Consider the following 67,299-nt stretch of genomic DNA (forward strand, 5'->3'; position numbering starts at 1 on the left):
CTGAATTACTCATCGAAAAGATAGCAAATGTATGTTTTGTGGCCAACAGAGAGATAAAAGAATTTGAGCTTGAGACCACTCATATCACAAGACTAAGAACTAATTAGTAATTACAATATTTCTCTGTTCCAAATTGGTAAAATCACCAAGGAAAAGTTACAATATTTTAGTACATTAACGACGTCGGCCTTCCAGAAACTTCAGATAGAAACATTAGCCGAAAAAACACAATTATTTGGACCAGGTAAAGGGAACGACACTTTAATTCCACTACTATGCCCTAGTTTTTCCTCTCTCAATATTTACAGTTTTTGCCATACGTTTTAGCCTATATAAACAGCAATATATAACTTTGTGGTGTATATACACTTGAATTGTAGGAAAAAAATGGCACTATCGCAGCTCCCAGCAGGCTCTCAAAGCTCTAATTCGCTATTCAGCGTACTAGAGATCGCCAAAGAGCCCTTAACCTCAGTCCCACAATGTTACGTGCGTTTGGAACAAGAGCCAACTCCATCTGAACTCTCTGATAGTCATAAGGGCACCTTCCCTTCTATCCCTACTATCGATATGACGAAATTTGTTAACGGAGAAACCTCCGACTTTGCAAGTCAACTAGAAAAACTGCACTCAACTTGCAAAGATTGGGGCATTTTTCAGGTCTAATACTGATCTCTCAAATTTATTGAACTCAAATACTTTTTTCCTAATGTAGACACGGATTAGTATACTGCACTTAAATATATCAAATATATATATGTGTGTGTGTGTGTGTGTGTGTGTGTCCTCAAGACAAGCTAGTATTATTTGGAATTACATGAATTTAATATCCGATGAACTAAATAAATATGAAACATTTCAAGTTAAGCATAGCTAGTTAGATATATTGTCTTGTTTTATAGGGCCTTTATCTTTTTTCTTTCTATTATATGTCTACAATTTATCAAAATAAAGTTGGAGAAAAGTAACACATAACCTTGATATTGTTCTTTTTTTATTTATTTACAGTTGGTGAACCATGGAGTTAGCCCTATGCTGTTAGAGAAGCTGAAACATGAGGTTCAAGTTTTCTTTAAGCTTCCCTTGGAAGAGAAAATGAAATATACAATAAGATCAGGTGATTTTGAAGGGTATGGAAACATAGTCAAGACCAAAGACCAAAAGCTTGACTGGGGTGATAGGTTCTATATGATAACCAACCCTGTTCATCGAAGAAATCCGTACCTCTTCGCGGAGCTCCCTTCTTCCCTCAGGTCCTTTCTCTGATAAATCTTAAGCACCTGTTTAATAACCATTTTCAGTTTTCATTTTTTAATTTTCAAAAAAAGTGAAACGAAAGCTGAAAACTAAAATAAAAATGGTTGTGAAACGACCCTAAACTTGTATACAATTGTTTTCTCACGTATTCAAACACATGCGCACCCAGTTTTTATGATTTTTTAAATTGACATGTTTTCTTGGTATATACTAGGAATACCTTGGAGTCATACTTTATGGAATTGGATCAACTTGCTATGAGACTTCTTGGGTTTATGGCGAAGGCTCTGAAAATAGAGATGAGTGAGATAGAGGAGTTGTTTGATAAAGAAGGGATGCAATCAGTGAGGATGACATACTATCCTCCATGTCCACAACCAGAGCTGGTTGTAGGGCTCACACCTCACTCAGATGCAACTGGGATCACCATCCTCAACCAGCTTAATGGAGACGGTCTCCAAATTAAAAAAGACGGGGTTTGGATGCCTGTAAAATTCCATAAAGATGCTTTTGTGGTGAATGTAGGGGACATCTTTGAGGTTCGTCTTATATATTCAATTAATCCTATACTTATCACATTTTTCACATTACATTTGTACCACATCTATAATAAAGGATGTGGTAAAAGTAGCATTTTTGTATATATTCTTCTTTCCTCACCCTTCTTTTCTGCCCTATATATTCAACCAAAAAGTAATAAAAAGATGATAAATGAAAAAGAAAAAGACTACTAAAGCTAACAAACGTGGGATTTTGAATCTCTATACATTCATGTTGGAGTTAACGAAATGAAGTTGTCTATTATTTTAGTATGTACAAGTACTCGGTGCGGTGTACATATTTGGTCTTTGAATTTTATTCAACAACCTAACTTAATGAAGGAGAATTGTCAGATCAAATTCAACAGTTAAATATGTGTATATATTTTGATACTAAAAAACATCGGTGAAACTAGGGCATAAATCAGGATATAAGCCGGCTGAATGAAAAGTTGAGATTTGCATGTACTAGCTTTATCAATATTATTGAATTGGTATGTAGAATGAACAAACCACCGTACGTGGAACATTTTATCAGTGGTTTGAAACTGTTGAGTTCAATCAATTAACAATAAAATAAAAACTTTAATCTATCATATTACTATAGTAGTAGGACAATACTTGGGTTCACGTCATAGCTTAAACCGTTCTTCTTTCGATGGCAACATGTAATCAATGACGGAGCCACTTTAAGGCCATTGTCCTGAATTTTTTTCTTATAAACCTCTACTACCATTGATCAATTTTTTAATACCACTTTTAACTTGAATTTGTTTTGTATTGGTTAGTCAAATTAACTTTATCCAAAAAATATAAAGCCTTAATTTTTAAGAAAACTAATGAAAATGATTTGAAAACTTTGAGTTTTAACGATAAGGTCGAAATAAAGGGTAAAGTAAATAGTACTAGGATTGAATTTTTAGTGTAAAAATGTAGTTTTTCGTTAAACTGAACAGTACCGTGAGCTTTTCGTTAAAACTCCCTTAATTTTTTACATCATGAGTTCAAAACTACAATTCTATAATGATATTAGTTGATCATATTCTCTGTTTTTTGCCTATATAAAATAATTTTCCTTTGCTTGCAGACTATTATTTTGATTAATTTCTCATTTTTCTCTATTATATCATTTATGAAATCAAGAAGAGAAAAAGTTTGTTTATGTCAAAAAAAAAAAGAAAAAAAAAAACCTTCCAAATTCTCTTATGCCTTATGTTTTTACAAAGGAATGCTTGGTCACTCACATTCGAATTTAATATCAAGAATGAACAATAAATGGATGTGCTTTTAATGTTTTATTCTCAACCCTTGATATCAAGTTCAACTGTTGGTCATCAAGTAACTAAAAGAACAAGACTACATTTCTATATGTATTATGCCCATTTTAGTCTGAAGTGTGCCCCCCTTAACAGGAATTTTTGGCTCCACCACTGCATATAATTGTTTCACCGTATAACTGCCACGTTGTTACTGAAGAAGGAATAACTCTTATATGTACTAAGGGGCCAAACTGTTTCTGTTACTTATTCATTTATGTTATCACATGTGCATTTAATTATGTGGTAATAGTATATCTTCAATCATGGAGAAAAAATTTCAGTGTGCCAAAAATATGGCCCGGTAAATCAAGTATTATAATACAAATTGTTTGAATTTTTTTTTTTAAGTATTCAACCATTTGTATTATGAGATTTAGTATACCGAGCTTTGTTCCTGGCACATAGAAAAACATCTCCAAATCATGCTAAGGAAAATGTATATTACATTTGAAGAAAAGAGAGATTAAATTAGCATAGGAATTGTTATTGACACTATCAAAATATCATCAAACACTCCTTACAAGTACATTTTTCTTTCTAAAAATAGAAAGTTTGACGTACACATAAAATTCTTGAAGTGCAAATAATAGTTCCCTTAATTTATTTTAAGTACTATAATTTCTCTTGAACTTGAAATTAAAGGTGTGTAAATGTATGCAGATGCTGAGCAACGGAGTGTACAAAAGCATTGAACACAGGGTAATGGTGAATTCCGAGAAGGAAAGGGTGTCGGTTGCGATGTTCTTCGTCCCTAAATATGAGGCAGAGATTGGGCCACTCAGAAGCTTGGTATCCCCCCAAAACCCACCACTGTTCAAAAGGATTGGGACGGAAAAGTACTTGAACGATTTCTTCTCCCGCCGTAGGCTTGATGGAAAATCGTATTTGGAGCAGATGAAAATCCAAAATGTTTGACTAATGGCTGATCGATCCTATCGATTAGTCATCCATCAAGATATATAGTACTATAAGTTTCCTAAAAAAAAGATATATAGTACTATATGGTGTGACAATAATTAAAGTTGTGCATGTACATTGTATATGCATATGCTTTTCCAAATGAGTGGGGTATTTGATTATATAGTGCCTACATTTCGTATGTTTCAAGCATGCATGCATGTTATAGCTCCTATTTGGTATGTTGTGTAAATATATGCTTTTGTAAAATTGAAAAAGGAAATAAAATGTGTTTTGTTTTTAGTGATGACTATTGTTCATCATACAATAGTAGGAGGCTTGATGGAAAATCGTATTTGGAGCAGATGAAAGTCCAAAATGTTTGACTAATGGCCGATCGATCCTATTGATTAGTCATTCATCAAGATATATAGTACTATATGGTGTGACAATAATTAAAGTTGTGCAATGTATATTGTATATGCATATGCTTTTCCAAATGAGTGGGGTATTTGATTTTATAGTGCCTACATTTCCTATGTTCCAAGCAGTGGCGAAGTTACGTGAGGGCGAGGAGTGGCGGCCGCCACTCCCTTCGCCGGAAAACATGCCTAGGAGCGCTAGTTCAGCCCCTCCGCTCTCGTTGAAATCAAGGGTCAGGTACTGGTTCGGTCGGGATTTGCAGATGAAGGAGTCAGATTTTTAGAGGAAGGGTGATGAGGGAGAAGGTTGGGTGGAGGGAACGAGGGCGTCGGATTTTCAGTAGCTGCGATGTTCTGGCTTTCTACAAACCAGAAGCAGAGAAGAAGACGATAATTTCTATTAAAAAAGCATCCTAAGTCACGTGCTATGTTTTTAAGTAAAATAATAAGCATTGATGTGTTGTACACCACTTAGATCACGTGGGAGGCAAATAGCCTCACCATTTTTTATTTAAAAAACAAAAAGGCTCGACTTTCTAAGAACCACCCCACCCATTAACTCCCTAATCCTCCATTTCCTAAATTCCACTCCACCCAACCGAAGTCCACCATCAGCAGCACACCACCAATTTCTTCCTCAAACTTCACGTACCTATCGACACTTCAAGATCAACTTAATTAGGCATTTCATGATCAATTTGATATTTATATTTATTCTATGTGTTTGAGAAATAACTTTTCTTAATTGCAAGGAATTAATGATCTTATTAAAAAATGATGGAAAAGGGTTACACTAAATTGTTGTTTGTATAAAGATTATGAATAAAAAGTTGTAATTTATTGTTTAATATTTCAATGGTATTTTCATCTATCTTTTTTATAGCTTGAATATTAGAACCACCTAATATTAAAATCATGGATCCGTCACAACTTGGAGGAGAAGGCTGCGATGGGATCGATGAAGGGCTACGAGTTTTTTAGAATCTAATCCTAACCAATTTAAGCTTCTTACATAGCTTTGATATTACAGCTTACAACCGTTTTGGTGAAGAGACAGTTTTCTGTTATGAATATTGACTCAAAACTTTGCGCTCTCCAATGTGAAAGCAACCACTTCGATTGAACCTTGCACTCTTTTGAATTTCGCCCCTCCCCTTGGCAAATCCTGGCTTCGCCACTGGTTCCAAGCATGCACGCATGTTATAGCTCCTATTTGGTATGTTGTGTATAATATATGCTTTTGTAAAATTCATAAAGGAAATAAAATATGTGTTGTTTTTAGCGATGAGTATTATTCATACAACAGAACTAGCACTCAAGCGCCAATTAAGTTGTAACTTAATACGGTGTTATTTACTAGTTTATTCTTGCTTAACAATATTTTTCATCGACCATTAATTTTTAGGTTATCACTAAATGATCATTCTTGCAAAACTTCATTGAAATTAGAAGACGTTTAGTTATCAAATTATGAAATGCTCGTAATAATAACTCAAGGGCTAGATGATTTTCGATTCGAGTGAATATTTGCTGAATGATACATAAATTAATAAAGAACTAAGGAACGGTTTGGATCATGAGATTACTTTATGAAGCTGACTCAAAGAAATGGTTTGGACCGTATTAATTAGTTACTAATCAATTAGCGCTTGACTACCATCTTATAATTTTTTTGATATTTTCTTTTCTAGTATACCTCTTAGTGGGTGTTAGGGGTTTGTAAATTTGTTTTTTAACGTTTACGAGAGGCTCCTCCTCACATAAAACCTTGACTGTCATTGCACATTTTTGTACAAAACGAAACCCACGTAAAGTACAAAACGAAACCCAGCGCGACTTCGACTTCAAGTACATCCACTTCTTCGTGTACGTTAGTTATGTGAAGGTTGTTTGGACTTCAGGATGCAAGCAGAACAATTTGTAGGAGGTAAACAACTCAACGAACTGAGTCATATCGGAATCATCCATCGTACTACATTCACATCTTAAACTGAAAATTTGAAGTCGAGTCTAAAATCTGTAATCATAAACATACGAGGCCGGCAGAGAGCAAACATTAGTCAGAAGTTACTCTGCATGCTAGCATAGATTGCTGTTGTTGCAGTTGGAAAGCATTAAGCACTACCAAGAACAGTACTACACACATCAGGCTATGTATTTATTCTTGGCACCTCTCCCAAGTCTAATCGCATCCTCCTGCAAAAACCGGAGCGCATAGGGTATTATTTATTTATGAGGCCTCCAACTGAACAGGAAACTGAATAGAATAACGAACAATATACGTAAGAAACAACATCCTTACATGAAATACGAACCCAATAGTGTCATTGTAGTCCAGAAACCCCTTCCATTGTTTCCCAATGCTCACCTGCAGCAAGAAAGTGGATGTGAGACATCATTGCAACTTTCTTTACTAGAATGCAACTCACTGCTATAAATACAAATAAGTGCATGTAATTTGACGGCGCCATTTTCTCAAAGAAAGGCCTATTCCCACCCTTCGGTGTTTGGACCAGGCGATAAGTCTGGCTCAACAAATTTAAGTTATGTACAAAATAGATTCCTATAAACTATTTGGCCCAAGTGGCCAAGTAGCTACCTTCTGGCTTTATTGAAAGAGACCTTCTATTTGACTAAAGAGGAGAGCAGTTGAATCGCCAAGGGTCTTGATGGATTAGGGACAGGGAAATTGATCAACATAACGAATAATTCTTTCTTTCTTCCTAAATAGACGGGAAATCTTTCCTTCCGCTAAAGCGACAAACCCAAAATGTGATGCTGTGACGATTCTATCTAATGATACAAAGCTTTTAAAATTTTCAACTTTCATGTATGTAATGTGCCTTCGTGCATTACACAACATACAGGGCGTCAAGCAGCAATTACCTGAGCAGCTTCATTTGTTGCATTCTTGGTCCAAAGAGTTATTTTTTCTTGGCTTTTTCTGACACTGACTACTGCTCCACAGATTTCATCTCCATGATCAAACTGTTCTCCTATCATTGCTAGCAACTGGTACCAGAAAATACAAAACAATTAGAGGCCCCACAAACACACAGATATACATACAGACACACACACACACACACATATATATATATATATCAATTTACCCACCCTCAAATACCACTTTCAGTTTAGACCATACCGTATACAACCAAGGGGTATCAGATTTCCCCTTAGGATTAGTGACAGTCCAGTTTCCTCCATTAGCACACACAGGATCCTCCCACTTTGGCTCAATTTTGTTTTTGAAACAATGGAAATCGGTCCCCACAGTGAACTTGCTCGGATGACGTACATTGTTGTAAATGCTGAATGCAAAACAGATATTATGTGCAAATTTGAGTCACTATCAAGAAAAGAGGAACAGCGGCAGACGACAAGCACAACTGCTGGATAATTCGTGCAGTTCAATACAAGTAATTCTCATTACATACAGCTTTTTTAGATAACAACTTTGGATTTAGGTTTCTTTATGAAAAAGGAACCAAAGAGTTTGTCCACACATACAGTTTATTAGCTCAAAAGAAATACTACCATGCTTGCTTAAATAACATTACTTGGACCGAAAACATCCACACTGATACATATCGAAGCATCCCAAAGATCTAAGGAAACCCCTTCTAGCAATTATTTTGATGTTGTTTGTGAAATCAACACATGGATGCAGAAATAGACACATTCAATTCCCCTAATCAACTAGGAGTGAACCCAATGAAATATGACTCATTATAATGAGTCGTGTCAAATCGGGGAACCTCTAAAATATCAGTAACACGAGATGATTAATAGGACAACAGGAAATCAAGAAACAAATGCAACACCAGATTGAACACAAGATTTTAAAGGCTAACTATTTTGAAATCTCACTAATCCTGGCAGCATTCATTATTGCAAAATCATCAAGGATGCTACAGAAGAGACGCAAGCAGCCGAAATCGACACAAACACCCCAAAACATGTATCTCAAACAGAACCGAGTAACAAATTTACATAACATACAAGAAAAGAAACGAAAACATTGCGGACACTAAGAAAATGTTGGAAAACAATAGAAACCAAAATCCCGTGAGTTTCATAGTTTCCAATTTCTAGGTTTACAATCGATACAAAACCAAATCCATTTCCTTTACCAAAAAATGGCCAAATTTGTTCCATCACAAACTACAGCAAGCACATAACAAACGCAAAAGATTCAATCTTTTCTAAGTTTTCCTACCAACCAAGCAAAATTAAACCCAAAACCACAGGGAATGAAAGAAATTAACCTCCAAAACTCCTCGACGGTAGTGAAGGTGTAGATCGGGCGGATGGAGCTGCCCCAATCCTCCTGCTTGGACTTGGCGGGCTTTGCGGCAGGGCTATCGAACCAGAAGGTCCATGAGTGCTCCAGGGCGTGAGACTGCGGCGCAATTCCCTTCGAAGGCTTCGACGACTCCGAGTCTTGGTCCCCGACGATCTCTCCTTCTTCGGGCTCGTCGTCATCCTCCCTCGGCTTAGCGTTCGCCTCGGTCTTGGCCTGATCTTCTGTAGCTGAAGTCTTGGGTGCGTCTTCGACCACCATTGTTAGGGTTTGCGGAGGAGTTTCTTGCTGTCTCTTCTTTCCCGGCGTTTCTTTTGTGCCAAATGTGAAACGGTTGCGTTTTATTGTTAGAGTGATGCTAGGGCGACGTGGAAGTAGTTAAAGATTGAATTATATTTATACACTTTCTGATACTATTCATTATACTTTTAAAAATAATTCTTCATTAAAAGGAAAAAAAATTTAAACTTTTCGTTAGTTTTTCTTATTAATTAAAAGTTAATTAATGTAAATTAAATTATAATTTAAGCGTGTTTAATTTTTATTGATAATACATTACTTAGTTTACAAATTTAGTCTATTTAATATTATCTGAACATTCGATATATTTTTCTTATCTTATATCTATGTTTTGTTTTGTGACTAAATTTTAATGGTTAACACGTGTTCGATAATTAGATGATCTGCAGCTCGGTTTTCTTTCCAAATTTCTTCTAGAACTAATTTCGTGTACTTTCTTTCCGTCTCCGCGTTTCTGTTTATTTATATTTCTTAATTTTTTTTAATTTAATTAAAAAATAATTAGGTTTGAAATAAAATTATACACAATTTGGACTACCGTCCCACTAGGTCCGTCGAGCCGAGGACACATGGCAGACAGTTGTGGAACCAGAAATTTACCACATTAGAACCATAAAATAGAAGCTTCCAAAAATTGATCATTTGTTTACTTGTACTTGCCAATTTATAATTTTTCTGTAAAAATTTCATTCCAAATCAATTAATCAATACAAAAAACCTAAAAACCCCAATAAACCCCAAGATGAGAAAACTACTATATGGTTGGAGTTCCGTGATACAACCAAGTGCGATGAAGGGTGCATGATCAAACTTGAAAACAAAAGAAGCTTTGAATTAAGAGATATGAAGCCTGGATAAAAAAGGCGTTTGCGTATTTGATAAATCTTCAGCTTGTTTTGAGAATTAGTGTGCAAAACTTTTCATCTAAATGAAACAGAACAAAACTATCGCATAGGCGTAAAACGAAAATGCAAAGGGGGAATATAACATTATTGGGTCAACAGCAGCCACTACCCCATATTGGCTCCGGCACTGCCGAGGGGGGGTGCGCTGGAACTTCTTTGGTCATCCGAACCTAAGAATTTCTCCGAGGCCTAAGAGTTTCTCAGAGTCGTCACAGCCATCATAGTTCAGAGTTAAATATTATACAACTATATATATTATATACTTGTATTCAGTCAACATGTCCACTGCAGGAAAATTATTTACAACGGTCTCTCTTCCCTCTCAAACACTCATACAACACAACGAACTGAGTCATATCGGACTCGTCCATCGTACTACATTCACATCTTAAACTGATAATTTGAAGTCAAAGTTTAAAATCTGTAATTGTAAACATACGACGCCGGAAGAGAGCAAACATTGGTCAGAAGTTACTCTGCAAGCTAGCATAGATTGCTGTTGTTGCAGTTGGAAAGCATTAAGCACTACCAAGAACAGTACTACACACATCAGGCTATGTATTTATTCTTGGCACCTCTCCCAAGTCTAATCGCATCCTCCTGCAAAAACCGGAGCGCATAGGGTATTATTTATTTATGAGGCCTCCAACTTAACAGGAAACTGAATAGAATAACGAACAATATATGTAAGAAACAACATCCTTACATGAAATATGAACCCAATAGTTTCATTGTAGTCCAGAAACCCCTTCCATTGTTTCCCAATGCTCACCTGCAGCAAGAAAGTGGATGTGAGACATCATTGCAACTTTCTTTACTAGAATGCAACTCACTGCTATAAATACAAATAAGTGCATGTAATTTGACTGCGCCATATTCTCAAAGAAAGGCCTGTTTCCACCCTTCGGTGTTTGGACCAGGTGACAAGTCTGGCTCAACAAATTTAAGTTATGTACAAAATGGATTCCCATAAACTGTTTGGCCCTAGTGGCCAAGTAGCTACCTTCTGGCTTTATTGAAAGAGACCTTCTATATGATTAAAGAGGAGAGCAGTTGAATCGCTAAGGGTCTTGACAGATTTAGGGACAGGGAAATTGATCAACTTAACGAATAAGTCTTTCTTTCTTCCTAAATAAACAAGAAATCTTTCCTTCCGCTAAAGCAACAATCCCAAAATGTGATGCTGTGAAAATTCTATCTAATGATACAAAACTTTTAAAATTTTCAACTTTCATGTATGTAACGTGCCTTCGTGCAATACACACCATACAGGGAGTCAAGCAGCAATTACCTGAGCAGCTTCATTTGTTGCATTCTTGGTCCAAAGAGTTATTTTTTCTAGGCTTTTTCTGACACTGACAACTGCTCCACAGATTTCATCTCCATGATCAAACTGTTCTCCTATCATTGCTAGCAACTAGTACCAGAAAATACAAAACAATAAGAGGCCACACACACACACACACATATATATATATCAATTTACCCACCCTCAAATACCACTTTCAGTTTAGACCATACCGTATACAACCAAGAGGTATCAGATTTCCCTTTAGGATAGGTGACAGTCCACTTTCCTCCATTAGCACACACAGGATCCTCCCACTTTGGCTCAATTTTGTATTTGAAACAATGGAAATCCGTCCCCGCATTGAACTTGCTAGGATGACCTATTTTGTTGTAAATGCTGAATGCAAAACAGATATGATAAGCAAATTTGAGTCACTATCAAGAAAAGATGAAGAGCGGCAGACAGCAAGCACAACTGCTGGATAATTCGTGCAGTTCCATGCAAGTAATTCTCATTACATACAGTTTTTTTAGATAACAACTTTGGATTTAGGTTTCTTTATGAAAAAGGAACTAAGGAGTTTGTCCACACATACAGTTTATTAGCTCAAAAGAAATACTACCATGCTTGCTTAAATAACATTACTTGGACCGAAAACATCCACACTGATACATATCGAAGCATCCCAAAGATCTAAGGAAACCCCTTCTAGCAATTATTTTGATGTTGTTTGTGAAATCAACACATGGATGTAGAAAATGTTGGTAAACAATAGAAACCAAAATCTCGAACTTTAACTATGGAGAATGCAAATCATCACTCTAAATCACAGGGCAGTCCCGTGAGTTCCATAGTTTCCAATTTCTAGGTTTGCAATCGATACAAAACCAAATCCATTTCCTTTACCAAAAACTGACCAAATTTGTTCTATCACAAACTACAGCAAGCACGTAACAAACTCAAAAGATTCAATCTTTTCTCAGTTTTCCTACCAACCAAACAAAATTAAACCCAAAACCACAGGAAATGAAAGAAATTAACCTCCAGAACTCCTCGACGGTAGTGAAGGTGTAGATCGGGCGGATGGAGCTGCCCCAATCCTCCTGCTTGGACTTGACGGACTTTGCGGCAGCGCTTTTTAACCAGAAGGTCCAGGAGTGCTCCAGGGCGTGAGACTGCGGCGCAATTCCCTTCGAAGGCTTCGACGACGCCGAGTCTTGGTCGCCAACGATTTCTCCTTCTTCGGGCTCGTCGTCCTCCTCCCTCGGCTTAGCGTTCGCCTCGGTCTTGGCCTGATCTTCTGATGCTGAAGTCTTGGGTGCATCTTCGACCACCATTGTTACGGTTTGCGGAGGAGTTTCTTGCTCTCTTTTCTTTCCCGGCGTTTCTTTTGTGCCCAATGTGAAACAGTTGCCTTTTTTGGTTAGGGCAATGCTAGGGTGACATGAAAGTTGTTTCACTAATTAAGTGTTAATTAATGTAATTTGATTATTATTTAAGTGTTAATTAACGTATTTATTTTTTATTCGTCATATATTATTCAATTTGTAAATTTAATTTACAAATTTAGTCTATCTGATTAACATGGGTATATTTCTCTTATCTTATATTTATGTTTCGTCGCGTGGCTAAGTTTTCGCAGTTAACACATGTTCGATAGTCAGATGATCTGCAGCTCAGTTTTCTTTCCAAAATTCTTCCAGAACTGATTCCGTTACTTTATTTACCTCTACACATTTCTGTTTATTTATATTTCTTAATTTTTTTATATTTAATTCAAAAATAATTAGGTTTGTAATAAAATTGTTCACAATCTGAGCCGGACACAAGTCGGACAGTTGTAGAGCCAAAAACCATAAAATAGAAGCTTCCAAAAATTCATTCCAAATCATCAATCAATACAAAAACCCTAAAAACCTCAATAAATTGATGAGAAAAATACTATATGATTGGAATTCCGTGATACAACCAAGTGTGATGAAGGGTGCATGATTGAACTTGAACACATAATAAGTTTTGAATTAGGAGATATGAAGTTTGAGTGGAAAATATGTTTGCGTATTTGATAAGTATTCAGCTTGTTTGAGAATTACTCTGCTACAATTTTCTTTTCAATGAAACAGAACAGAACCAATGCATATTATCGGGCCAATACTACCAGCTAGGGCACTGCAGAGGGCGGGCGCGGCGGCCTGGGGGGTGGGGGAGGGGGGGGTGTGGAGGAACGGGGTGTGGTTTCATCTGGACTTAAGAATTTTTCCGAGACCTAAGAGTTTCTCTATGGAACACTACTCATTGAACCAACCATTTGGCCTTAAGAACATTACCGGACCAAAACGGGGGAAAGAGAGAGAGAGAGGTGTGCTGGGACCAAGGAAGAAAATATCGGTGATATCGGAAATATCGGTAGTCCGAAAACACGGAAATATCGATGGAAATATCGGTAAAATATCGATATCGATAAAAATTACATGGAAACCACGGAAATTGTAAGAAAAACTTGGAAATTTGTATTGAAACTTTGTAGGATGTTTATTTAGTCAATTATCTATTAGTTTATCACAAAAAATTGGAAGGAAATGCATTGCATGATGGATTTAACATTATCAAGTTGATTATATAGCGATCTGACAAATATTATGAGTGTAGAAAATATGTAGTAATTAATGAAAGAAGTCTAAACACACCATAATCATTTATATATAATGAATTAGTACAATATTTTACACTTTAGTACCACATAGAGTTCCTATGAGGTTCAAATTTGTCACTATCTTCATCATCTCTATGTGTAGAATGAGTGTATTGTGAAGAGTAGTTATCAAATGATAAATCCCCAAAATAGTTTTGCATGTAATTGTTAATATGCCACCCATATGGATCCGAGATTGGTTGAGGTTGTCCATAAGAAAAATCATTTGAAGATTGAGGCTGGGATTGATTCCATGAGTCGCTCGATTCCATCCCAACAGGAATGGGATATGAAGGGTAGGGAAATGGTTGGTTATGAGTATAACCATAGTTACTACTTCCCAATCCAAAAGAGTCTGAAGTTCTAGATAACGAGTCATCTTCTTGACTTGACAAAATCCCTTTGCCTCTTTCTCTGCGAGTATAGTCCTTCCCTATGGCACCAATTCCTGGTCCTGCCCGCCTACTGCCATGGTCATCATCTTGTGTTGCATGCGTGAAGTTTGCCTCACCAGTGAAGGGGCTCATATATCCGGGAGGTGGTGGTCCATAATAGTTTCCATATCCACCACCACTACCTCCAGCTCCACTACCTCCAGCTCCACTATTTCCTTCATCATTCCCACCTCCTGTGGTAGGTGAGTCTCCTGATCTTGTACTAGAGCTATCATTAGTATCAGCACGATGTTGTGGTTGTGTAGGATTGGAAAAAGGTGGAATTCCAGTGTTGCTTGGCATTGGGTGCAAAAGTTCTTCGAAAGAGTCAGCGCTGCTAGATCCCACCTCCTCCTCTAATACTCTTTCTACATTTATCCCTTCATTACGTGCTTCTTCAGCAACTCTGGGAGCTGGGTTGCCTTCATCATCATCTAAATGAAGAGGTCTAATCCATTGAAAAAGTTGGTTACCCTCCGTATCATCATCTTCACCAACAATATCAAACACATCTAGTGGGTCACCACGGTCGACATGATCGATTTCTGCTTCCTTATCTCGAATTTGAAGCTTCATGTTGTAGTAGCAATAAACTAATTTTTCCAAGCTACTATGAGCCAACTTATTTCTTTGCTTTGTATGGATGAGTGCAAATGTGCTCCAATTTCTTTCACAAGCTGATGAGGAAGCTGTTTGTGATAATACTTTTATTGCTAACTTTCTCACAGTTGGTGCATCGGTCCCATACATGATCCACCATTCAGCTACAATGAAAAATAATGTTGATAAGCCTAATAACTCCAACAAATTCTATTATAAACTTATAGTGAAATATGTTTATACTCACTAGGAGACATATTTGTTCGAGCAGCAACTGATGTTGGTTCTCCAAATGTTCTTCTTGCATCTTTAAACCATGTTAGCTGAATACAATAAATTGTGTTAGTTTAATCCAACAAAGTAATTATTATAATTTAAGTAATTGTGTACCTCATTTCCAAATTGGCCAACTGCTGGTGATGCAGGGTCTAATTTAGAGTATACATTATGTACAGCACGTATAAGGGTACCATCATCTCCAACACCGGGTCTGTATTGGTATCGGGGATTCAAATAATATGCTGTTCAAAGAAACACATACTCTAATAAGATAAATAATACTTATGCAACTAAAGAAATGAATTGCAAATTATGACATAATTTATACCTGCTGCATGCAAATCGTGGTATAATGTTTTATACCATCGGTCTTCAATTATTTTTACGACCCACCTTGCACCATGTTTTCTTTCCAATTCATCCTTCACTACACGCATCAACTCATATACAGCCCCCATAGTAGGATACACTTCTGTGTCAACGATCCGTAAAACTTTGTAAAGAGGTTCAAACACTTGACACACATGTTCTGTTTGACTCCAAAAAGCATGATCAAGCACTATACTTTCCACCAAACGACCTGTATTTGAGCGGCTAAAATTGTGGTTGGCCCAATCATCACTGGTGAATAGTTGCTTCAACCCTGCTTTCTTCTTGAGTAGGCTGTTTAATGCAATATAGTTGGTGGCGAATCGAGTGGTAGCTGGACGAATAATTTCTCCTCTGCAAAATTCACACATCTTTGCCAACAACCAACCGTGATTGTAAATATAATTAGTGATCGTTCTAGCTCTTTTGACCACAGTAGCAACATTCTCTCTCTTCCCCATTGCCTCAAACATAAGATCAATACAATGTGCTGCACATGATGTCCAAAACACATTATGATGCTTCATTAACTTTTTTCCAGCTTTGACAAATGCAGAACCGTTGTCGGTCACGACTTGGACAACATTATGCTCTCCCACCTCCATGATTACATCCCTCAATAATTTGTAAATATACTTGTAATTCTTTATATGGTCTGAAGCATCAACAGACTTCAAAAAAATTGTCTTGCCCTTGGAGTATACCATGAAGTTGATGATAGATAATCTGGTCGGGCCGGTCCATCCGTCACACATGATTGTGCAACCATTAGTTTCCCACTTTGACCTCAACTTGTTAACATACTCGCCAATGTCTTTATACTCCATATCCAAATATTTGTTTCTTATCTCATAGGGAGTGGGAGGTTGTACTCCAACACCGGCCTGTTGACATCCCACTACCATATTTTTGAAATGATGTGATGAAGCCTTCGCAGCAGGGACATTTTCATAGATAAAGAACTTGCTAATTAGACGCCTCATTCCCTCCTTCACATTACCTCCCTTGAAATAACTCCAAACACTCTTTTGACGTGCGTTGGATGACTTATATAAACTTGGGGCTATTGGTGGTGTTGGTTGTGATTCTCTAAGACTACCTCCCCGTCTCATTTGTGCACCACCACTTGTCCCGGAACCTTGTCCCCTATTAGGAATTTTATGAAGGTGTTCTATTTCCCATGCTGACTGTTTGGAGGCACGTAATGCTTGTTTCAAACTGCGTCGTTCTTCAGGTCCCATGTCATCATCACATTCGTCCTCATCGTCATCATCATCACTGTCAACCGCTTGGCCATAGACTTCTCCCCGTAGCCCAGCTCGAATATTTTCCATTCCTTGTGTCATCTTTTCCTTCTGCTGTTTTTTATTTTTTTAATAATGTGCTGATGAATGCCTTCACTTCTGGGGGGACATTATCGCATCGTTGGACATTTTTTTATGGATCTAATCCACTAAGATGGTACTTAAGTCGTGTCACTCCACCACTCTTCATTACCCGACCACAATATTTGCAAATTGTGCCATGTTTGTTTCCGTCTATTGGGTCACCATGTTCCCAAGCTGGATCACGTTTACTAGCTCCACTAGACATCTTAAACGTACCTACATTTAATTTGATAAAACCTAATATTAATGAATAATAATCCAATTTGATAAAAAAATAATCACTGATGAATAATAATCCAATTTGATAATAATCCAATTTAATGAATAATCCAATTTGATAATAATAATAAAAAACCTAATATTAATGAATAATAATCCAAATTGATAAAAAAATAATCCTAATATAAAACATAGTGATGAATAATATTCCAATTTGAGAATAAAAAAAAACCTAATATTAATGAATAATAATCCAATTTGATAAAAAAAATTAATCCTAATATAAAACATAGTGATGAATAATAATCTAATATAATGAATAATCCAATTTGATAATAATCCAATTTAATGAATAATCCAATTTGAGAATAATAAAAAACCTAATATTAATGAATAATAATCCAATTTGATAAAAAAAATAATCCTAATATAAAACATAGTGATGAATAATAATCTAATTTAATGAATAATCTAATTTGAGAATAACAATAATATAAATATAAGTTAGGAAGGGCTTAATAAAAAGTTGTACACATGCTTTCTAATCTAACCTCCGACCAGGCTAACTAATATATTTCATATTAAATTCACAAACATGCAACTGAGATCCCCATGTTCTATTTTACTTTTTATTTTATTTTTTTGGTCTTAACTTAATATGAATGAATAATAAAAAACCTAATATTAATGAATAATAATCCAAATTGAAAAAAAATTAATCCTAATATAAAACATAGTGATGAATAATAATCCAATTTGATAATAATCCAATTTAATAATAATCCAATTTAATGAATAGTCCAATTTGATAATAAGTCAATTTAATGAATAATCCAATTTAATGATTAATACTCCAATTTAACAATAATCCAATTTATTTGTTATTGTATAAATTACAATAATATAAATATAAGTTTGTAAACTTACCTTAAATATGGAACCCTTTGTGTTCAAGCTTTGGAATAGATCTGGAATGGCTTTGAAAATGGTAAGGGAAATAAAATAATAAATAACATTAAACACATTAAAATAATCCTAGGGAATAATTATACAACATTACTTAATTACTTAAAAAAAATTAACATGTAATTGTTAACATTACTTAATTACCTACAAAAATTAACATGCAAGTATTAATTAGTTAAAAAAATTAACATACGAGTCCATACAAATTTATTTGTTGTTGTATACATTACAATAATATAAATATAAATTTGTAAACTTACCTTAAATATGGAACCCTTTGTGTTCAAGCTTTGGAATGGATCTGGAATGACTTTGAAAATGGTAAGGGAAGAAGAATAAACGAAATTGCTCTAAGGGAATGCCTCTGATACTCTAACTCTCATAAGGTTTTGCACATCCTCTGAGGGAATATAAGTATATAACAGAGAGTGGAACATGGTTTTGCCTGTGAAAGCATATCACAGACTCACAGTGATACACGATTTCATTATTAAAGTTCTAATATTCGTTGTCCATTGTCTGCAATTGTAAAAAGTGATTGAAAAATTAGTGAGGTGAGTCAGATGGGGTCAATCAACCACAGAGGCACACACACAGACATGCTATTATTCATTGTCCATTGTCTACAAATGTAAAAAGTGATTGAATAATTCATGAGGTGAGTCAGATGGGTCACTCAATCACATAGGCACACACGCACACAGACGTGCCATCACACACGCACACAACACACGCACACATATCACACACGCATACCCTTCTCTCTCTCTCTCTCTCATTCTCGATCCTTCTCTCATCTTCTCTGAGTCGCGCCGGACCTCTCTTCTCCCCCTTCTCCATTCGACCCACACCCACACACATATCTCCCCCTTCTCCATTCGACCCACACCCACTCTCTTCTTCTCTGCCCTCGATCCTTCTCTCTTCTTCCTGCCCTCGATCCTGCCCTCGATCCTTCTCTCTTCTCCCCCTTCTCCATTCGACCCACACCCACTCTCTTCTTCTCTGCCCTCGATCCTTCTCTCTTCTTCCTGCCCTCGATCCTGCCCTCGATCCTTCTCTCTTCTCTCCCTTCTCCATTCGACCCACACCCACTCTCTTCTTCTCTGCCCTCGATCCTTCTCTCTTCTCCCCCTTCTCCATTCGACCCACACACACACAGATCTCCCCCTTCTCCCACTCTCTCGATCCTTCGCTGCCGTTGATCGTGGGTCTGCCGAAGTCGAACATGGCTCAGTCGTCTCAGGTAAGATTCCATTGAAACCCTAACTTAGATGTGTTGAATCGTTGATGCATGCGTTGAAACCCTAACTTAGATGTGTTGAATCGTTGATGCATGCGTGAAATTTGAGGCTTATATGTGAAATTTAAGTTAAATTTCGTGTTTTTGCAAGGTTTTTGGGACGAAATGGGCTCGGGAACAGGCACACCATCTCCGGCGTTCTTCTCCGGCGTTTTTGGGACGAAATCGGAGTCCGATTGCATTGTATTGCCGACATTTCTCGATATTTCCAAAATATCGCGATATTTGGCCGAAAACCCCACGGAAACCGGTTTAAATATCGCCGACCCAAAAAATCGATATTATCGGCGAAATATCGCCGATAATATCGATATTTAAATCTGTGGCTGGGACTTCCTTGGTCATCTGGACCTAAGAATTTTTCCAAGACCTATGGGACTTCCTTGGTCATCCGGACCTAAAACAATATCCGGGACCTAAGAGTTTCTCCGAGTCGCCATAACCATCATTGTGAAAAGTCGAATCGAACTCTGAACTCATGGAACACTACTCATCGAACCAACCATTTGGCCAAGAACATTACCGGACCAAAACGGGGGAAGAGAGAGAGAGACAGAGATACAGAGAGAGAGATGGGGAACAATTTCTTTTCGTTCTTTAAGATAGAGAACTATATATATTATATACTTGTATTCAGTCAACATGTCCACAACTGGAAAATTATTTACAACGGTCTCTCTTCCCTCTCAACACTCATACAACACAAACCCCAGTTGGAAAAATAGCGCACGAACAATTTAGCCGGACTGAGCGAAACCAACGTGTATCAAACAATCTCTCCTTCCTCCCCATCCTCGTACAGCATTGATTCATCATCGTTGTCGTCTCCTGAATATTCAGGCTTTACAAATAGACCTAGCTGCTCCAAAGGTGATGGGGGATGTGATCCACCGAAACCCCCCGACCCACGATTAAAGTTGAGAATAGGAGCAAATACGGATAACCCTGTAAATCTTCCAAGTTCCTCTAGGATCTTCAAGCTTGTCTCAACCTCAACTGTTCGCTTCATCTTGACAAGAGATTATATTAAATTAAGACCACAAAGGCGAAATAAGACACCACATTCATGCAAGAACCCAAAAAAACTTTAAAACAAAGGTCAACCTTCTCTAGTGCATTTCGAGCTTCTTTTCTTTTTCTTTCCCGTTGCTGCTTCAACTCATTCTCGGCTCTCATTCGTGTGGCAGCTTCAGCAGTTCTTATTTCAGCTTCGATCCTTGCTTTCTCTGCATTTATATAGTCAGCTTAAGATCGTCAATTATAGGTAGGTGGCAACAGGTTTAACGAGGAGATATTTTCTACGACTCATGTAGTGTAGCATCTTAAAAAAAAAAAAAGTAACCATATGATTATTACTAACTGAGATGTTAAAATGATTTTCCAAACAGACGGATCATCTACTTAAAACCGAGCACTTTCTCATTGGCTGCATTTGTGTAAAATAAACAATCTCCCAACCCAGAATGATGCAGCCGAATAAAGGAAGAAACAAAACTAGCATTGCTAGAAAATCAAAACTAGATTCTTTTGGCAAAAAACAAGATATTTACCTTCACGCTGCTTCCTCTCCAATCTTGCCCTTTCCTGCTGCATCTTAAGTGGATCACTTCTGTCATCCTGGATGTAAGGAGGAAACACTGGATAAGCAAACCCAAATGCTAAAAAATTATCAAACAACCTAATAAAGTGAAAATGTTCTAACACAAAATCCAACAATCTCTACATGATCTTGCTAAAAAAATGAAGCTTACATGATCTAGGAGTTTCTGCTGTTGAGCTTTCCAAATAGTGTCTGCAAAGCGGCTCTTTAGCATTGCAGCACGGAGAGCCCTTTTGGGTGACATTTGAACATCAAAATGAGAAGTGCTCCATCCTGAAAGAAATGAGAAAGATCACCAATTCAGTAAGTCCAAATATGCCAAGCTAAATAGTCAATGGTCAGACTTAAGTTTTGATATTGCTGGTGAATAAACTGACCTTCTCCAGAAGCAGAATCCAATGCTGGAGTTGTAAGCTGAGGACTGGAACATATGTTTTCCCCATCCAAAGCACTTACATCCCCTTCATATTTGCAACATCAATCTGGATCAGATCACTAAAAATAACTAACTGGTTAAATATCCTAATATAACAAGATGCTGCGTCATCTCACCATCAGATTCTGGATCTGATTTGCTCGTCTGGGATGTTGACAAGCTTTTTGCTTGACAATCCTATAATTGAATAAAAAGCTCCAATTACTGCTAAAACATAAAAGTCCTGATGAATAGTGTCAAGAATAACAGAAACATCGCCATACATACCAGTCTGGATACATTAGAATTAGACCAACCGTGCTCCCTGCCCATTGACCTTTCAGAAGATTTGTCTGAACCAAAAGAATAAAGAAATAAATCCATCGTTCAACTGGATATTATATAGCAGCAAATGAAAAGATCATCTAACCACTTAAGGACGTAAGGGTTGAGTCACTAGAATGCCTGCATTGACATGCAATGTTTCCGCATGAACCACATTTTAAGCAAACCAGGCTTGATGGCTGCTTTGCATTAATGCCTGAAGCTTGTTTATAGCCACTATCGGTGCTTGTATTTAAGTACTTCGATGACAATTTGGGCTTAGAATTCTGAGCTGTTTTAGAAAGCTCCGCCTATAAACAAAATATACATACATTACTCAGGTAGAAAAGGAAAATGCTCTTTAACAGTGTCAGTCAATAAATAATCTAAAAAATAAAAGTGTACACAGCATTCAAGCCACCATCTATTAGCTGACATGCTTAAAACTCCAATTTTATTTGTTTTTTGCAGCAATTCAGTATGCATTATTGTAAACATAAGAAAATCACAATTTCATGACTATCACTTACCTCAGCATCAGTTGCACCAACAGGGACTCTTACCTTCTCTTCGCATGGAATAGACCTCTTGACCACCAACCTATTTTGCAAGGGAGGAGTGTGGCAGGGATTCTGTCTCACACAAGTAACTTTCTTAATTTGCCCACTCGAAGATTTCCCAGATTCAACCTTTGAGCTTCCATGACTCAATTTCTCATCTAAAAGACCCCATCTCATCTCAAAAATCCTATTCAGGTTTTCTGCCATATGATGAAAAGGATTTCCAGGAGGATTATAGAGCATGGCATTAGAAAAAGTCAGCCTGACATCGCCAGCAAACTCTTCAGCGCTGAAGTACAAATCTTTCTGCAGCTTTGCTTTTACCGTGCCCAAATCCATAGGATGAGAGATGATGTGGAAGTAATCAGGGATTCTCAGCTTCACAGGATCAACTGGTTCATTGAAAGGCCAGCTTTCCTTGTTATTCATCAGTGTTTTGAGAATCGTTGAACATTGCACCTTCACTCTACGATCAATCTTCATCTTCTTCTCTTTCTGACCCTCAAGATCCCCCGAGGGTTCACGCTTCTTAAAACCCGGAAGTGAAGATTTTGACATTGAGCTGACCTCCCTGAGTGAGGCTAGGTGCCCATAGTCATGTGAGTGACTCCTAGAATAATTAGAATCAGCTTCTATTTTTTTCCCGGGATCAGCTTCAATTCTTTTGCAGGCAAATTTAATCTTCAGCTTGTTGCTCGACAGCATGGTTTTAGTGGTAATCATGGTAACGAATTGCGTGAACTCAAGATCAACAAAGCCGGAACTTCAAGTTCTTTGACAAAATTGTATGGCCTCCTAATACACAATAACACTAGGAAGACCAGTGCCCTCTCACAATAAAGGCATGAAAATCACCACCATGTGCAGTAAAAAACTGCAGAAAATCAGCGGCGAATAATTTTACGAATGTACAACAAGTGCACAGTAACTAATTATACAGTAAAACTTTGAAGAAAACAGAAACACCTAGTATGTAGATAAACCCCTCCACCTTTTTCCAAAAACTTTCAATTGAAGTCTTCAAAATTATCGAATTCAATAACTATAATTAAGGATTGTATCCAAATACTACATAAAAGTAATTTACAGAACTTCAACATCAAATTAACCAAGCATCAAACCCAAGACAAATCGGTTGACTTCCAAACTAGCCGTGAACGAATAAATCAAGTCATTGACATAATAACGCAATTATGCCCCAAATACAACATAATTACCAAACCCCCAAAAACATAAAACACCAAAAACTCGCACGCAGATTAATCCAGCCGCCGAAAAAAGAAAAACCCAGAAACGAAAAGCAACAAGGAAGAAAACCCAAATCAAAACTACAACTAAAAACGTAAAGAAACATATCGGGAAATCATGAGGCCAGGGATCGAAGAAGAACTCACCGAAATCGAGTCGAAAGCAGAGAGCAAAACAACCGAGAGATCGTGCGCCGCGGCGCGAACGAGAGGGCTTTTCAGCCCCCTCGTGGATTCCGGGATACGATGCGGGACTAGGGTTTAAGAGTGGGAGAGTGAGAGGAGGAGAGAGAAGAGGGGGGAGGGGGGTGGAGAGCGAGTGAGGTGAAATATATCGAGTGTGAGGGGTTAGGGTTTCTCTTCTCACTCGATCTCCCAAATCTCAATACAGCTAGGATTTTTATTTTTATTTTTAATTTTAAATACGCGTAGACTTGGGTTGATGGGAATCATGGGATCTTTCTGCGCGATATTTACTAGATTCACCCTTGCCATTTGGTGAAATTACCTATTTACCATTGGACTTCCCTTGTTTCGGGTGGAAAAAATTTCCGAAAATTCCGAACCGAACAAAAAAAATCTCAATCCCAAACCAAAAATTTCCCAAACCGAAATTTCTGAAATTTTCGAGATGCTATCCCGAACCGATCCTGAAATTTTGGTATGGAATTCGAGATTGGCTTCTCAATATTTCGGAAATCTCATACTGAACCGAAAATATATAATATTAATTATTATATATATATTTATACATATATATTATATATATATTTATACATATATTATATATATTACTTTTATAATTGATGCTAGTAGTTTCTAATTCATGCTCCGCAACCTGGAATGCCCTACACCTTGTATATTTTTCATGTTCTATTTGATATTCTTTTGAATTTTATTATTAATGCTGTCATGGCTGATGATTTCAGAAGACTTGATTATTTTGTCTCTCAACAGATTGCAAAAAGGGTTTAATTAATTTGAATTTTGACTCTGATAAAAACAGTCAGGCATGCTAGTTTTAGATTAAATGGTAGTGTGAATGAAATGACATTCCTAGTTCATGAATGTGTTCTTGAATTATATATTTGAACAACAATTCAAAATTTCATATTTAAATTTGGGATTCCCGATTTGTCAGGAAATCCCAAAAATATTTCGGGATTCCCGAAATTTGAATTCCCGAAAATTTGGTTTGGAATTGGTCTTCAAATTCTCGTCCCTAAAAATTTCGGTTTGGAATTCAGGATACTAGTTTCGGCATGGTATCCCATACCGAACCACCCCTAGTTTCTCATGAGTTCATACTAGGGATGAAATTTTTTGTCAAATTACCGTACCAACCGAATTGCCAACTGTATTATACTTATTTTGTGTCAATCGGTAATGGTACGGTATTGTACCAAACCAAAAATTTTTGGTACAATATTGGTATTTGATACCATTATCATAGTATTACCATACCATACTGAAAAATATAATAATATATAACTATATATATCTAATATTTCACTTTTTGAAGTTCAATGCCTCAATCTTTTACAAGTTCAATGTCTCCAAATACTTCTACATCTCAAGTTTGAAAATTTGATAAATGAATTACACTTTTTGAAGTTTGGTTCCAATTTTCAGTTGGTTTGAAACTTTAACTTTTTTTTGGATTGTGAGCTTAATTTTCATCATAAATATTGATCGCATCATTTGACTTAATATGTGTGTAAATTGTGAATAATAAATGATAGATGATTTTAGACTACAATGTATAAGATAAAGGCACCAAAAAAAAACATCAAACCCAAAAAGTGGCCCAAAACAAAGTGACAGTTACTTGCCTACCGAACTTCGGTATACCGAAAGTTTTGTAAGGTAATAGTAATAAATTTTATCAAACCAAAAGTTTGGTATAGTAATTAGTGTCAGCAGTTGTGATCGGGTGTAAATAAATTTTATCGAACCATCAGCATGACGACACATGTTTTCAAGTATTTCCAAATGACGTCAAATGATTGATTCGGTCGTTTCATGCAAGTCTTCCTCGTCAATAACATCTCAAACTCCCAATCAGAAAACCTTCCCTGCTAACAAAATAACTTGAAACAGAAAAGCAACTGCTAGAAAGATGCAAATTGAAACGTAAAAATAAGATCAAAGGTGAAGGCTCCAAGTTTAACATAAATCTAACAAAAACTTGAAACAAGAAATTCTTCCATATTTGCTTAAAAGCTCCAACAACAAAAGTAACATAACAGTACAGCCAAAACAATGCATTTAAAACAGAGATGTTCCCTTCCCCTTCTTGTCTCCACCGATTTCAAAGTGCTTGCACCTCTGCAGAAAGAAACCAGTGCAACGTTAGACATTATCGAAAATCTAGAGTATAAACAAAACGAAGCAATTTGCACCATAACACTAACCTTGATCGGGTGCTGAGATACATGTTTGCATCCCTGGCACTGGAGCCTCAACACAATCTTCTTTGTAGTCTTTGCCTGTTTATCAATGTCAAAGTTATCAAATTTAAATTCAAATAACCAGACAGTAGACAAATCAATATCCCAAAACGACAACCACCGACGAATTAATCTGATTGGGAGCAAAATCAAATGTATACCTTCTTGTGGAAGACTGGCTTTGTCTGTCCACCATAACCAGACTGCTTGCGATCGTAACGACGCTTTCCCTGAGCAGCAAGACTATCCTTGCCCTTCTTGTATTGTGTAACCTTGTGCAAGGTGTGCTTCTTGCACTCCTTGCTCTTGCAGTAGGTCTTCTTGGTCTTGGGAACGTTCACCTGAAAATTTGAATACGGGTTAAGATCCATATGCCAACGAATCAAACCGAAAAGCAAAATACAAAGTCAATTATGAAATCTGACCAAAACCAGCTTCTGTATGCTTTCAAACAAATCAAACAGAAAATGAAATATGTAATCTTTCGAGCACACAGTTACCGTAAACTTTTAAAAGAAATCGAACAAAACATCGGTATAGATAATCGATTACAAATCTGATTAAAACCCAGTTCCAGTAAGGTTTCTAACAAATCAAACACCAAAACAAAATTGAAAACAAACTAACAATCTAATGAAAACCCAGGTATTGTAATCATCATAAAAGATAAATTACTAACAAAACGGATTTATGCAATCTGATAAGAACCCAAATTGCAGTATGAAGCATACGAACAAAATTAGCAAACACTAGCAAAGCCCTAAACTATCAACGAAACCAGATTAAACCCATACATTTAAACCGAAAATGAATCATTAAAGCTCGTTTAAGCTAAAGACACCCAGAAAATAAAATGAAATTACTACAACCCCTTCCAATCAAATTCACGATTAAATTTCTCAGGAATTATTGCATAAACAGATCCGAAACAAAAACTACGAGAACTAAGCTGAAAGTATATCTGCGTTAGAGAAGAAGAAGAGTGAGAAAGAGAGAGAGAGAGAGAGACATACCATGGTGGATGCCGCGGCGTCGGTACAGAAATGAGCAGCTGAAGTTTGTTACAAGAACCCTAGAGGGCTTCGGACTGGTTTGAGTTGGATTTTATACTTGATGGGATGGGCTTTTGTTCGGCTACAATTTTTCTCATTTTTTAAACGGGCTGGGCTGCCTTTAGTGTTTTATTAAATTGGGCTTTTAATGAAATGTTTGAACTGTTATCATATATATATCATCACTAAAACACACGATTTTCTTATGTTAAGCCTCATTTGGTTTTAGAGTCGCCACTAATATTGCTGTCTGGTATTCCTGGAGATTTTAAGTTTGATTTTCGTGAATGTTGTGTCTTTGTTTTATAGCTTCTTAGATGTATTTGTTGGTACAAGGTTTTGTTGGTGTATAGTACAAAGCCGTTGATTCAATCCAAATTTTCTAATTGGAATGTTAGTAGTTCTAGGCCTTAATTTTCGTGTTTAACAAAACGAGCTCGAACCTAAGCGCTTTGAGTTTTGAGGTCTTAGTTTGGATCTGATTGTCTTTGTTTGGTAATTTGGATTTTGTATTACTAAATATTATAGTTAATAAGAAAACCCGCTCGCAATGGAAAAGAAAACCTCCTAAACCATCCATATGTTATATTCTAATTGATTCTGAGTTACAAAAGCCTTTTCCCAATGCAAGGTAAGAAGGGCGTTTTTCTAAAAGGATTTGGCTGTGAAAAGCCCTAAAAGTATAAAAGAAAAGTGACGAAAAGTTCAAAAAAAAATTCCTTTTAATGAAAAACTTTTTTTAATTGTATAATGAATAGTACCAGAAAAATATATAAATGTGATTTTTCGTTAAAAATGAATAGTACCGAGAGTGTTTTGTTAAAACTCCCAAAGTATAATGCTAGAGTTTGTTCAAATATAAGTAGAATTAGTTATTATCATTTAGTACTAAGGTCTGATGATATTCCATTTCACTTTGAAGTGAGAGATTTTAAGTTCGAATCTCGTGGATAACGAATTCGATACCAAATTAGGCTGCTCATTGGGTGGCAAAGTTAAATGTAGCTTGGGAGGCTTTGAATTCACTTGCACAAAAGTATGGAGAACGTCAAAGTTCTAACATGCGTTGCAGGCAATTCTTCTGGAGCTGGGTTTGCTCTCCAATTGGGGATGGAATTAGCCAAACAAGAAATATACGTGGAAACTCATGCATTCAATCCACCATGTGTTTCGCTACCAAGATCACCAGCGAGCTGTTTTGAGGAAACAAATCATTTTCCTCCTATACCAATTTTATCAGGCCTCGATAATCTTGGTGTAGGTTTTGGACGATGGGTGCCTAACATTTATTCAAACAAGAGTGACTCTTTGTGCTGCTCTTGTGCCGACCATTCTAAAGAAATGGAAGGAAGCAATGCCTGTCAGGAGAATGTGCATTTTCCAACACCTCTAATATTTGGCAAAGTAGGCGTGAGGATGTTTGAGACATCAGAGGAAAACCAAAATTTTATGGTAGCTCACCTGTTAGCACAGTGGTGGATGGATGATTTGGAACTTCAAACTTTCTCCCCTGAGATCATCAGCAGGAAGTTGACACCCGTCGCCTAAGATCATTAGATCTCCAAAGTCTGAGTGACTCTAAACAAAACTTTCTGCAAATTTGAGATGCTATTTTGTATATTTTAGCTAGGAGTTTGCTATTACGGCGAAGAAGTTTATATAGATGCACTGATGTAGAAAAAAATCAATGCCTTTCCGATTAAATTACAAATCCGGAAGGCAATCTTTCCTCTTGGCAGCTGAAAGAAAACATTTTTTCACTTGATTTTACTGTATTTGAGTATTAAGGATGCCAATCCGTTCGTCAGGCGTACGAAACTATCAACGGTTCTCTTAAGGCATCTCCAGATACATTGTTGTAGTAGGAGTACAGAGCCAATTGGACAAGCCCTAAAATTGTTCCAATACCATTTGGGATCTGCATCCAAAGTATAATTTGAAGAGGATCAACACAAGTTCCGAAATTCGTATTTAAAATGTAAACATCTTGATGCAGAAAACATAACACTTACATAGAGGAAAAGGGTCTTTCTTGAACACTCCATATGCAGAGAAAGAGAGACTCATCAGAAAAGTCGCGAGAGAAAGATTGAATGGCATGAACTCAACACTCCTTGTTTTGATCACCAGTTTCTGAAAAAAGGTACACGCGAAACCATATGAGCGAGGATAAATTGCACTGTCCAAAACCTACGAGCGAGAAATTGCAAGTGCAAACCTACTATGATAAACAGCGGCGAAGCAAACATTGAGATGAGCGAAGCAACACTCAAGTATCTGACAAACGTTTGCCTCTCATCGTAGTCTAAAAGTCCCAAGCTCACAAAGACAACGAACGCGAACACAACAAAAATTGCCGCTATCAATCCCATCATCCTCAGCTGCAAAATAATTAACATTTTCAAGAACAGTCATGCAAAGTTGTAAAAGCGATTTGATATCGATAAGAGCAGGTAGAATTGGGAGAAAATATCACCTTAATCGCTCTTTCAGTGTATCTAATGAACATGCTCAAGTAGACTAACTGGAAAACCGCCACGACTGAATTGACTGTAGCCACCAGTATAATACCAGTCTTGACTACAGGCAAGCCATACCAGGAGCATATCAAGCAGTTCAAAAGTGCATATATGTAAGGCAATCCAGAAAATTGTTCTGTTGACTTGGTTATGACAATTCTCTTAAATGTTGGTCTGGAAAACAAACTATCGTGATACGATCATAATCAAGACCAATATTTCATGAATTTTCACTTTTTCTTCATAAATTTTTTAAGCAACTTACATTGGTGACAGAAACAACACAAAGGCAAAGACATTCCCTGCAGTTGACAAGGATAGGTGTTAGAATGGAAAATAAATTTGGCAATCTGAGACATTCTTGTCCTTTGTCTAGATGCATAGCCATGCATTGCCAGCTGATTTTTATGCATCTTTTTTTTTAAAATCCGATATTCTAAATTAACTCTAATTTATAGGAAAAGAAGATTTGAACTCGGATGTAAGTAGCAGGCATATCGCCCTAGTTAACTAGCCTAACCCCATATATGCATCTTAAGCATATGCATTTTCTTCACAAATCAACATTTCAAAAACATTCAATCACCACAACAGTATCTTATAAAGTCATTCAACAGAATTCATAGTTTTGCTTCCTCAAAAAACATAAAATTATGAATTTACCCCTGCACCGAAGTCCCGATTTCAATTTCCCTTTCCTCCTGTATCGCTTGTATAAAAAAAATGGAAGAAGTATAATATGGTGTTTAGATGAAGAATGGTACCTGCAATGCCGGTAGCAGTACTCTAACCTAAATAAACAGAAGACAATCCAGTCAGCAACATCAATCTATATGAATTATCAAAAACACTGCTCAGAAAATGTATGTCTACTCCACACAACACAGAAGCTATTTCTCTCTCTTCTCCTTCTCTCTCTCCTCTTTATCTATCTTGTAACTTTGTATATTAATGGTCCAAAAGGGAAGGCTTTTTCTTAATGTATATACTACTACTTACAGAGGAACCCAGAGAACCTGCACCATCTATTATTTACTACCAACTTTTTGAGACTTTTTGAACGAGCCACGGAAAGCTTTTGTTGAACTAAGAATATCCGATTATGTTTGTTGATGCAAAAAATCCGGAGGATCTTGAACCAACGTAAATCCGATCATGAATCACACAAACGCTCAAGAACACAAAGATGTATCGTGGTTCACCCCAAAATTTGGGCTACGTCCACACTGATGTTGATTATGTATGTATGTATGGATTACAATAGATCGGCAAGGGAACTCTCTGTGGATGCAGCCCTTGCCATTTTGCTCTCTGTTTGGCTGAGAGGGTACTGCCCTCTATTGTTGTGAGGATTGAGTGTGAGATTGTTTCCTCCGAAGGTGAGGCTTTTCTAATGAGGGTGATAGAGAGTCCATTTTATAGGATAAGGGCTCCCTCCCCTTTTACATTTGTCATGGGCTTAAGGATGAGGCCCAAAGACGAGGCCTAATATATGGTACCAACAGGAGTCCCCCAAGTCTTCAGTCAAAAGAGTATTTTGGCTGGAGACTTTAATCCAATCCATGTCCAGGCCGAAGTGGCTAGATGTCTTGAACCAGTACTTAACCTAAGGCAATGCTCAACATAAAACAATATTCAGCTAGATGTATCACACGTTACGAGATTGCTCGGTTGGAGGCGATGCTCATTGCGAGGCTGCTCGGCTAGAGGCTATGCTCGCGGCAAGGCGGTTGCTCGATTAGAGGCGATGCTCGTTGCGAGGCTGCTCGGCTAGAGGCTATGCTCGCTATGAGGCGGCTCGGCTCGTGGTATTCCTCATTGCAAGTATTTACTTTATGTCGACATGCACTCAGTATGAGTTAATTCTCGACATGACTCGGATCCACTTGTTGGGTTAGACAAGAGATCACTATTCGAACTAAATATTTGTCACCATAAGCATGTGGCCCATCAGTCTATAAGTTGGTAGACTTCTTTAATCAGCAACAGTGTTGATCAATGGATCTGATTGCTCAATAATTCCTGACAATAAATGACAGTATAAGCATGACCGTATAATGAATAAATCAAATTGACAAAGTTTGTCAAGGCAAAATATTGTACCATGTGCCTTCTGTAAATAAATAATTTATTCGATCGTGTGGTAAATCACATGTTGTATAAGTGACATAGTTTAATGACAATCACAATACTCTAGGTCAATAAATATTGTATAATAAAGTTTTATCCTACCACTTTAAATAATGAAGTCATGAATGATTAAAGATGCAATAATAAAATATTAATTAATAAAATAATTGTAAGGAAGATTGCAGACTAGCGTTTGTAAAGCATATGCCCATTGTAAAGCAAATCAAACTAGGAACGTACTATATAGGTGTGATAGAAATGATGTGGCCTCATTATGCATATTGTAAAGCATCAACCAACACAAAATAATAATAAACTATTAAATAAACAAATGATAATTTTAAACAAATCAACCCAAAGTTAAAGTGTTTATGTTTTTCCACGTTGGTGGTCAACAGTTGCAGATTGTTGGTGCGCATTACGCCTACTTGAGAGTTTTACTTTTTCCTTTCTCTTTATTTTTCTTTCTTTTGGCAGATGGCAAACAATAATAAAATAATTAATAATAAAAAACTTATCTTCTTCGTTGCAACCCAATCAGGTTGGGAAGAGGACCACTGCAGATCTAAGCATCATTGTCGTGACGCCATGTTGTACTGATGCACAGTCAATATGTCTGTAGCCATTCTTGACTTCAGCAATGACAGCTTGACCGACCACACTTGGTTCATCATTTCCATGTTTTAAGACCAACATATGGGATCTTAGCTCTCGTATTCATATCAAAATACAAAGTTTCATATTTGTTTTCGCCCATCTTCTTCATCCTTTAGGCATAAACCATTGCCCTGTGGTAGTGCTCCTTCATTCTCAACCCTAGGTTGGGAATCCTCTCAAAGAGCTCAAATGCCACCTTGGCATTCATTGTGGGACCCAGGAGCATCAGGGAGCCTTGGTGTAGATCCATCATTGAGTTCACCAGGCTTGTAGGTCTGCACACAACACCTGCAATAATATCAGCACCGCCGCTAATAAACTTGGAAATGCTGTCAACAATAACATCAGCACCAAGTTTCACCGGAGAGAGAATTATGAGAGAAAACGTGTTGTCCACCACAACCGTGACCCCCTTTTCGTGGCCGATACGGCTGAGCTCCGGTATGTTGGCGACGGTGAGAGTTGGGTTCGACATGCCTTCGAAATAGAGTACCTTGGTCTTCTCGACCTCAATAGTATTCCTCATTATGTTCATGTCGTTGATGTCCACAAACGTCGTCGTTATGTTGCATGCCCTGGGGAATAAGTGGGACATAACGGCGTGGGTCCCTCCGTAAACGGTTTTTGAGGCTACGATGTGTTCCCCGTTGCTGTCAAGCTGGAGCAGGACGAAGGATATGGTTGACATCCTTGAGGACGTGCAGTAGGCGGCCTCTATGCCCTCGAGGACTGCCATATGGGGACTGAGATTGAGCACGGTAGGGTTAAAGTGGCGGCTGTAAATGAAGAAGTCGCGGTCGGCACCCAGCTCGTCGAAGAACATTTTGCGAAGAGTCTTGGGATCCATCACGGTGAACGTGGCGGAGGCCTCAATCGACATGTTGACACCACCGTGTTCACCAAACTCATGGCGAGCATTGGCTAATGCCGCAGCTGGGTCTTCCCAGGCTGCAGCTGCAGCCGATGACAACAACATGGACTTTTTGACGGAGTTGTTTGTGCTTTGGGTTTGGGTTTTTGCAGATTCACAGTGGCTATTGTGGTGAGGTTTCACAATAGTGAGATGAAAAAATGAAAGATAACCGACATAGCTTTTCGTGTCGTTTCCCACAGACGGCGCCAAATGTTGATGCACAAAATCCGGATGATCTTGGACCAACGTAAATCCGGTCGTGAATCACATAAACACTCAAGAACACAAAGATGTATTGTAGTTCACCCCCAATGTTTGGACTACGTCCACACTGATGTTGATTATGTATGTATGTATGGATTACAATAGATCGGCAATGGAGCTCTCTGTGGATGCAGCCCTTGCCATTTTGCTCTCTGTTTGGCTGAGAGGGTACTGCCCTCTATTGTTGTGAGGATTGAGTGTGAGACTGTTTCCTCCGAATGTGAGGCTTTTCTAATGATGGTGAGGGAGAGTCCATTTTATAGGATAAGGGCTCCCTCCCCTTTTACATTTGTCATTAGCTTAGGGATGAGACCCAAAAACGAGGCCCAATATATGGTACCAACAATGTTAAACTTCTAAGTTCTAATTAAGCCAATATAGCGTTCCAAATGATGGGAAATTGGGAACCGTTAGTACTCCAAGTTAGCCAAATGCAACTATAATGCATACATTTATATACTGAACAAACGACGTGGTATTTTCAAAAAACGTATGACAGTTCAACCACACAAAAGAGCTATAATATTCAATGTCATTCAGGTTTAAGGGTCGAACCTTACAATATGTTTTAGTCCAATAATTTTTCACTCCCTTTTGACAAGAATAAAAAAACTTAAGTGATAGATTCGATAGCCTCCACTCGTGTCTTAACGTCACTGATAGTCAATTAAAAACACTGATTGCGACATCACATTGGTAGCCTTTACTCGTATCCTAGCTTGTCTGAGAGCTAAATTTGCCTTAATTATCTGTCTCTTGCCTTTAGCTTTCCTCAAATTAGTGTCTGCCATTTCAAGAGTTTGTTGAATTTCTTGTGGATCAATGTCTCTATCCTTCTCTGCATCATTTACTAAAAACCCGTAATCTCATTATTGCGTATTCTAGCAAAACCACTCATCGGAGCCATTGTTGACAATTGATCGTTAAAGCGTATTTTCAAATACCCATACCTACAGCTGTGGCAATATATATATCCTTCGGCTATATAAAAATATGAAGACTCATCCCACGCCATCACTCATCAATTGGTTGATATTTTTATGTGTTTGTTTGTCACTTGTATATACGTTGTATTGGTTGTAATCACGTGTCGTATAATATATATATATATATATATATATATATATATATATATATATATATATATATATATATATATATATATATATAGCCGAAGGATTCATGGTACCATATTTTTATACAATTTTTTCATATATGATTTTAGGGATCCATTACGTTATGTATTTTAGTGATCTGAATAGTTTATCGTTTATATTTTCTCTCAAATATCATGTCTACCAAAATCATGCAAATTTGAAATCATATAACCGTTAGATTAAGAGTTTAGGATTTCTTTGTAAAACCGTATTCGTTCATTTCCTTCAATACAAAAGAATGTTTTAACGATTTTGAATTTGTCTAATTTTTTGCAATGATGGTTTATGAATGATGTTTTAAAAGATAAACTTCGAATCGTATTATTAAAATAACATAAAAATTAGAACCCACAAAAATGTGTATAAAAAAATAATGTCACGAATCTGTCCCATATTTTTATTCTCATCTCATCTTTTAAATTAATGAATATTCGGTCGAATATTGGAATATGCAGAAGGGTTTCTTATTGTCAATAATTTTGCTTTTTTCGGTAGGTTAATTAATTTGATTGGGACAACAAACAATAGAATGGATGTCTTGATCAACTTTTATTTTTTATAATTTTATACATAGCTCCAATCAGATTAAGTGTTCACACTTGAAACTTATGTATATGAAAACAAAAATGAACCTCAGAACCTTCCTCGTCCTCATGTTAATTGGTACCTGAACATATTTTTACAAGAGAAAAAGAGGGTGCTAGTTGTACTTTTGCAACTAATTACAAGTAACAATGGTTCGAAACCTCATGTGAAAGAATTGGGTATGCAAGTTGTGAAAATGGCATGCAAGATTCACACTCTCAACACGCTTTTTACGTGTGACAAATTTTTAAGTCTAATACGACCATAAAACCAATTGGGAAAGTCATTTATTTCTTCAAATTGAATTGGTCAAACCACTATGAAACTTGTGTTCTTCTGTGTTTGCTTTTGCTTGGTGTTTTGGTATTTTCTTTGTGGTTGGTTTGATTATTTGCTCATCATAGTTCATTAATAACAAAATCCACAAAGGCATTCGTACACCGTTCATATATATATATATATATATATATATATATGTCACATCCCGGTCCAGGTCTACACCACATTATCCGGGCTCCCACCACATCCCGAGCTCGACTCCGCCGTAGCACGATATTGTTCGCTTTGGGCCCCGACCACGCCCTCACGGTTTTGTTTATGGGAACTCACACGAGAACTTCTCAGTGGGTCATCTATCATGGGAATGCTCTCGCGCGAACTCGTTTAATTTCAGAGTTCCTACGTAACCCAAAGTCAGTGAGCTCCCAAACAGAGGCGGAGCCACAATGGGGTCAATGGGGTCGCACGACCCCTTGGAAGCCATGGAAATAACCTTAGAGGTCCCTTGGAGTTGCTGGTTCGACCCCTTGGAGCTATTGGTGCGACCTCTTGGAGCTGCACACCACTTGTTCGATGGAATGTTTGAAAGAAGAAATAAGGCAGCCTTGCAGGTTGAAGAAGAAGGAGCCCACGCGGGCCTTTTTTTTTTTAAACAACCTGGGCAAAACGACATCGTTTTGGGCCAGGTCTGAAAAGAAAAAAAAAAGGCAGCTCTCTTCTTCTTTCACAGATCCGACTCCCCCATTCCAAAACCCTCAATTTTCTTTTGTTTTCTCCTCCTCCAACCCTAAGTTCCAAACTCAGTCCCCCCCCCCCCAAACCCTCAACTCCATCTCCTCCCTTGATGCCGCCATTGAGGTGCCGCGCTGTGGTGGTGGTGGTGCCGCGCCAGCTCTCTTTATATTTGCTCATTGACATTGTTATTGTGAAATTTCACAATTCAAGTAAGTTCTAAACCCTATGTATAATGTATGATATATTTAATTTAATTGAAACCTAATTCATATTTATTTTGATTATATTGGTGATTTGATTATATTGTGAGTTTTTATTTTCATTATTTTGTATATGTAGAATATATTTAATTTAATTGAAATTCAATTCATATTTATTTTGATTATATTGATGGTTTGTTTATATTGTGAGTTTTTATTTTCATTATTTTGTATATGTAGAATATCTTTAATTTAATTGAAATCCAATTCATATTTATTTTGATTATGTTGATGGTTTGTGTATATTGTGAGTTTTTATTTTCATTATTTTGTATATGTAGAATATATTTAATTTAATTGAAATCCAATTCATATTTATTTTGATTATGTTGATGGTTTGTTTATATTGTGAGTATTTATTTTAAATATTTTGTATATGTAGAATTATTATGGAACGGTTTTTTAAGAGAAAATCATCATCGGGTTCGGGTAGTTCGAATAATGTTGAGAGTTCAAATGCTGTTGGTAGTTCAAGAACTCCAAGTTCAAGACAAAGTCAGTTAGATGATGTTTTGGGTAATCTTCAAGCGGATCCTAGATTAAGAATTCAAATGATAGATTATGATGCTAATATGAGAGATGAGGTCCGAAGATCATATCTACATAAAGGACCTTGTCAACCTAGAGGTCATAATTTCCCAATAACTAATATGTCGGGAATTAATCGACACTTCATTCCCCAATGGTTTGATGAGTTTGATTGGTTGGAGTATAGTATATCTAAAGATGCGGCATTTTGTCTATATTGCTATCTCTTTAAAACCAATTTTGAACAAGTGGGTAGTGAAGCTTTCACTAGATATGGATTTAAGACTTGGAAGAAAGAGAGAGAAATATTTAAGATGCATGTTGGACCGGTTGGGAGTGTTCATAATAAGGCTAGAGAAGCTACTACAAATTTGATGAATCAAGCTACACATATTGAAACAGCAGTGAGCAAACACTCCGACCAAGCTCGTAAGGCTTATCGCACATGCTTGAATGCATCAATCAAGTGCACTAAGTTTTTATTGCGACAAGGTCTTGCTTTTCGTGGTCATGATGAAAGTGCCACTTCAAGCAATAGGGGAAATTACTTGGAGCTATTGCAATTTTTTGCAGATAATGATGATAAAGTTAGAGAAGTTGTGATGGAAAATGCTCCGGGGAATCTCAAATTACTAGCTCCTTCCATTCAAAAAGAAATTGTGAATTCATGTGCCCTTGAAACACTTGATGCTATCATGGATGGTCTAAAAGATAGATTCTTTTCAATAAGTGGATGAAGCACGTGATGTGTCGGTGAAAGAGCAAATGGCTATGATGTTGCGTTATGTGGATGACAACGGGCATGTAATTGAAAGATTTGTGGGTATCCAACATGTTACCGACACTACTTCAAGTTCACTAAAGGATGCTATTAACACATTCTTTTCTCGCAACGGTTTGAGCATTTCCAAGTTACGAGGACAAGGTTATGATGGTGCTAGCAATATGAGAGGTGAGTTGAATGACCTTAAAACAAAGATATTGAGAAAACAACATTGTGCATATTATGTTCATTGCTTTGCACACCAACTTCAACTAGCTCTTATTGCCGTGGCAAAGAAGAATATAGACATTGCCTCTTTTTTTGTAACGGCTAATAGTGTGGTTAATCATGTTGGAGCATCTTGTAAGCGGCGTGATTTACTTAGACAACAACTTCAAGAAGAGCTTGTGATAGCTTTTGAAAATGATTGTCTTATAACGGGACGAGGCTTAAATCAAGAAACAAGTCTCAAACGTGCCGGTGACACACGATGAAACTCACACTATGGTACCTTGATTAGCATCATTTCCATGTTTTCATCCGTGGTTCATGTGCTTCAAATGATTATTGATGATAATCCCAATGAAAGTGCGGGTGAAGCAAATAAGTTAATGAGAGACATACGTACTTTTGAGTTTGTGTTTCACCTTTTCTTGATGAAAGTCATATTGGGACTCACAAATGATTTGTCACAAGCATTGCAAAGGAAAGATCAAGAAATTGTGAATGCAATGGCTTTAGTGAAATCATGCAGGGAAAAGCTACATTGGATGAAGAATAATGGGTTCGATGCATTGGTTGATGAAGTATCTTCTTTTTGTGAAAAACAACATATTGATGTTCCTAACATGGAAGAGGCATTTATACTTCCAGGGAGGTCAAGGCGTAATGCTCCAATAAAGACAAATCGTCATCATTATCGTGTAGAGCTCTTCATTTATGTCATTGATGAGCAAATTACGGAGTTAGATGATCGCTTTAATGAGGTAAATACTGAGTTGCTTATTTGTTTAGCATGTTTGAGTCCGAAAGATTCATTTGTAGCTTTTGATAAACCAAAGTTACTTCGTCTTGCTCAATTTTATCCTCAAGACTTTTCGGATGAAGATCTATTGGCACTTGAAGATCAACTTGAGATTTATATTCATTATGTGTGTTCCAGTAGTGATTTCTCTCAATTGGAAGGGATTGGTGATCTTGCAAAAAAAATGGTGGAGACAAGGATGCATCAAGTATTCAATTATGTATATTTGCTCATTACATTGTCTTTAGTTTTACCAGTTGCAACTGCTTCAATGGAGAGAGTATTTTCTGTCATGAATATTGTTAAGGGTCCACTTAGGAACAAAATGGAAGATCAATGGTTGAGTGATAGCTTGCTTGTTTATATTGAGAGAGATATTTTTGCTTGTATTGAAAATGAAGCTATAATGCTTCGTTTTCAAAATATGAAACCTCGTCGTGGACAATTATAGCTTGTAATATTGTTTCCGTTATGAATTATGAATGAAAGTACTATGATTTCATTTTCAATATGTTTTTCCATCCTAAATTTTTATTTGGACTTTTACACTAAGACTCCTTGTGGTAAGATTTCTGGCTCCGCCACTGCTCCCAAAAGGTCTCGTGCTAGGTAGAGATGAGAATATACATATAAGGCTTACATGATCCTCACCCCTGGACGATGTGAGATCTTACAATATATGTATCTAAGATTATAAAGAAATCTAAACGGCTTGGAATGCAATACAAGTTTACAAATAATACATCAGATTCACTCTTAGAATGTATGAAAGATACATTTACCTAATAGACCAGTGTTACACAAGATTTACTTCCCTGATAGATCTCTGTACATGACCTATTCTTACTAATGTCTCTCAAGGAGAACCCTCACTTTCCAGTTCCAGTTAGCTTCTAAGGAAATGTTTCTCGGACAAAAAGGTAGTAACTTAAAGTATAAATTGAACAATATTTTACACCAAAAATAAAAGGATTTGCACACTTAAATGAGAAATTTTTCCTCAAAATCTGATACAGTTCTCTAACTGTAACATTTTATACACAACGACGTATAGTTAGAAGAAACTGATGACATTTCTCCAAAATAAATTTTGTGCTGAAGGCCATGCATTTCTCCAAAGGAAATTCGGTCACGGATATTCAGCTATCAATGGTTCTTCTTCTTCGTCCGTGTCTTCTTTAGATGAATTGTTGTAGTGGCAGTACAGAATCAACTGTACAAATGCTAAAAGTGTGCCAATACCATTTGGCATCTGCATCCAAAATTGAAGAAATAAACAAAATGTTATGTAATGCAAGTGTGATGTGGTTGATTGCGAAGGAGATTAAACCACGTTTTAGGATGCGATTTGGACCAGGAAATGAGAATGTCGAGTAGGTGCTACAATGAGCAAGATTATATCTGTTGAAATTTTGGATTGAAGGAAACATAGTACTTACGTAGAGAAAAGGGTCCATCTTGAACACTCCGTATGTAGTGAATGAGAAACTCACTAAGAAAGTTGCAAAAGAAAGATTAAATGGCATGAACTCAACGCTTTTTGTTTTGATCACCAAATTCTGAAAAAGGTACATGTGAAACCACATCAGTGAGAACAAATTCAACCGTCTAAGAGCAATCTGAGTGAGGATCATTCAACACAAACTTACAATGACAATCAATGGCGAACCATACATGAAAATTAGTGAAGCAATACTCAAGTATCCGACGAATAATTGCCTTCCATTGTAGTCGAAACAACTTAAGCTGACAAAGACAATGGATGCAAATATAACAAAAACTGCAATTAACAATGCCAACATCCTTATCTGCGATAAACATTTTAAAGAACAACACATAGTCAGCAATGCAGAGTTGTAAAAGGCATTTTAATAAGAAGAGACAAGTGATTACCTTAACCGCTCTTTCGGCGTAAGAAATGAAAATGCTCAAGTAGACTAACTGGAAAACAGTCCCAACTGAATTGACTGTAGCCACCAGTATAATGCCACTCTTCACTATAGGCATTCCATACCAACAACATATCAAGCAATTCAAAAGGCCATATATGTAAGGCATTCCAGAAAACTGTTCTGTTGACCTGTTTCTGATAATTCTGTTAAATGTTGACCTGCAATTAGAACATCAAAGATTCAACAATTAGTGGGGAAGTGTACAATCTTGCATATTAATTCTGTGCGGGAAGCGAAGATTTTCATAAATCTCCATTTGTGGCAAAAATCTGTCGAGCAACTTACATTGGTGACAGATACAATCCAAAGGCAAAGAGATTCCCTGCAGTTGACAGAGATTGGTGTTAGAATGTTTCTTGCACATCTACTCTTATTTGTGAATGGCTGAAACTTTCCTGGGTGTAGTAATCCATATTTGATTCGTTAAGCTAACTCGTTATATGATTTGGATCGTGAACAGATTTTTATCGGATTAAGAAAACAAGTCCATATTCTAATAATTACACGGGATTCAGATCAAAATCCGATTCATTGAAAGGTCTACATAAAAGGCATCTTCAACAGCTTGTAAATATATCCTGCAATCTGAAACATCTATGTTGTGCATAATATATGAATTTCTATTCAGATTCCAAATATACTAAGCAAAGCCAGACAACATATGAACTTTTCACCTTAAACTAAGAATTCGATCAAGGTAAAGTTATTGATCCAAAAGAATATAATATAAAGTCATTCAAAAAAGAATTCATAGTTGTGCTTTATGAAACGCAGAAACCTGCATCTAACTAAAGCATATAATGGAAGAAGTACAAAGACACAGATTATATGGTGCAGAAACAAAGAAGGTTACCGAGAACGCCGGCGGCATCAGTGAAAGTTTGATAAACAGAAGACAGTTCAGTTGACAACATCGATCTATCAATTATCAATACCACCGCTTGTATATATTCAGACTTTGCAAACTAATACAATACCAAGAAAGCAGAAGCTCCCCCTCTTCTCTCTGTTTCTATTTTGTAGCTTTGTACATTATGGACCAAAAGGGAGACTTTTATTTATATACTCAAAAGATCTGGGACCATGTGTTATTTTAGTTACCACTGTTGAGAGTACTATCAATCCGATTTGTGTTGTCCTACGTGTGAAATCTAATGGATACACGTGTTTCACATCATTTGACTTGTGTTGTTCACGTGTTAGGCTTGAAAATTCGCTACATGTGAGAGGACATGTTGAGAGTATCAATCTCAAATTGGAAAAATGAGGAACCTTGCATGTGCAGCGTGCTTATAAACAGTTGGACTATATTTCATATTACCATTTAACTTTACAGTGAAATTTCAACTTTTTTCAACTATCAACCCTTTGAGATTTTTTAATTCTTTACAAAAAAAATTCTTCAATAGCCAATAGGCCAGCACGCCCAGAACGCCACAACAAAACCATGTAGCCACCAAAACAAGCCTAGTCATAACCAATCATCCAACTAATTACAAAAATATAAAGTCCTCTCATTCAATTACATGTTAAACTTGTAAGTTTCTAAGCCAAGATGGAATTTCAAATATGGTAAAGATTAAAAGTTAGTATTCCAATTTAGAATAATGCAAAGGCCTTATAATAAGAGTACTTGAGCGTTAATCAGTAAGTTAATAAATGAAGCTTCATTATGTCCAAAAAAATCAGTAAGTTAATAAATTTTGACCACTCATTTGGATCACCCCACGACGTCAACTGATGATTCAAATTTTTAAGTTGCGTTATAAAAAAATTAGCCAAATCATACATTTAGACTTCTACCTATGATCAAACAAATACAATACTTCCCTCAAATAATAATAAAAATTTCACAAAAACAATCAATTAATGAAACGTTTTCAATTGCTATAGGTGTATAAAGCCTTGTAAAAGCTCACTTATTTGTTTAAGGAGAACCAGAAACTTCACGACGTAAAAAAATAACAATTCGAACAAACGCAAACAAATGATTAGTCGTCAAATTCTACTTCAAACGTTTCGACCATTGGTTCTTTCACTACCCTTTGCTAGAACTTTCATCACTTTCAGGCAGCTGTTATATATATTCTGAATCTGTGACCCTATCAAATTGAGTACCGGATATAATATTGGAATGTGCACAAGTGCCTTTTTGTGGTCGGGTAAATTGAGTAGGACAACAAGAAGCACATGGAATCTTGATCAAATTTTCTTGGCCAGTAGTATCATTAATATATACACCTAATAAAATGTGGCCCCCAAGACCTCCTTCGTCCTCTCAATAAGTTAGTCAGTCGAGTTAACGTGAGAGAAAAAGACTGCTAAGAAAGTGTCCGACTCATATTATTGATCAAAGTAGGGTCCAAGGGGAACCAAGTGGTCTAAATATTGATCATGATTCATAATCATTTCAGGACCATTATTTAAGTTCAATGATTGCTTCTCTTTGCCGTCTCCAATAGTTCATTCTCTATGCAAAAACACAAATGCTAAGAGACACTCTGAACGTGAATTTTTTTTATAGATTTATTGTCATTCTACAATTTAACGTTTTTTTTTTATCAACATTATATAAGATTTGTGCTAAAAATACAAAGTGACAGAATTCATACCGAGTCTTATTTTTTAGAGAGTCTCTTTAGCATTTTTCTTGCAAAAATGAATATAGTGTGTGTTTCAAGTGGTAGTTTCATGCTAGTTCCCTAGTCACGTCCTTATTCTTCTTCCGGTCCTTCTTCCTAGTTCTTTAGACCATCTCCAAAATCTCCAAGGGAGATGTTAAATTTTGAACATAACATTTAAATTTTGACATCTTATGTGGCACTTTGACATCTTTTAAAGTTTTGATGTCCAACCTATGTCAAATTAAATTATTATTTTATATTTTGTAAAATAAATTATTAAACTAATTAAATTTAATAAATGATATTTAAAGTTTAATCAGTAATCTGTTAACTTTTCTTGATTAAAAAGAAGAAAAAAGTAGGATAATTGCATCGGTCAACTCAACATTAATTATAATAAATGATTAAACTAAGTAAAAATTAATAAAATACATTTAATAATTAATAATAATAAAACATTTGAAGCTGTTGTCAAATTTGACATCAACCTTTTTTGCTACCAATCCATGTCATCGCCACATAGGATTTGGCATTTCGGTTGGAGAATATTAGTGTGGTCTTTACTGTTATAACTGATATGTACATTTTGACATCTCCTTTGGAGATGCTCTTAGGGCTGGTTTGGTATTGTTGTGCTTTGAAAAAAAAGCTGTTGTGAGAATAAGCGGTTGTGAAATAAATTAGCAGAGTGTTTGGTAAACTTTTTTGTAAAAGTGCTTTTGGAAAAAAAAAACAGTCTGATAGTGAGTCTTTTCATTAAAGAAGTACTTTAGCTCTGTGTGCTTTGAAAAAAAGTCAGTTTTCCAAAGCTGCAAATAGCTGCTTCAGCTTTTCATTTGATTTTAGCTTATTCTCACAGCAGCTTCCAAAATAAGCCATTTTTTTTAAGTTTACCAAATACATAAAACCCTCACAGCTTTTTTTCATGGGTGTTTTTTTTAAGCACCTCACTCCCAAACCACCATTTAGTCTTCTTGTTTATTCTCCTTAAACATGGTTTATTAAGAAACATAGGCACGCGTCGATTCTGTACTCTTCTTCCTTCTTCTCCAATTTCATTTTTTGCTTCTTCCTTATTCTTCGGGAATACATAAAAAATTACATTAGTTTTACTTAAAGCTAATGTTTCTTTAGATATATTATTAGATGTAATACATGACCAACTTTCCAACTTCATTTGGTTTTTCGTGCTTTATACATGTGTATATATGCGTATATGACCTAACCAAAGCTATGTTCAAAAAGTTTAAAATGAAAGAAAGAACTTGAATTTGTAACTTTGCAAATACTCTTAACCAATTGAGTTACCAATTCTTTAATAATTTTAGTGTTTATTGGCAAGTTGTGTTTGAAAATTTTGTTATAATAATTAAGTTTAACTAGTGTTCGAATAGAAAAAGTAAGATGAGATGTTAGCATTGCTTTACATGCTAAACATTTTTTTTTTTTTGTGAATTTGATTATTGTATTAGAAAAAAATAAAGGATTACAATTAAGAGGGATAAAACTTAGCTCATGTTATAAGGATTGGTCGACCTAGATTATACAATACGACCTGGACTATGGCTGTGTTAGAATATGAATTTAAATATTGTATTTTGGTTGGGATTCCTTTCCTGGGAGTTACTAGATTAATTATGGCTAGGGTTGTACAACTAAATATATATATAGGGAACTATTATTAGCACTTCAAAAATCTCATTTAGCACTCCAAACTTTTTATAATTAGAAAGAAAAATATGTGGATGCAAATTTCTTCCTCCTTGATCTTGGACAAAATTACACCTACAAAACAATTAACACCTTAGGTCAAGGCCAAGAGCCTTAAGCGCCCACGATGAATGGGGGGGGGGCTTTGGCCAAAGAACCTCATATGCCAAAGTTAGAATTTTGAGATAAAAGTGTTTGAGAGCTTTGGAGGATTTTAGCAAGAGTGAGGACCTAGGTTTTTTGTGAGAATGAGAGCCTATTCATAGGGATAGGGTTCTTGATTTAGGTTGAATTTAGGAATTATGGGAATAATTGACTAATTAATTTAGCAAATAAAATTATTGCCAAATTAACTAGCTAATTAATGTGATAAAATAGGTGAATATGATGAGATCAACAAGGGTGGCCGGCCATTTGGGATTTTTGGGTAATGGGTTATGTAATGGGGGATTAATTGGCATAATGGGTCATTTAATTGGTGATTTAATTGATTAATTAGGAAATAAATCCATTAATTCACCAATTAATCTAATTTAAATGGAATGTTTGGAATGGTTACCTTGTGGAGTATATGGATGAAATAACTTTTATTTGTTACCTTCTTTGGGCATTTTTGACTTGGTTAACGGATGATTACCCGCTGCTTGTGCGTAGGAATCCCGATATGCCTCAAAGGGTATTTTTGTCCTCTTTTATCCAAAAATCCACGTGTCGCCTTATGAATATTTTTGGCTCCACAAAATACACTTGTGAGGAGTGTATCATGAGATTTTTTTAGTGCTAATAACAGTTCCTTATATATATATATATATATATATATATATATATATATATATATCTTTTAAGAGAAGGGTTTCTCATTTTTTTAATGGGGATTAGTTGTGGGCTCACACCACATTAAACTTCAATAATTTGAACCGTCAATTTTTTAAGTTGTACCTCATAAATTATTATTGCAAAATATTAGTCAAATCATAAATATTTTAGACATCTAAATAAGTTCAAGGAAATTAACGAACATTTTGTTCTATAAGAAACAATGAAATTTCATTGTGATATTAATTAGACAAATGAATTCGGATTGAATTGAATTGTTGCAAGAGACTACAAAATAGGAATCATTGAAAGTAGATGTGAAGTGAGTCCCACAACTAATTCCCATTTTTTTTTTTTTTAAATAGAGATCCCTTTACATAAGGGCCTATATATATATAACAAGATTTGCAAGGAAACAAATATATAAACACATGAGTCCATGACACTCTGAATCTCAAAAAAGTAGACAACGACTCAACAAGTATACATATACATCCAGTGCACATGTTGTTGGTGGATACGTACGTCAACAATGGAGTCCACAAGCATGCACACACACACACACAAGGGCGTCCATGGTAACATTCATTCATTCATTCATTATCAAGTAGGGCAACAAGTCCGGAGACCCCATAAGAGGCAGAAGGCCCAGAAAACACCATCTAACTCATTGATCAAATCAAATATTTGCATAGAAATTAGAGAGGTTTATGAATCATGCCCACATCATGCATTTGTGTCTTTTGCAAGAAAGAGGGCTAGACTGAACACCAAATATAACATCTTCAATTACCAATTTAGGGTCATAACTTAAAAACTTTCTAGTCATTGTTCACATTCAAAATTTTCGATTGTTCCGTAATTGGTTCTGTGTAAAAGAAATTTCACTCAGGAAAAGTAATTAAATTTAATGACTTACAACAATTTCTTAAAAACAGATACATAAGATATTGATTCATAAGTATTAAGTACGACTATAATAACCTTTGAGCTACCACATAATTGCTCAAAAGATATTTGACTTCACTAGTTAGGTACTACTCATGTAGTTTTTGAGACACATCTCGTGCTACGAGGAGGAAATTCTCTTTGAGGTACATCGGACGACGATTGGTTCGGGGGTCTCGTAGACTGCTCCGATAAACAGTAGGCTAATCAGTGGACTGATTGGTGGGCTGATCGGCAGTGAGTTGATCGGCGAACTGATTGACAGTAAGTTGGTCGGCGAACCAACCAGCAATGGGTATTTTGGGAACCGATTCATCCACTTCACTCGTTTGACGTTCACCACTTAATCCAAATTTTCACCATTTGTTTTCAATTCCATAATCAAGCGTCTGGGGAACTCCGTTTACAAGAGCAAATCCATAATCAAGTGTTTGTACTTCAATTCTTGTCTCCCCCTAAAGTGGAGGCTCGTTGGCAAAGTCCGTGGTGGATTCGTGGAAGACCACATCCAGGGCACATACATCTTTTGTGTACGAGATGATAACACCAGTAGCCTTTCTGGTTAGCGGCATAACCTAAAAAGACACATCGAAGAGTTTGAGATTCAAGTTTGTTTCGTTGATGCTGATAAAGGTGAATAAATGCAGTACAACCAAACACATGCAGAGAAAGATCAGTTGTGGTTGGCGCTTGAACATGATTAGTGTGAGAACTTGAAGAGGCGTTCAAAATTCAAATGTGCTAGAGGGACCTCTGTTATCAAATAGCTATACACTTGGTTAGCACTTGTTATTCACTTGGGAATATTAGAGATCAACATTGACAAGGTTGTGAGCTGATAAGGAACATGTATATTAGGATTCATTAGCTTGAACACTCATGATATTACTAGAAGTCTTTCTAGCTGTTATGAATAAGGGAATTCACGGTGATAAGGTTAAGATCAAACAAGATTATTCAATGGGAAGAGTCCTAGCTGATTACCACAGTGTATGGTATGTATATTAGGGTCCCTGCACTCTCTCTAATCATGCAAGCTTACAGAAACACAAACCCCATTCTTGAGGCCTTGCATACTGAAGAGGAGAGCTGCAGAAGAACTCTAATCCCAACAAGCATGTCATCGTCTTCAGGTAAGTGGTTAACTTGGTACTGTGATATAATATTCAGAATTCATATTCATATACAATATATGTTTTACAATATGTTTTACAATAGGCAGTGGACGCAACGGCTTCCCTCAATACTTCACGGATGCATGACTCCCCAACAGAGAAGCTCGAACAACCTCAGGAAGATGCCGATTCTTCTGTTTTTTTTTTTTTTTTTCAAAGTTGATTCTTCTACTCGGCCACCCCATTCTGCTGGGGTGTGTGGGGACATGTTGTATGGTGAACGATACCACAATCGGTTAAGTACTTTTACAGTTCTGCACTCAAATACTCACCTCCATTAGCATTTTGAAGCACCTGTATTTGAGCCTTGTAGTGACACTGAGTCCATTTGTGAAACTGTTGGAACAGTTCAGTTACTTCACCTTTGGATTTCATAAGACAAATCCACGCCATTCAGGTACAATCGTACAATCAACGATGAATGTAACAAACCAGCGGGCACCCCCCAAACTAGTGTACTTAAAAGAAACTCAAACGTCATAATGAATAAACTAAACTTTCATTCAGACTCAGGATAATACAGAATACGATGACTTTTATCTAATTCACAAATACCACACTAAAAACTGGACACAACAAACTTCGAAAACAAATTAAAAAAATAATTTCTGCGAATAACCAAAGGAAGCATATGCCCCAAACGACGATGTTATAGCCAAATTTTAGATTTTTCTTCTCCCCCTCTGATGCATCCACAGACAAAGCTTGAGTCAACTGCCTTGTGCTATCAAACACCAAATTCAGGTAGTAAAACTGTCGTCTAACCCCATAACCAATCGTCTTTTTTGTTCGAATATCCTTAAACACACAATAGTGAGGCTAGAAATCACAATACAATGAAGAGCGAGAGTTATACAAGCAACAAATAACAAATTATAATTTAGAGATGAGACAACTAGAACGGAATTCAAATTAAGGTTATCGGTGAGTACAATTGAACCCTTTCTAGTGATTGGGGCGAGAGTTCCATCAGCAGTGGATATATTAGTTTTGGTGGAAGGCTCTAATTTGTGGACCTGTCTAGAATCGAGAGTCATGATTTATAGCACCGGAATCAATTATCCATGCATAATTATTAGCAATATTATTATTACTTGTTGTGCCTGCTAAAATAGAGTCTTGATCGACATTATACAGAGGTTCCTCAATAATACCAGCATCTTCAGTTGGTTGATGACATGAATTTCATTTTCTGGAATCCACGTATGATCCCATCATTCTGGATAGCCCACAGTCTCATAGCAACGAGATTTGGAGTGGCCAGGTTTGCCACAATGATCACATGTTCGGTGAGGATGATTTCGAGTTGCCAGTGCAACAACATCGGGTTGCGTTTCGATGAATTTCTCTCGTCTTCCATGGTGACAAATTTTTCGAAGGAGTTCAGTTAGGATTTTGAACTTTGAGAGCAGCGACGACAGAGAGCAATGACGTAGGTTGTCGGTGGAAGTCGGCTGAACGGCGGCTTGACGACAAGTTTTTATTTTTCTTTTCTAATTTCTAACCTAGGCTCGTGATACCAACTTAAAATTCGTGAATGCTTCAATATTATTTTTCTCACTAAGAGGATATGTGTGTGTGTAGGCCCTTATGGAAAGGGATTTCTATTTTTTGAAAAAAAAAAAGGGGGATTAGTTGTGGAATTCACTCCACATCAACTTTCAATGATCTGAACCTACTTTGTACGTCTTGATTCATAGATTATCTTTGCAAAAATTCAATTCAATCCGAAACCATTTGCCTATTTAATTATCACGATGAAATTTCATTATTTCTTATAGAACAAAGTGTTTGTTAATTTCTTTAAACTTATTTAGATGTCTTAAATATTTGCACTTGGCTAATATTTTGTAAGGATGATCTATGAGGTGTACTTTAAAAAATAGACGGTTTGGATTATTGAAATTTGATGTAATATGAGCCCCACAACTAATCTTCAATGTTTTAGAAAAAGGAAGATCCTTTCTCTTAAAGGATTTCGTTTCCTTTGAATGATGCAGCCATATACTTTCGAATATTCCGAAGTGATCATATGTAAGTTGCCAACCGATCGCATCGGATATTGTCAAACTGTAGGCAATGATAATGCTGTGGCAAAATTGTGTAATAAAACTTTTCTGAGCACATGCATTCATTTTCGACATGACCTCTCTCCCAAGATATAGTTTGGCCTCTCCAAGGAAATAAGGCAAAATATATCAAGCGCTAACACAAAAGGCCAGTTTGGCCACTCCAAACTTGGGAAGAAAAAAAAGGTTCAGGGAGTTCACACAATTACACCAAACTCTTTGAGGTTGTGTGGGTTTTGACCTTATAATAGTTGAGCAAAATGTGTCATGAAGAAGTCTTTCTAACTTCATTTTTTGTTTTGAAGAAAAAGTTAGTGTTTGGAAAGATTGGTCAAAGAATATGACAACTACTTATTCGTAAAGGCAAATTTTATGGAATTTTGCCATTTTTATTTTAATATTCATATTTTTACCCAATAAAAAGGTGAATTTTTGCCCCAAATCATTTTAGTTTTGACGATGACTGTGACTTTGAGTTGTGACAAAAGACAACAGAAATTGGTATTGACCTTAATCAAGCCAATAGATCCAAATATTATTAGAGATTTAATTAGAAAGTAAGTTGATAATTGAAAGGAATGAGAAAAAAGCCAAACTTAATGAATTAATCATCAAGTGTGAGAACTTAACCTAGTTGATTGGATATTATAGGTTGAATAGACAAACTGGTTAGACATGGGTTTGCAAATAAGTTTTTTTTCTTATTTACTATTGCAAATAAGTTAAGACAACTATACATTTCATCATGAGAACCAAAATAAAACACGAACTATAATATAATAGGATGGGAGATGTAAAATTCGCATTGTTTGAGTTTATACTAATGGTGATTAATTCAAGATCATTGTATAACCACTACAGATAAATCTGATAAGTCTCTTCAAGTACTCTTATAGGTTCAGGTCTAAATACACCTGTCTACATACATCTCTTGTGCACATGTATTTCAAATTCTTCTTAATTTTGTAATTCAGGTGGAGGATTGTTGAAAAATTAAATTGTAATTTATTTAATGGTATTATAATATTAGATGAAAAATGGGTTGAAAGAGCTAATTTACATGAAAACTTGGTGTTATTCAATAATTAGTTATCAGGTTATAACTCTACTTACTAGTAGTTTTTCTATCCCTTGTCTAACACAGCACATGCAGGTAGCGCCAATGCACATATGTAAGAATTAGCGGGACAAAGTTCACGGTAGGGGTGGTAAATCAACTTATTGAGTTGTTAGGTACCTGTTAAGACCCGTTTAATTCGATATCACCATAATATAAAGTGAGATTGGTAGTGGTGATAATGGTGAAATTAAGGTGAAATCAAACTAAAATGGATCTTAGTAAGTGACATTTTACCATAATGGTGGAAAGGAGTTGAGCCCTTGCATGACTGTGTGGATTTGAATCCGTCGGTGGCTATAATAATCTAACAAAATCTATTGTTTCATTAAAAAAAAACATAAAAAAAAAAAACTAATATGGATCTCAATGGGTTAACAACCCAATAGATTAATTTGCTACCGTTAGTTGACAGTGGTAAAGATATTTTATAAATTCAACATCAACTCGACGTAAACTGAATAATGAATTACAAGGCTAGGCTACAGAGGGTGACAACCCTAGACTCCTTAGGAAAATACTAAAAGTACAATAATAAATGGAAATATTACAACATTTTCCTAATTAAGTAAATAATTAACAACTAAGAGAAGATATGAGAAGATAAACAGTGCTAATTGCGGAAATAATCCAAAAGTTGACCTAGGGCTAATATGACCCTCTTGTGATCTTGTTTATTGATAGACGCGTGAGATGCTTCTGTGCATCACGTAGCAACTCCAAACCCTTCATAATCTCTTGATATTGTTCTCACTATCACAATTTATGACCTAGGGCTTTGATTTTACTGCATTGAGTTTTAACTAGTCCAGTAAGTTCGTTCACGCACGCATCCGAAATCAAGCAAGCAGTGGTTCTCTTGAGTCATCATCTCCAGACATTTTGCTATAGTAGGAGTACAGAACCAACTGGACAAACCCTAAAATTGTACCGAGACCGTTTGGGATCTGCATGAAAAATAATAAATACAAGTTAATAAGTTATATAAGTGTGATGTTGTTGCTGTTTAGGGTGATAATATAACTGCTGAAATTCGTCCAAGGAAAAAGAATACTTACATAGACAAAAGGGTCGCCCTGCAACGCTCCGTATGCACAGAAAGAGAAACTCACCAAGAAAGTTGCAAGAGAAAGATTAAATGGCATGAACTCAACACTTCTTGTTTTGATCACCAAATTCTGAAAAAGGGTATATGTGAAACGAAATCAGCGAGAAGAAATTTCACAATCTGAAAGCAATCTGAGTGAGAATTATTCCACACGAACTTACGATGATAAACAACGGCGAAGCATACACTGAAACTACTGAAAAAGCACATAGATATCCAACGAACAGTTCCCTCTCATGGGCTACAAGTCTTAAGCTCACAAGTACAACAGCCGCAAAAAGAACAGAAACTGCTGCGAGCAATCCCGATATCCTCAGCTGCAATGAACATTTTGAAGAACAACACGTAGTCAGTCATGCAGAGTTGTAAAAGGGACTTGATCTTAAGAAGAGTAGGTAGATTTTGGGATTTATAATTACCTTAATTGATTTTTCGGCGTAAGTAATGAAAATGATCAAGTAGACTAACTGGAAAACAGCTCCGATTGAATTGACTGTAGCCACCATTATAATACCACTCTTCACTATAGGCAGGCCATACCATGTGCATATCAAGCAATTTAAAAGACCATATATGTAAGGCAATCCTGAGAATTGTTCTGTTGACTTGTTTGTGATAATTCTTTTAAATGTTGGCCTGAAAGAACATAAAAGATTCAAAAGTGAGTGGGAAGTGCATAAATCATTGGGGTAAGCGAAAATTTTAATGAATTCCCTTTTTTAAAGGATGCTAGTGAGACTAAATTTTAGAAATTAAAAGATATGGAAGTTGATAATTAGTTTATTACTTGAGTATTGATAAACGTGCTCATTCTTATTGATAACACATCATTTAGTTTGTAAATTTTGTCTCCTTAGTATTACCCTTTTTTTTAAAACTTACATTGGTGACACATACAACGAAATTGCACAGATATTGCCTGCAGTTGACAGAGATGGGTGTTAGAATGTTTCTTGCATATCTAATCATTTTTGGGTCAAACTTGCATATCTCCCCGATCACTCTTGTTATACATACTTTCATTGATCAGCCAAAGGTTTTTTTTTTTTTTGTTTTTTTTTTTGTATTTTTATATATATATTTTTTTACCAATAATATACTTTAATTTTCATACAAGAAGTTGAACAATGATTATATTTTCACAGGTAATTTTTTGTCAAAGTATAAAAGTTTCCAAAAAGTAGAATAAATGGTTTTAACTTGTAAAACAATTCTTTCGTATAATTAAGGACAATAAAAGTTTCAATTTGGTTGCTAGTTGTAAGGCCTTGATCAATGGTGATAGATGCCAGATTATTCAACATATTTTTAGGGAAGGAAAATTTGCGCCTGATAAACTTGCTGAGATTGGTTTGGATTTGGGTTTAGCCTGACTATTGTAGCAAAAAAAGAACTCCTATCATATGACAGTTATATACAGTAAATAAAACAAATAATTGACATATTATACATACTAGCTTTAAAAATTATTATCACATCGGATTAGCTCTAATCCGCAACGGTACTATGATATGAAGTCATTAAAAAAATTCATGCATGGTTGTGCTTCATGAACCAGAAACCTGTATTTAAAGCATATGAATGCATAGAAGAAGTTCTAAGCAAATATATATATATATATATATATATAAAGATGCATTGTGTAAAAATGAAGAAGGTATACCAGCAATGCCGGCTGCAGTACTGAACCATAGATAAACAGAAGACAATCCAATTGGCAACATATCGAACTATCGATTATCAAAACTTCTGCTTAAGAAAATGTATGTATTCACCAAGCAGAAGCTTTCTCTCTCTTTTCTATTGTAGCTGTGGACATTAACAATCCAAAGGGGAAGCTATTTATAGATGTATTTCTTGTTACATATAACAGGGAGTATGTGTTATTTACCACCAACTTTTTTTAATATTTTTTATGTGTTCATTTATGGTTTGTGTTTGTGTTTTTACAACTGACAGGATGTTTATAAAGATGATATTTTGCAACAGCCAATATACCCGCAAAAAAGGGACGTCACGTACTAAACAGGGCAAACTACTACAACTGTGAATCAAACTCGTACAAATCAATCTTTTGTGAAGCTAATGATATCCAACTACATGCTAAACTTAAATATTTATGGAAAAGATAATTCCATTTTTAGGTTTTTACTTTTATTGTTTGTGCTATAGATAGAGAGAAAGTGTGTGAGAGATAGGATGGATAGATAGTCTTAAAGAAGGGTGGAGGAATAATGGTGGAAGAAGAGTGAAAGAAATTTATATGGTATATATTCCCTTCATTTCTTCTTCCTCCCTCAATCATTATTCGTTCATATTTTCGCCCTTATATTTTCTCTACGTCTCTAATTCAAATAAATAATAATAAATAAAATGGGACCTATAAAAATTGGAAACCGATTGTTCTCAATGCATGTTACTGCAAATTATACTGAACTTTGCAATCATTAGTTCTTTCACTGCCCTTTGGCAGAACTTTCGTCACTTAAAATGATTGGTTCTTTCCACCTTGCAGCCACACATAAGCACAATATGGAGAAATTTGTTAGTGTCTCGGGAGTATAATCCACTGCATCAAGTAATTGAAAATTTTCATTTTTAAGTATCCAATTACTTGTATTATGACACTTGATGTATGAGTTGTGTTCCCGGCACACTACTGAAAACTTTCTTCACAACATGCACGTGTGTTTTGGTTTATCAGACTCATATTTGTTCCATCTTCAGCCGCCTTACAGCTTAGTAGTGAGTGGTAGCACAACCCCGACCACGTACTGGCACCTTACTCGAGATTCTTTCTACATATATGGAGACGCGAGTGATACAACTAGGAAATGTCAATCATCGTTGGTTCAGATCTTTATAGAATTTTCAGAGCCAACGGAAACTTCTAGTAGTGTTGCCTATTGGCTGCTTGTCACTTGCATACAAATGTATGCCTTGCGGTGACTGTGCCCTCATGCATTTTATCTATTTTAATTCTGAACGTTTGAGATTTTAAATTGAATAATGTTAGGAAGATGCAAATTTTAAATTAAAATTTGCAAATCAAATTATGTAGATGTTGATAATTGAATTATTAGTTAAGTGTTAATTAACGTGCTTCTTTCCTATTGATGACACATCATTTCGTTTGTAAATTTAATTTAAATTTTGATTTCCCCTAACATTACCCTTTTAAATTAAACATCCGAAAGAATATTGGAATATGCAGAAGTGTTCTTTTATGGTCGGCAAACATTGAGTAGGACAACAAACTACAGTACATGTGATCTTCATCAAATTTTTATCTCCAATGTACACTTCATCAAGTCTTCAAAATGGATCTTTCATACCTAATTCGTCCTGGAGTTGGTCCCTGAACATATTTTACATGAGAGAATAAGTGTCGGCTGGTTAAATAGAAAAAGTTGAAAGAGGGTTGACCAGGTTACCTGTGCAACCACTTGCATAAAATGATAATTAACCTTCTATGTTAAGAGTGTTATTATCCGACCCATGTTGGTTCCGCTATGATGCAAAGGTCGCCATTTCTTATAAGAGCGGCACGCCACATGTACTACCTATTTTCATCTTCACAAAATAAACTATATTTCTATAACAATCACCAAAATAGATTGGAAAATGATATTTGTTCTCCTTACACTCATCTCATTTTCTCTGATTGTAAAACTGAATAAATTAAAAGAGAACTATAAAATATAAATGAAGTGATGCAAAAGGAAGAAAAAAAAAACAAGAGTGCAAAAATTCATTTATCATAAGAATCTGAAATGCTCATAAAAATTTCTTAGTGAAAGTTCAGATTAAGGAAGGGTCCAAAGGAGTATAAGTGTGCTCGTTATCGATCATGGCTTGATCGAAATCTTTATAGGATCCATCATGTTCAAGATTTAAATTTTTTTTTTTTTTTTATGAAATATAAGGATCTATTATTTCCTATAATTTCTCATATGAATTTAAGATGCTCGTAAAATTTTCAAGGTGCAAGCTAAGATTAATGAAGGGTCCAAAGGATGAGAATTTTTTTTAGTAAGCCGGGAAAAAGGCGCGATACACCAAATGCAATAATAATTGGTTGAATTTTTATTTTATTTTATTTCCAACCAATGTATTTCTACACTTTGTGTACTGGGCTATGTTCACGAGTGTACTCGTCATTGATCATGGTTTGATTTGAAATCAATCATGAATGATAGGATCCACCATTTGAGGATTTTTTTTTTCTTCATTTATTTTATACACTAGAAGGATCAATTATTTCATTTAATTTCAATTATTGCTTCTCTTTGGCGTTCTTATTTGCACCTCTCACATGTTTCAATTCTAGCTAGTTTTGTTGTTTTTGTAAAAACCTATGATTTCATATTTATATTAAACGAATATTGCATATGTGGTGAATCATTGCATCGGACATGAACATACACATGGACACAACAAAGCAATGATGCAGGTTTCATTCGGCCATGCTTCCTCGGCATGTTTTACTTGTTGGCATCGATCCCATGTTCTTATTTCATCCTTTGTTTAAGACAAGACATATGATTTTCATTAACAATTGGCTATCGAACAATATAGCAAAGGTGTATAATGTTGTCGTTCATGTGCTTGTTTCTTACCATTAATTAAACTAATAAAGTTAATTAATTTAGAGAATTGTTATTGGCATTCCAAAAATATCATTTTGCACTCCAAAAGTTCTATGATTAGAATTTTTTTTTATAGTTTTGAGAAGTGCAAAATAAGATTATTTTTTGGAAAAATTAGTATTCGGTCCCTAGTTTTCACTGTTCATTGACTAGGACCTTATTAGTTCTCAAATTTTGATTCAAGTCCCTAGCATTAATGTGATTATGAATTTACATGTTTATTATACAATTTTTTAATATAAAAATTAGTAATTAATTTAGGGTTTAATACTCACACCTCTATTAAACTTCTAATTAATTTTCAATTCAAATATTTCTAAAATAATAAAAAATTAAATTAAATTAAGTTTGTACCTATTAGTTTTTTTTTATATATATAAAAAGATTCTCAATTTTTTTAATCTTAAATGTACCCATTCTCAAATATATCAATTTGTTATATGTAAAATGTAACCTTTTTTAAATATAAAATCCATTCAAATTTTTTAATCTATGTTTAAACTTATATGAGTACCTTCTTTTTCGTTGATTTGAGAATGTATCCATGTTTTGGTTAATGTACCCATACATATATGTACACACACACACAATATAATAGAGAGTATAATTTATATTTTATTATTTTTAATCCCATAAATTATGGGTTTTATTTAAAATCTCATTAATATAAACAATTACAAATTTCAATTTTTAGTTTTTAATTAAAAAAATATAGTAACTTACATTATTACATTAATGTCAGAGACCTCAATCAAAAACTAAAAACTAACAAGGTTTCAATCAAATAATATTGATAGCTAGGGACCGCATCTAAAGTGTCCCTTATTTTTTTTTATGCTAATAATAGTTTTCTTAATTTATTGTACTTTATTTCATAAAACTAAGAGCAAAAATTTAGCAATGCTTTTGAGTTGTAGGCCTTGTTTTATTTTGAATTTCAATTTCGCCATGAGTTCTTAAAAAATTTGTAGCAATATTCTCCTTTCCGACCCCCCCCCCCCCTCCTTCTGAACGTTAGTCAAATTGAGCGTAGTTTTGTTCATTTTGTGAACTATTGCATGTTAAGTTTTTATTACTAATTGTATTTTTTTCTTTCTCATATCTCAATTATAGAGTTTCAAGTATTTACTAATTCTCTTTGTGAAGTTAGCATTTTATTGATGCATATGCTCTTAAAAGTTGGTCAAGTGCATTACATGTAAGAAATTAACAGAAAAATGAAAGAGTTATTATTGGCACTCCAACTAAGTAATTACACATTTCTCACTAATGAATTAGATGAGGAAGAGAAGAGATGGGTACATGATAATTTTGTTTAGTTCTATTAAAATGAATTATTCCCACACAAGTGATTTCAAACACATTCTCATGCGACATTATTTTTTATTTTTTGCCATTAAATGGAATAAATCAAACGAGAGTCAAGGACTCAAGATACATAAATAAAGTAATTCAATGTGCAGAAAGAGAAAATGAGTACGTGAAAATCATTTTCTAATATAAAATACAATTTTTTAATCTTTTGGGAGTTGAAAACACCGGGTGATTGCTCTTGGGTACGGAGGAAGATACTCAAACTTAGAAGCATAGCCGTGGGAAGATCAAGTACCTAGTAGGAGACGGCTCAACCATTTAACTATGGTATGACAATTGGAAGCCTGGATTTGCTCTATCAAAAAAATAGTTGGAGATGCCAGATGTTTATCGGATGTGCTCGCGTTGTGTCAATAAAGATAGCTAAGTTCGATTACCGCTAGAGGGCTTGCTCTGCCACACAATCGATGAAGACTCAAACCAAACTCGCTTTGGGCACAAGTACGCGAGAACCTGACTTTGTGGGATCAGATCAGATCAGATGAGGGGTCTAGAAGAGGGGCAAGCACTACTCTCTAAGGGTCTTTTAGAACTATTATAGCAGGTATCCAGGAAGGTGCTAACATTTTTTTGTATCACATTTTTAGCTCCAGTGTAATGTGGTATACAAAACACGGTAAAAGTGTAATGTTTTTTTTAAAATAAAACTAATGAAAAGAGCTTAAAAACTTTGAGTTTTAATAAAAAGGACAAAAAGATGTTGTCAGTGAATAGTACCAGGAGTAACTTTTTAGAGTAAAAATATAATTTTCGTTAAAAGTGAACAGTACAGAAATGTTTCGTCAAAACTTAATTTTTTTTTTTAAGGAAAACTAATGAAAAGGGCTTGCAAACTTTGAGTTTTAACGATAAGGACAAAATAAAGGGTAAAGTGAATAGTATCAGGATTGACTTTTTAGTGTAAAAATATGATTTTTTGTTAAAGTAAACAGTACCCGGAGCTTTTCGTTAAAGTTTTTTTTTTTTAATCAATAATGCGCATTACAGGCTGCTGGTATCTATTTGGACTACAACATTGGGCTGCTATTCAAATATTCAATAAATCTGGGCTACAATATTGGGCTGCTATACCATTTTTGTATTGGTCAACAACGCTGACCTTTGCCATTTAAAATACTAAAACAGAAAACTCCTCCCCCGCCAAACACAACATTTCCCGTAAGGTTTCCCGCCATGTTCTTTTTCCTAACCCTTGGTCTTCCCAATAAACCCTCCCTCTCTCTCTAATTAGTAGATGAAGCCATTTTGAACAGATCATAGCGTGCGACATTGAGAAGAAAGAAGATGGGGATTCAAGGGCTACTGCCGCTACTTAAATCGATAATGGCGCCAATCCACATTAAGGACTTGGAGGGCACCTGCGTGGCGGTGGATACCTACTCTTGGCTTCACAAAGGCGCCTTGTCCTGCAGCAAAGACCTCTGCAAAGGCATACCCACCTCCAGGTTTCTCATTTTTTTCATCGCATTTGTCGGATTGGGATTTTGGGTTTTTGTTTGCTGGTCGTTCTGACATGAATTAGCTGCAAATTTCGATGCTTTTACGAAAATGTGATGATGGGTTCTTCTTGTTTTGACCATTTTGATGCAAATTCGATGATGGGTCGTCTTGGTTCGAGCATTCCGATGTGTTTTTTCATGAATAATGATCGGTCTTTTGCGGAGCTGTTTCTGGTGTTCAGTAGATGAAATTATTGTTATTTGTGTTTCACCAATTTTAAGAATTTGAGATAAAAGAACCAGAATTTGGCAGTGAGCTTATAGGAAAGGACAAAATGGGTTTTTAAAGTGATCCCTTTCCCTCTTTTGCTTTCAGATTACTTGCATTTGTTGGGTGCTTTTCACCATTACGGTATTATCTCACTTTTTCAGTCATTGTTCTCGCTTCTAAGTAAATTGACAAAAAAACACTAATTTTGGTAAATCAACTACTTATTGAACAGTATGTACACGAAGAATTGAAATCACTTCCGTCCTATGAAGTTCACTGATAAGAAGCTACCTGCATTTTCTTTGTAGTCAGTGATTTTATGGATCCAAAAGTACTAATTTCAAAAAGTAGGATTCAAAGATGAAATAATTTATTATCTCAAAGCTTCTTTGAAGTTTAGCGCGGTTGATTATATAAGTAGATTTTCTGTTATATATGATTCGTTTGCATTTCATTCCCATTTTAGGCACATTGACTATTGTATGCATCGAGTAAACCTGCTGCGGCATTATGGTGTTAAACCCATTCTTGTATTTGATGGCGGACTTCTACCAATGAAGATTGAACAGGAGAACAAACGTGGAAGGTATGGTGGCATCTCTTTTATTCTAATTCAACTTGGTTGTAATCCATATTATATTTGCTCTTTGTTTTGGAGTAGGTTGCATAAATCCTTGATGACATTTAATTTTTCAATAGTGTCAGATATGTAACGAATTGACTAATTAATATTAGCTTAGGTTTGATCCACTATTTAGGATGTCTAAATCCTTGATAAACTTTTGAATGCTTATGCTGATGGATGTTTGGACACCCTTAGAGATAAACTGAAACCATTAGTGCATAAGTTTGTGTTTGTAGCCAATGGATTATATGGGCAGATATATCCAACTCAACCTCTTAATATTTTTTCTTTCGCTTCCCTTGTATGGGGATTGGATTTCTCAACTCAAACCTTTCATTAAAAGACCACCCTGTCTATGTCATTTCTACTACATTTGGCAAGCTTCCGATCTTTAACGCATGATTGGTTTGTCTCTGCAACATGAGGCTGAGCTACTGATCCTTCTCTTCTAACCTTATTAATTGATAGATCTAATACATAAGAGACTGGTGTTTGCCTCTTAAGGTTTATGTGTGGTTCATGGATAACTCAATTTAGGAACTGTTTTGTGTTCTCCTTACACAGGGCGAGAAAGGAAAATCTTGCACGTGCCATTGAGCATGAGTCCAACGGAAATTCTGCTGCTGCTTATGATTGCTACCAAAAAGCTGTTGACATTTCACCTTCAATTGCACGTGAGCTAATCCAGGTAAAAAAGTCGCTTTTGGGTTAAAGATCACTAGCTACTTAGAGTATCAGATCTTCGTAGGGATTTATGTTTATCGTTAGCTCTACAGAATTTTATCTCCTCTCTTGTTGATACTGTTGCTCCTTGAAGGTGTTAAAGCAAGAGAATGTATGTTATGTGGTGGCTCCTTACGAGGCAGATGCTCAAATGACGTTCTTGGCTGTCAGCAAGCAGGTAGAAGCCGTAATCACCGAGGACTCAGATCTGATACCATTCGGATGCCCCAGGGTTAGCTATCTGTATAGCACAGACCACTTTTCTTTTCTTTACTATTAGAAATTTCTCTGTGTGATATGATAATTCTTTTTGTAATCCAGATTATCTTTAAAATGGATAAATTTGGGCAAGGAGTTGAGTTTCAGTATTCCATGCTACATCGGAACAAGGACTTGAGTTTTTCTGGATTCACAAAACAGATGCTTCTGGAGATGTGTATTCTGAGTGGTTGTGACTATTTACAGTCGTTGCCTGGAATGGGACTGAAAAGGGCACACGCCCTCATAAAAAAGTTCACAAGTTATGATAAGGTGAAGTTTATTATTCATCCATTCTTTAAATTTCGGAAAACAGACCGGCATCATTTGAATAATTTTGTTTTAAAGTAACTGTAACTGATGACTGTCCGATTTCAGGTAATTAAGCACCTAAAGTACAGTACTGCTTCAGTTCCTCCCCTATATGAAGAATCATTCAAGAAGGCAATATTGACCTTCCAGCATCAACGGGTTTATGATCCCGTTTCTCAAGATATTGTATACTTGTCTGAAATGTCTGATCATGTTGTGGATGATTTTGACTTCTTAGGACCATATCCTTTATACTATTCATCTCAGTCAACCATCTTATTACTTTCTTTTATTGTTTCATTACTTCCATCTATTCTTTTCAATGCATAAGATTACGCCTTAACCTGAAATACATCGATATCACAGCATATAGCTAAAGGTATAGCAGAAGGTGATATTGATCCATTTACTAAAATGCCATTCCAGGTATCCTCTGTGCGATTTCCATAAGGTTTTTTTTTTTTCCGATTGATTTTCTTCAATTGTCTGTGTGTTAGTTTAGTCGTAATGAGACTAAAGTAGGTTTTCTTCTTTTCTCTTTGCGGGATCAGGAAATGAACGTTAGTGCCGACAGAACTTACCAACCTAAAAATGTCAATCTTGGAAGGATAAATAAAAGGCTGGATTTGCCTGTGCAGAATAACCTCCTGACTAAATATTTTTGTATCCTTTGAATCCCTTTTTTCTTAAGCTTGATTAGATTATCTAGGTTTTAATTCAGTATATTGTGCTAAAGAATCAGTATAAAAATAATGTTCACAGTATTGCATTTTTGTAGCTTATATTGTGCTTGGGCTCAAGTTCTGCAGTTTTTCTTTGACAACTAAAGGCTTTGCCTCTCTTGAAGCAAAGAGAAAATTCACGGCTCCACGGAACTCACCTGATTCTCCAAGTCCGGTTGATGACTCTTCTCTCAGTCCCAATGAAATTGCCTCTGCGGATGATGTTTCGTATAAAACAAACTGCTCAGAGTCATCCCTTGTTAACTCTGACAACATGGGAAATGAACCTCCCAGTGATTCAGTGAGTTTCATAAATGGGTGTGATATGATAATTGTTATTCGAAGATCACTTATTAATCAACTGTCGTTACTCCTTATAAATTATCTTGTCTTTTCTAGGATCACTTATTAATCAACTGTCGTTACACTTCATAATTTATCTGTCTTTTCTAGGTAGAAGATGAATTCGACACTGATGTCCCTGATTCAATAGAATCTCAAAATCATGGTAAGGATATAGTTTCCCCCTTGATAACTTCATGGATCCATTTTTAGTTTTCTGGTTACTAGTAGTTACAACTCACTTGAATTTGTGTTCCTGACATTGAAAGACATGGTGCGCGTGAGACGAAGTCCAGAAAATACATTGTTGCAATTGCCCAGACATTCTATCCATAAGCCTTGTGTAACGCTGCATAGGGAGCGTGAATGTAAGAATGCCCCAGACACAGTTGAGGGTGGTAAGACAAGAACGGAGCACAGAAAGGTCATTGTTAGGAGTTCTTATTTCAAGGATAAGTCAATCAGTGAACACAATCAGGAAAAGCGATTGCTGAAGGATGATCTTGCTATTGATATGCACAAGGATGCAGTTCCTGAGAGTACTCATTTTGAGAACAGCTATTTTAATGGAAAAGTCGCTAAAAGGAGAACCTCCCCACATGACAATGTTCAAGTGGTAGGTGTTTTTCTCTCCTCTGATTTTATGCTTAGAATGTTTTTGTTTATGATTATTTTTCTTATAAAAACACTATTGTTTAACTGCTTCAGGAGAATGTGAAACCCAAACCACTGTGTATCAGTGCGTCCCTTCCTGATGATGGTAAGTGTTAGTCGAAACTCAAAAAAATAGTTGAGCACCCTAATTTCGAAATCAAGTTATTCGATATGCTTTTTATTAACTGTTCAAGATAAGCTTCTCTTGTTCACTTACAGATCCATGCTAATGCCAAGCTTATTAATATTATAACGTATTGAATCTTTCATCAGAGCAAATATTTTGTTTTGTTTCTTCAATGTAGGTCCCTGTGCATCTAGCCTGAACAAGGCAGTTACAGACACAAATGAAGAAGGAAAATTCGCATCCAATATTTCCCATTTAGGCCGTTATTCAGATATAGCAGAGAAATCAGTGGAAAATTTTGTATCAGTAATATCATCATTTAGATTTTCCTCGTCTGGTTCTCGTGCAAGTGGTCTTCGTGCTCCTTTGAAAGATGTCCAAAACACCAGTACCAATAGGTAATCCCTGTTGTGTATGGACGATCCAATCTTAATGTTCATTGCGCTAAAATGAATGACTTGATCTTTGTTTATTGCAGACCAACTGTTGTTGACTTCAGCAAATTTGAATATATACCAAGTATTCAGAAAACTTCCGCAGCATCACGCAAACGCTGTTTTAGACCTGTTTAAGCAAAACAGTGAGGCTGTGAGCATCCATGTGATCCATTTTTCAGTTATAGTAATTGCTCTGAAGACAATTTTTCCAGGTGAGTGGGGAGGGATTTTCAACTTGGCTTTCGTTTGTTTATCTGCAATTTTGTTATGTGGTAGCAATCACAGATTCTTCGAATGCTAATTTTGGACTTGCGGGTGCATTAGGTTAATCTTCCATCAGCGTCGTTCTTCGTTGTTTGTTGTTTGTTGTTCTTGTAATGTCATTTATAAGCTCTTTCGGATTGAATGGAATACAATTATACACAATGTTGTAACTGTTGTTCACAATGTTGCAATATTGATTCGTTAAACTTGTTATAGCTACATACCTTCAAAAGTTGTATTATTTTTTGGCTAATTTTGTGCAAACATTCTGAAGATATTGACCGCATAAATCGAAATTTTTTCCAAAGCAATCAATTAAATATATCTTGGGAGCAGCCTCTCTATAAATGGGGGTAAGGCTAGCCAACATTCACCTCTCCCAGACCCTGCGTAAAGCGGGAGCATTGTGCATTGGGTACGACCTTTTAATCAATTAAATATATCTTCATATAAACTGATTCCCCCGTTGATCAAAACACAAGCTCTGAACAATTAACAACTTTTCCAAGGCTTTTATTGGACCACAGTTAATCAGCTAATAATCTGAAAAGAACCCTAGCAGTTAACATAGCACCGGCAGCCATGAAGTTTCACCTTATCAGGCCGCCCCAAGTGCGGCTTATCAACCATCTGCAGCCATAAGGGTTTTGATGGCGGCTCAGGCTCACTGACTGGCGCAATTGGCGTTGGGTACTGGCCAACTGAAAATTGGAGCCTCTTTGGTCGCTCTGGGCCAGCTCCCACAATTGGCACTCCATCTTGGCACACGGGACGGTCCCTGTGACTAGTCAGCAGCCACCGAGCCATGCAATGTCTATGATAAAGGTGTGAGCAGGGCAAGCAAAGAATTAGCTTTTGATCGTGACGATCATCCAAGCTATCACTTATGTCAGAAAAATTCTCCAAACAAATAGCACAAGACATCTTCTGTTCCGTAGCGGGCAAGCTATCAAGTCTCACTTGCTTCAGACCAAGAATCAACAGTTTAAATGATCGCAGAGTGACATCGTGTATGACCACATCAATAAGCAGGTTGGGGACAGCCTCTTGATCAATCACCTTGAATATTTTCGCAATTATAGGTGGCTGCTCATTGCCCGGGACATCCAAATAAAAAGAAAGAGCAGCAGCAATATCTTCTGTCTGTCGTTCCCTTTCGTCTAATGTCCTGATCTCGGAGAAATTGGTATTGTACGGAAAAAATCTGTCAGTTAAAAGGATAGGCTCTTCATAAGTAACGTCTCTCTGATCGGAACAACATCATCTTCATGTGTACTGTTAATATTAATCCAACCGGTTACTACGAAGTACCAAATCCTCAACAGAAGCCGGTCACCCTTTCTTATGTCGGGATCCTCTTCGAAGGGTTCGCTCGTGCCAAGCATCGCTGACAATGTACTGAGTTCTCTTGGAATTTGACATGCTCACTACGACTTCATTGGAATAATCAAATTCCAAGAAAAACTCTTACTGTCAAGAATTCTGGAATATAATTGACAAAAAGGGAATACGATACAATACAAGAGTATGTGTTTGGGCCCAAAATAGCAGTTTGGGCCGAGGGAGGAATCACTCTCGGCCCGGGAAGCCGTACGGCGAAAGGGTCATGGAGCGTTCAGCTCATGGGCTTCCAAGCCTAGGTCGGTTAAATCAGAATGCAAGTCGAGTCCTAATACAATAGGGACTCTCGACGAGATCAGTAAAACTAGAAAGCGAATCCGGCTCAGTTAAGGACTAGATTCGTAGTCCTAGCAGAGATAGGACTGATCGAGGTAATGTTAATCCGGAGAAGGAAACCTAGTTCGAATAGATTGGAATTCGGGCTCGGTGTTCTGCTACTATAAATACAACACATTCACACAAATCAGGGGCTGCAAATCAATACAAAATTGCCCTGCGCAAACTCTCACAACTTGTGATTTTTCTTTTTCCTTTTTCGCTGACACATCTTCCGTTGGCATCAACAGCACTGTGGAAGCAACCGGTGATATCTTAAGTCGGCATAGATAGCTCTGTCACCATAGAGTCAGTCGGTCTCGCAGTATCTTCCGTTGGCATCAACAGCACTGCGGCGAGAACGATTGATTACCTATCCAAGTCTCGGTCGAGAAGGGTTTCTAAATCCTTATTGGTCGAGGTCATCTCATCAGCCTTCTCGGCGAAGTGAGGTGTTACAGTTATTACGTTCGGCACATTGAAAGCCGAATTTGATATTGAACTTCGTAAGAATAGTAACCTTGTCTTCAGGTTCGAGAGCCCAAGAGGCCGAGACGTGTTCCTTTCTCGGCCGCAATCGCAAGACGCAGAAGTCAGTAGGGCGACCCAACGCAACATCAACAAATTTACTCCTCGGCCGAGCTCGGCCGACGAGTTGGCACGCCCCGCATTCACCGAAGGACGTAGTTAGCTCATTAATTACTCGACCTGCGCGCCACGTAGGCTTTGTAGTTTCTAGGGTCAACATTTTGGCACGCCCGGTGGGACCCAGTGCTAAACTACGAAGTTCATGCCAATTGAAACACGATCGATAAAAAAGAAAACCACTATGGGAAAGTCGACAGCCGATTTGCCGAATCAAAGCACGGGACAAAGTGTGCCACAGGCGCAGAATCCCCTTAGCGCCGTGACACCTGAG

General features: G+C 36.2%; 13 protein-coding genes, 1 long non-coding RNA gene and 1 pseudogene across 17 annotated transcripts; 5 read left to right on the forward strand and 10 right to left on the reverse strand.

The window, feature by feature from the left end:
• The first annotated feature begins 357 nt into the window (after nt 1-357).
• On the forward strand, nt 358-4,340 carry LOC103429659 (protein SRG1-like). Its single transcript, XM_008367791.4, has 4 exons — nt 358-660; nt 1,009-1,253; nt 1,472-1,796; nt 3,776-4,340. The coding sequence occupies exons 1-4, from the start codon at nt 388-390 to the stop codon at nt 4,028-4,030; spliced, it is 1,098 nt and encodes a 365-aa protein (XP_008366013.4). The 5' UTR covers nt 358-387; the 3' UTR covers nt 4,031-4,340.
• Nucleotides 4,341-6,351: 2,011 nt separating this feature from the next.
• LOC103429657 (eukaryotic translation initiation factor 4E-1-like) lies at nt 6,352-9,141 on the reverse strand. The gene is made up of 5 exons (XM_008367790.4): nt 8,706-9,141; nt 7,583-7,748; nt 7,321-7,446; nt 6,737-6,802; nt 6,352-6,630 (listed from the first exon to the last, which is right to left on the reverse strand). Exons 1-5 carry the CDS (start codon nt 8,999-9,001, stop codon nt 6,580-6,582), a joined length of 705 nt encoding a protein of 234 aa, XP_008366012.3. The 5' UTR covers nt 9,002-9,141; the 3' UTR covers nt 6,352-6,579.
• Nucleotides 9,142-10,169: 1,028 nt separating this feature from the next.
• On the reverse strand, nt 10,170-12,730 carry LOC103412406 (eukaryotic translation initiation factor 4E-1-like). The gene is made up of 5 exons (XM_029110278.2): nt 12,278-12,730; nt 11,467-11,632; nt 11,237-11,362; nt 10,652-10,717; nt 10,170-10,545 (listed from the first exon to the last, which is right to left on the reverse strand). Exons 1-5 carry the CDS (start codon nt 12,571-12,573, stop codon nt 10,495-10,497), a joined length of 705 nt encoding a protein of 234 aa, XP_028966111.2. The 5' UTR covers nt 12,574-12,730; the 3' UTR covers nt 10,170-10,494.
• Nucleotides 12,731-13,899: 1,169 nt separating this feature from the next.
• On the reverse strand, nt 13,900-17,082 carry LOC139188324 (uncharacterized). Its single transcript, XM_070805593.1, has 4 exons — nt 15,570-17,082; nt 15,353-15,483; nt 15,210-15,285; nt 13,900-15,126 (listed from the first exon to the last, which is right to left on the reverse strand). The coding sequence occupies exons 1-4, from the start codon at nt 16,954-16,956 to the stop codon at nt 13,967-13,969; spliced, it is 2,754 nt and encodes a 917-aa protein (XP_070661694.1). The 5' UTR covers nt 16,957-17,082; the 3' UTR covers nt 13,900-13,966.
• Nucleotides 17,083-18,681: 1,599 nt separating this feature from the next.
• Nucleotides 18,682-19,326, reverse strand: LOC139188710 (uncharacterized). Its single transcript, XM_070806392.1, has 2 exons — nt 18,940-19,326; nt 18,682-18,702 (listed from the first exon to the last, which is right to left on the reverse strand). Exons 1-2 carry the CDS (start codon nt 19,324-19,326, stop codon nt 18,682-18,684), a joined length of 408 nt encoding a protein of 135 aa, XP_070662493.1.
• A 733-nt stretch (nt 19,327-20,059) lies between these two features.
• LOC103429660 (transcription factor GTE12-like) lies at nt 20,060-24,051 on the reverse strand. Of its 2 annotated transcripts, none has more exons than XM_008367792.4 (10): nt 23,780-24,051; nt 22,356-23,259; nt 21,932-22,136; nt 21,790-21,854; nt 21,639-21,699; nt 21,464-21,547; nt 21,238-21,359; nt 21,037-21,103; nt 20,591-20,712; nt 20,060-20,495 (listed from the first exon to the last, which is right to left on the reverse strand). In XM_008367792.4, the coding sequence occupies exons 2-10, from the start codon at nt 23,106-23,108 to the stop codon at nt 20,253-20,255; spliced, it is 1,722 nt and encodes a 573-aa protein (XP_008366014.3). In that variant the 5' UTR covers nt 23,109-23,259; nt 23,780-24,051; the 3' UTR covers nt 20,060-20,252. The 2 variants fall into 2 exon arrangements, with proteins under 2 accessions (XP_008366014.3, XP_008366015.3); XM_008367793.4 differs by having other exon boundaries at nt 22,389-23,259; nt 23,780-24,027.
• Nucleotides 24,052-25,752: 1,701 nt separating this feature from the next.
• On the reverse strand, nt 25,753-27,251 carry LOC103429661 (large ribosomal subunit protein eL42). Of its 2 annotated transcripts, none has more exons than XM_008367794.4 (4): nt 27,096-27,251; nt 26,244-26,423; nt 26,047-26,121; nt 25,753-25,960 (listed from the first exon to the last, which is right to left on the reverse strand). In XM_008367794.4, the coding sequence occupies exons 1-4, from the start codon at nt 27,096-27,098 to the stop codon at nt 25,901-25,903; spliced, it is 318 nt and encodes a 105-aa protein (XP_008366016.1). In that variant the 5' UTR covers nt 27,099-27,251; the 3' UTR covers nt 25,753-25,900. The 2 variants fall into 2 exon arrangements, with proteins under 2 accessions (XP_008366016.1, XP_070661695.1); XM_070805594.1 differs by having other exon boundaries at nt 26,244-26,779; nt 26,856-27,143.
• Nucleotides 27,252-28,315: 1,064 nt separating this feature from the next.
• Nucleotides 28,316-30,678, reverse strand: LOC103429673 (bidirectional sugar transporter SWEET2a-like). Its single transcript, XM_070806393.1, has 7 exons — nt 30,653-30,678; nt 30,317-30,444; nt 29,919-29,955; nt 29,611-29,827; nt 29,357-29,515; nt 29,147-29,267; nt 28,316-29,052 (listed from the first exon to the last, which is right to left on the reverse strand). The coding sequence occupies exons 1-7, from the start codon at nt 30,676-30,678 to the stop codon at nt 28,892-28,894; spliced, it is 849 nt and encodes a 282-aa protein (XP_070662494.1). The 3' UTR covers nt 28,316-28,891.
• A 1,775-nt stretch (nt 30,679-32,453) lies between these two features.
• Nucleotides 32,454-33,424, reverse strand: LOC103446265 (methionine gamma-lyase-like; annotated as a pseudogene).
• A 305-nt stretch (nt 33,425-33,729) lies between these two features.
• On the forward strand, nt 33,730-37,898 carry LOC139188711 (uncharacterized). The gene is made up of 2 exons (XM_070806395.1): nt 33,730-33,785; nt 37,016-37,898. The coding sequence occupies exons 1-2, from the start codon at nt 33,730-33,732 to the stop codon at nt 37,896-37,898; spliced, it is 939 nt and encodes a 312-aa protein (XP_070662496.1).
• A 28-nt stretch (nt 37,899-37,926) lies between these two features.
• Nucleotides 37,927-39,244, forward strand: LOC139188712 (uncharacterized). Its single transcript, XM_070806396.1, has 3 exons — nt 37,927-38,113; nt 38,588-38,910; nt 39,206-39,244. The coding sequence occupies exons 1-3, from the start codon at nt 37,927-37,929 to the stop codon at nt 39,242-39,244; spliced, it is 549 nt and encodes a 182-aa protein (XP_070662497.1).
• Nucleotides 39,245-39,677: 433 nt separating this feature from the next.
• Nucleotides 39,678-41,944, reverse strand: LOC103429662 (bidirectional sugar transporter SWEET2a-like). Its single transcript, XM_070805596.1, has 6 exons — nt 41,754-41,944; nt 41,186-41,222; nt 40,842-41,058; nt 40,598-40,756; nt 40,388-40,507; nt 39,678-40,200 (listed from the first exon to the last, which is right to left on the reverse strand). Exons 1-6 carry the CDS (start codon nt 41,812-41,814, stop codon nt 40,078-40,080), a joined length of 717 nt encoding a protein of 238 aa, XP_070661697.1. The 5' UTR covers nt 41,815-41,944; the 3' UTR covers nt 39,678-40,077.
• A 5,989-nt stretch (nt 41,945-47,933) lies between these two features.
• LOC139188326 (uncharacterized) lies at nt 47,934-48,456 on the forward strand. Its single transcript, XR_011571694.1, has 2 exons — nt 47,934-48,131; nt 48,217-48,456. It is a non-coding gene; the product is annotated as an uncharacterized lncRNA (long non-coding RNA).
• Nucleotides 48,457-51,983: 3,527 nt separating this feature from the next.
• LOC103446225 (bidirectional sugar transporter SWEET2a-like) lies at nt 51,984-54,303 on the reverse strand. 2 transcript variants are annotated; one of them, XM_008385308.4, is made up of 6 exons: nt 54,131-54,303; nt 53,350-53,386; nt 52,887-53,103; nt 52,629-52,784; nt 52,418-52,537; nt 51,984-52,306 (listed from the first exon to the last, which is right to left on the reverse strand). In XM_008385308.4, exons 1-6 carry the CDS (start codon nt 54,189-54,191, stop codon nt 52,199-52,201), a joined length of 699 nt encoding a protein of 232 aa, XP_008383530.1. In that variant the 5' UTR covers nt 54,192-54,303; the 3' UTR covers nt 51,984-52,198. The 2 variants fall into 2 exon arrangements, with proteins under 2 accessions (XP_008383530.1, XP_008383531.1); XM_008385309.4 differs by lacking the exon at nt 53,350-53,386 and having other exon boundaries at nt 54,131-54,287.
• Nucleotides 54,304-59,629: 5,326 nt separating this feature from the next.
• Nucleotides 59,630-64,883, forward strand: LOC103422350 (exonuclease 1). The gene is made up of 14 exons (XM_008360400.4): nt 59,630-59,935; nt 60,667-60,786; nt 61,390-61,513; nt 61,643-61,780; nt 61,870-62,079; nt 62,185-62,360; nt 62,472-62,544; nt 62,670-62,781; nt 62,948-63,141; nt 63,294-63,348; nt 63,452-63,798; nt 63,891-63,942; nt 64,142-64,361; nt 64,442-64,883. Exons 1-14 carry the CDS (start codon nt 59,775-59,777, stop codon nt 64,533-64,535), a joined length of 2,076 nt encoding a protein of 691 aa, XP_008358622.3. The 5' UTR covers nt 59,630-59,774; the 3' UTR covers nt 64,536-64,883.
• Nucleotides 64,884-67,299: the final 2,416 nt, after the last annotated feature.

Source organism: Malus domestica, chromosome 10, assembly GCF_042453785.1.
Source record: "Malus domestica chromosome 10, GDT2T_hap1".
Lineage (NCBI taxonomy): Eukaryota > Viridiplantae > Streptophyta > Magnoliopsida > Rosales > Rosaceae > Malus > Malus domestica.

Coding starts and splice junctions, on each gene's coding strand:
- LOC103429662 (XM_070805596.1), bottom strand. CDS start 41,814: ATGTTGTCAACTGAACTGTCTTCTGTTTATCAAACTTTCACTGATGCC. Junction 40,508..40,597: donor GTTCGCCATTGATTGTCATT/GTAAGTTTGTGT, acceptor TACCTTTTTCAG/AATTTGGTGATCAAAACAAA. Junction 40,201..40,387: donor AGATGGACCCTTTTCTCTAC/GTAAGTACTATG, acceptor TTTTGGATGCAG/ATGCCAAATGGTATTGGCAC.
- LOC103422350 (XM_008360400.4), top strand. CDS start 59,775: ATGGGGATTCAAGGGCTACTGCCGCTACTTAAATCGATAATGGCGCCA. Junction 62,782..62,947: donor CCTCCTGACTAAATATTTTT/GTATCCTTTGAA, acceptor TGACAACTAAAG/GCTTTGCCTCTCTTGAAGCA. Junction 63,799..63,890: donor CACATGACAATGTTCAAGTG/GTAGGTGTTTTT, acceptor TAACTGCTTCAG/GAGAATGTGAAACCCAAACC.
- LOC103429659 (XM_008367791.4), top strand. CDS start 388: ATGGCACTATCGCAGCTCCCAGCAGGCTCTCAAAGCTCTAATTCGCTA. Junction 661..1,008: donor AAGATTGGGGCATTTTTCAG/GTCTAATACTGA, acceptor ATTTATTTACAG/TTGGTGAACCATGGAGTTAG. Junction 1,254..1,471: donor GAGCTCCCTTCTTCCCTCAG/GTCCTTTCTCTG, acceptor GGTATATACTAG/GAATACCTTGGAGTCATACT.
- LOC103429660 (XM_008367792.4), bottom strand. CDS start 23,108: ATGATTACCACTAAAACCATGCTGTCGAGCAACAAGCTGAAGATTAAA. Junction 21,548..21,638: donor ATCAGATCCAGAATCTGATG/GTGAGATGACGC, acceptor GCAAATATGAAG/GGGATGTAAGTGCTTTGGAT. Junction 21,104..21,237: donor AGCAGAAACTCCTAGATCAT/GTAAGCTTCATT, acceptor CCTTACATCCAG/GATGACAGAAGTGATCCACT.
- LOC139188710 (XM_070806392.1), bottom strand. CDS start 19,326: ATGGAGAAGGGGGAGAAGAGAGAAGGATCGAGGGCAGAGAAGAAGAGA. Junction 18,703..18,939: donor AGAGAGAGAGAGAGAGAAGG/GTATGCGTGTGT, acceptor TTACAATTGCAG/ACAATGGACAACGAATATTA.
- LOC103446225 (XM_008385308.4), bottom strand. CDS start 54,191: ATGTTGCCAATTGGATTGTCTTCTGTTTATCTATGGTTCAGTACTGCA. Junction 52,785..52,886: donor ACGCCGAAAAATCAATTAAG/GTAATTATAAAT, acceptor TGTTCATTGCAG/CTGAGGATATCGGGATTGCT. Junction 52,538..52,628: donor CTTCGCCGTTGTTTATCATC/GTAAGTTCGTGT, acceptor ACCCTTTTTCAG/AATTTGGTGATCAAAACAAG.
- LOC103429661 (XM_070805594.1), bottom strand. CDS start 26,453: ATGGATCTTAACCCGTATTCAAATTTTCAGGTGAACGTTCCCAAGACC. Junction 26,122..26,243: donor AGCCAGTCTTCCACAAGAAG/GTATACATTTGA, acceptor ATTGATAAACAG/GCAAAGACTACAAAGAAGAT. Junction 25,961..26,046: donor TATCTCAGCACCCGATCAAG/GTTAGTGTTATG, acceptor TTCTTTCTGCAG/AGGTGCAAGCACTTTGAAAT.
- LOC139188324 (XM_070805593.1), bottom strand. CDS start 16,956: ATGACACAAGGAATGGAAAATATTCGAGCTGGGCTACGGGGAGAAGTC. Junction 15,484..15,569: donor CCACGATTTGCATGCAGCAG/GTATAAATTATG, acceptor TTCTTTGAACAG/CATATTATTTGAATCCCCGA. Junction 15,286..15,352: donor TTGGCCAATTTGGAAATGAG/GTACACAATTAC, acceptor TATTGTATTCAG/CTAACATGGTTTAAAGATGC.
- LOC139188712 (XM_070806396.1), top strand. CDS start 37,927: ATGGCTATGATGTTGCGTTATGTGGATGACAACGGGCATGTAATTGAA. Junction 38,114..38,587: donor TGGTGCTAGCAATATGAGAG/GTGAGTTGAATG, acceptor TCTTGATGAAAG/TCATATTGGGACTCACAAAT. Junction 38,911..39,205: donor TAGATGATCGCTTTAATGAG/GTAAATACTGAG, acceptor TAGTTTTACCAG/TTGCAACTGCTTCAATGGAG.
- LOC103429673 (XM_070806393.1), bottom strand. CDS start 30,678: ATGGTGCAGGTTCTCTGGGTTCCTCT. Junction 29,956..30,316: donor ATCGGGACTTCGGTGCAGGG/GTAAATTCATAA, acceptor TGTCAACTGCAG/GGAATGTCTTTGCCTTTGTG. Junction 29,516..29,610: donor ACACTGAAAGAGCGATTAAG/GTGATATTTTCT, acceptor ATTATTTTGCAG/CTGAGGATGATGGGATTGAT.
- LOC103412406 (XM_029110278.2), bottom strand. CDS start 12,573: ATGGTGGTCGAAGATGCACCCAAGACTTCAGCATCAGAAGATCAGGCC. Junction 11,633..12,277: donor ACCGTCGAGGAGTTCTGGAG/GTTAATTTCTTT, acceptor TTTTGCATTCAG/CATTTACAACAAAATAGGTC. Junction 10,718..11,236: donor CAACAAATGAAGCTGCTCAG/GTAATTGCTGCT, acceptor TTCTTGCTGCAG/GTGAGCATTGGGAAACAATG.
- LOC139188711 (XM_070806395.1), top strand. CDS start 33,730: ATGGAGCTCTCTGTGGATGCAGCCCTTGCCATTTTGCTCTCTGTTTGG. Junction 33,786..37,015: donor CTCTCTGTTTGGCTGAGAGG/GTACTGCCCTCT, acceptor TTGTATATGTAG/AATTATTATGGAACGGTTTT.
- LOC103429657 (XM_008367790.4), bottom strand. CDS start 9,001: ATGGTGGTCGAAGACGCACCCAAGACTTCAGCTACAGAAGATCAGGCC. Junction 7,749..8,705: donor ACCGTCGAGGAGTTTTGGAG/GTTAATTTCTTT, acceptor TTTTGCATTCAG/CATTTACAACAATGTACGTC. Junction 6,803..7,320: donor CAACAAATGAAGCTGCTCAG/GTAATTGCTGCT, acceptor TTCTTGCTGCAG/GTGAGCATTGGGAAACAATG.